Source organism: Dunckerocampus dactyliophorus, chromosome 11, assembly GCF_027744805.1.
Source record: "Dunckerocampus dactyliophorus isolate RoL2022-P2 chromosome 11, RoL_Ddac_1.1, whole genome shotgun sequence".
Classification (NCBI taxonomy): domain Eukaryota; kingdom Metazoa; phylum Chordata; class Actinopteri; order Syngnathiformes; family Syngnathidae; genus Dunckerocampus; species Dunckerocampus dactyliophorus.
Window position 1 is genome coordinate 5057881 of NC_072829.1, and position 72089 is coordinate 5129969.

Consider the following 72089-nt stretch of genomic DNA (forward strand, 5'->3'; position numbering starts at 1 on the left):
ATTATTCAAAAAGTCACTTTGGACATGTGACTGTGTATTCATGTTTAAAAAGATGACAGTAAATAAAAAAAATAAAGCATTTGCTTGGTTTGACTTAAAAGTGGGTCCCAACTTAACGACCACTGGAAAATGTGGGTCCCAGGTTGAAACCATCCAAGAACCCCTGCTTTACACCAAGTTGGTTAAATGTAAATAAAATGAACAAGGCTGCCAATAAAAACATTACATTTGTGGTTTGTATTTTAAGGACAATTGACTATTAAAACTACACTTTGAGGTCAGATTTTTGCCGGCCAAAATGTGACTCTTAGTGCAGCAGCAGTGGAGCCAGAAATTTTTCATTGGGGTGGCCAAGGTGAGACCATAACTCCCATGGGGGTGGCAATAAGTTGATCTCTGAAATGTCGAGATGGCCAGTGGGGTGGCTGGAGAGTGGCCAGCACGTAGCTCCACCACTGTGCAGCAGCACACCGCGTTTGTTTCCATGCCACACTACAAATTAAATGTACACAGTAATTCCGGGCCAAAATTAACACATTTCGCACCATCAGATCTTAATGAAATTTCATCTGCAGATGGATATTAAAGTGAATTTCTATCCTACATACCTTTTATCTTGTCCTGCAGCTCCAGTCCATGAGTTTGAAAGGCTTAAAGTTGGACTTAACTTTCAAAGCATGACCAGAGGTGGTCCAAAACTTGGTAAATTTGAGATGAAATTGAAGAGGAAAAGTAATCTACCTAACAGATGTATAATGAATGAAAATACACCTGCTATCATATGAAAAAGGCAGCATTTCCCCACTGACTCCTAACTGAGCGCAGCCACAGTGCCAGCTAGCTTGCTTGCTTTTAGCCACCCACGTTTGTTTACAGGCTTGAGAGGCAGTTTGATGAGGTCATTTGCGCACCGGCAAATACGGGAGCCCGTAGGCTTATATACAGCATTATGTTTATTATTGGCTTCATTATAGGAAAACACCACAAACGCAACATAACATTCACACATAGACCTCCCAAGAGGAACTGTTGACAGATTCTTTCATCCGCAGAACATGAGGGGGGGAAAAGCAAGCAACAATTTTAAAGTGACGAAACATTAGCATAACGGCTGCGTACATTCTTGACAAACTTTCACTTTTAATAGCATGTTCTCACAGAAAAATACACACCATATGTGGACTGCATTGACACAGCATGGCCTTGAAAGGAGTCACACATTAGAGATGGCCGTCAACAAGGACCCGGTCAGCACCACGCAGGACGCCAGAAAGAAGATTAAACAATTCACTAACCCCTGAGGATAAAATGACCATAAATTAAAAAACAAAAGCTTAATATATACCATATTTTCCATATAAGTCACACTTTTATGCATAGTTTGGCTGGTTGGCCTGTTTAGTGGCTGTGATAATTCACCGAGTTGAGCTCAATGATACAGAGCTTAGAAGACGCTTTATGTTACAGAACACTTTAATACGCCTCTGCATGCACATACACACACACACACACACACACACACACACACAAGTACATATGTGTGTGCGCGCGCGTGCATATACATACTGTATAAAACACAGACACATATTTCCATACATATACATAAACACACATATACATACATACATAAAGTATATATATTGTTTTTATGAACCATTTTTACCTTAATCTCTTGGAACACCAGACTTCCCCAAAGCGCTGCAACCAGGCCGTACCCCTGTGGAGGGTAACACATCCAAACGCTATCAGCACAGCACAACGCTGCCTTTTCAAATTCAAGCTTTGCAATTACGAGGCACGCAGGTGCTTGAATTGTATGTACAATGGCACATTGAACAAAGTCACACCTGTGATGTGTGAGACTGCAGCTGCAGCAGCAGGTTGGTAAATGTGTTAAAAAAAAAACAGGACCAGTGCCACTGGAGAGTTTATATAGAAACGTCTTGCAGGGTGACAGAAATAACTAACAAAATAAATAAATGAAAGAAAACGCATATCCCCAATCACACTTGGGATCTAGTTTCTTTTGAATGAGTGGCCCCCTATGCTGCAGCCTGCATGAAAAAAATAACTCATCTGCTAATAAAAAGGCATAACAAATTACCAGATTTTCAAAAAGTAAACTGTTGCATCATAAAACCTTGCAATGTTTTGAGTATTAACTGTCAAACAAGCTCAAATAAAGTCAACATACGCTGACTTTTAAGGCCTGACAAACTTTAAATGGAGAGCAGGAACACCACCTACTGGCCTTGTATAGGTATAATTTCAATGCGGAAAATTGCCACAGAAAATATGAAATTACAAAAAGTCCTTGTAGATCACGTGTCAAACTCGTGCCCTGGAGGGCCGAGACGCTGCAGGTTTTCTCTCCAACCAGTTTCTTCAGCAGGTGATTTAATTGATGAGCTCCTTCCCTCAAACTGAAGGTGCTGATCATTAAAATCACCTGCTTTAGTGACTGGCTGGAAAGAAAACCTGCAGTGTCTCAGCCCTCCATGGCACGAGTTTGACATCCTTGTTGTAGATGAACATTTTTGATGTTCGATTGATTTCAATCGTTTGAGAAACGTGAAAAAAAAGGAGAGACAACATCCAAACTGTCATTACATACAGTATTTTTTTACATTAACAATCATGTGTCAAGTGATAAAAATAAGTTCATGTCCATATAATAAAATTCAAATGGAGCAAAAATGCTCATCCTTTGAAGACGCATGCCATGGAGAGACGGAACATCGCTTAGTGTCCTTTTATAGCTATGGCTGGTATTAAAATAAACTGTTAAGTCGTATTTGTTCATTGAATGCCAACAAAACGAACAACTCTGCATCAGTCTCCTGTCTTGCGCCGATGAGCGCACTGCATATTTCTGAGCTGCAAAAAAAATACTACAGCTTTGATAAAGAAGGTGAGAAACAACTGAATTCGAGAAAGAAGTCGTAGCAAAGTACAAAAGGTGGCATAAAGGTTCCTATAATTAGTACAGGTCACAGGGGGAAGTTTTTGGAAGGGATTAATGATCCACTGTATATATTTGCACAACATTTTAGGGCCTTTCACTATAAATGGATAATTAATAATGGTAAAATAAAAATAAAAAATTAAAGTGAGAGAAGGCTATATTTCCATCCATCCATCTTCTCCCGCTTATCCGAGATCGGGTCGTGGGGGCAGCAGCCTAAGCAGGAAGGCCAAGATTTTCCTCTCCCCAGCCACTTCGTCCAGCTCCTCCCAGCGGATCCCGAGGCGTTCCCAGGCCAGTTGGGAGACAGTCTCTCCAACTTGTCCTGGGTCTTCCGAGGTCTTCTACTGGTCAGACTTGCCCTGAACACCTCCCCAGAGAGGCATCCGGGAGGCATCCTAACCAGATGCCCAAGCCACTTCATTTGGCTCCTCAATGCGGAGGAGTAGCGGTTCTACTCCGAGTCTCTCCCGTATGACAGTGCTTCTCACCTTATCTCTAAAGGGAGAGCCCAGTCAACCTACGGAGAAAACTCATTTCAGCTGCTTGTACCCGCGATCTTGTCCTTTCGGTCATTACCCACAGCTCATGACTATAGGTGAGGTTAGGAACGTAGATCGCCTGGTAAATTGAGAGCTTTGCCTTTCGACTCAGCTCTCTCTTCACCACAAAGGACCGATGTAGAGTCCGCATCACTGCAGACGCCGCACCAATTCGCTTGTCGATCTCGCGTACCATCCTTCCCTCAGACCCCTTCAACAAGACCCCGAGGTACCTAAACTCCTCCACTTGGGGCAGGATCTCATCCCTGACCTGGAGATGGCATTCCCGCCTTTTCCGGGCGAGAACCATGGACTCGCACTTGGAAGTGCCAATTCTCATCCCGGCCGCTTCACACTCGGCTGCGAACCGATCCAGTGAAAGTTGAAGTTCACGGCTCGATGAAGCCAGCAGAACCACATCATCTGCAAAAAGCAGAGACTTTTTCTTGCAGCCACCAAACCGGAACCCCTCAACACCCTGGCTGCGCCTAGAAATTCTGTCCATAAAAATAATGAACAGAATTGGTGACAAAGGGCAGCCGTGGCGGAGTCCAACCCTCACTGGAAACGGGTCCGACTTATGGCCGGCAATGCGAACCAAAGTCTGACACCGGTCATACAGGGAACGAACAGCCTGAATTAACTGGTCCGATACCCCATACTCCCGGAGTACTTCCCACAGAATTCCTCGAGGAACACGGTCGAATGCCTTCTCCAAGTCCACAAAACACATGTAGACTGGTTGGGCAAACTCCCATTCACCCTCAAGGACCCTGCTGAGAGTGTAGAGCTGGTCCACAGTTCCACAACCACGACAAAAACCACACTGCTCCTCCTGAATCCGAGATTCAACTATCCGGCGGATCCTCCTCTCCAGAACCCCTGAATAGACCTTAGCAGGGAGGCTGAGGAGTGTGATTCCACGATAGTTGGAATACACCCTCCGGTCCCCCTTCTGAAAGAAGGGGACCACCACCCCGGTCTGCCAATCCAAAGATACTGCCCCTGATGTCCACGCAATGCTGCAGAGTCGTGTCAACCAAGACACGCCTACATTTCAGAATGCATTTCTTTCTACTGTTCTTTCATTATTAACTGAAAACCTGAATGAAAAGCAGGCTTGTGGGAACCTCATGTGGTCGTGGGGGGCTACCTGGTGCCTGCGGGCACCACGTTGGTGACCCCTGCACGAGGGTGATATGATCAGTACAAGGTAATTAACTCTGTGATAACGAACGGATGACAGGTTGTGATATGTCAGTGGAGATGAAGGTGTCAGGACCTTAATTGTACGATTAATTTGCATTACTGTACTGTATTAAACGCTGTGGTTTTTTAACAAAATCACATTCAACTGTATGGCACTTGTTAAATTATTGTTTGCAGGATTATTGTAGGAGCAAAGTTGGATTATTTGCGCGCGTAATGAGGAGGAACGTGATGCGAACTCACAGCTGTGATGATGGGGAACGTGACAACCGCTGTCAGGTAGTTGTTAGCTAGGAACCAGCAGTACGTGGCCAACGTCCACATCAGCCCGGACAACAGACCTGCAAACAAAAACACCGGCATGCTCTCAATGTAATTTTTTTCCCTCCCCACAGATTTTATTTTGCATAACCATTTTGAAATGACTTGTGTTAATAAGCAGATCATTTTTTATAGAATTCTTTATAGTATGTCATTGGATTGTGCACCTAATTGTGGAAGCATACACCCCACCAGCAGAGGGCGACCTCCAGTCTCATGTGAGGAAGACCTCTGCACCATCAAGACAAGTGGGTCAAATGACCTCACGTGGTGAAAGCATCAGTGAGGCACATTACGGGAGCAGAGAGTGACCAAAGATCTGAAGTGTAGCTTTGAATGCTGCAGAGGGTGGGTGACTCACAAATTGAGAAGCGACTCCGCAATTACACTGATTAGACACGACGCACTCGTGCTTGCAAAATGTGCATCATAAAAAGCTGATTGCAGTCCTTGTCAGTCTTGTAATTGGTCATTGCGGTAGAGTGGCTGATGAATGGGCAGCAAGCTAAAGGTCATCTGACATAACTTGGGTGAGACTAACTAGAGCTCGTTTGTTCCAACTAGGCCTTTTAAAGTGAATGGTCTAATATTTAAGAACAAAGACATTTTAAATTGTTTAACAATATAACGAATAGTGTATGAACAACACCAAAATAGACAATAACTAAAATATATTTCTTAAAATACAGCAAATTAAAAATCTAGATCTACAACTAAAACATACAATATGGAAATAATTTTTAAAATACAGCAAATAATTATAGTTAAAACAAACATGGAAAATTAATATATCAATACATTAAAATAACTTTGTTCTTTTGATAATTATATAAATATATAACTATTATATAAATTAAAAATAAGTTGAAACAGGTTAATTTCACCCTACTGTTTAAGGCTTTGAATAGACTGGTTCCACAGTACAGCATGGACCGCACCTACATTTATATTCCAGCACGTTCATTAAGGTCCAAGGGTCAGCTCCAACTGGTGGTGCCCAAGATGACACTTAACAGGGAAGGCCTTTTCTGTGGCCTTTCCAAAGTGTGGACGCTCTGCCCCCTGTTAGGACCAGCGCTTTTACAGGGAGTAAGTCCACCTGAGTTATTCTATTCTAACAGCGGTGAAATGAATCTACGAGTTTCAAGGACAGTTTACAATTGAATTCAAACAGTAGTAGATACAAGCAATTGCAATACCAGTGCTGTAGAGAGCGATTAGCTGCCAACAGTGAAGTCCAAAGAATTTGCGGTATTCCCCACCCCTATTAAAGCCTAACCTGGTAGAATTGCTCTGGAGTAGACCCTTGGCCTGCTCTTCATGACGGCACAATAGATGGCGAAGTACACCGTGCTGGCGGCAAAAATACCACAGCAATGCGCGTAGATGTAGTCCAGATCTGAGGGGGAAACAACATTTGAGTGCTGAGATAGTCAACTGACACCACAATTTAATCTTTGCTTCTTTTGCCCACGGTGAAACATATGGTACCGTAAAGACTGGCGCCGTGGAACACGCTGTCACGACATGATGAATGGCTCTTGATGTAGAGGATGGGCGTAAAGCAGGACCCATACAACACGCCCGACACCACGGCCAGCAGGCAGCCTCTGAGGACACAGAATCTGCGTGACTGATGGAGTATATGAGAATAACAACACGCTAAAAAGGTAGCCTCTACCTGCTAAGGCCCAAGATTATCTTCCAGGCGTGAATGCACATGTATGATGCCTTGTCACTGGGGCTGATGGAGACCATACGTCAAATCCTAAAAATGTTTTCTTCCGCTTGGAATTATTTCACATTTGACTTGGCTCAACAGATATTCATCCCTGTCAACCCTCCCATTTTCCCCCCGGAAAGTCGCCTACTGTATTTTGCACTTCTTCCCCGTCACACTCCCTTTTAAATAGTTTCCTGTAAATCCAAGTGTAGCCCGAGGGCCTTTTTTTTTTTATTTGCTCATGGTATAGTCATTACATTTAACATAAAATTTAATGTGTCTTACATCAGAATTGTGAAAGGATGAAAATTTTGTTTTGCACATTTTAATTTCGTTGGGTAATTTTTGGTTGTGTTTCACTGTAAAGAAGACCCCAAGAAGAGCAATGTGACCTGCTTAAATGACTATCGCCCAATAGCACTCACTCCTACTGTAATGAAGTGCTTTGAAAGGATAGTCATGACCCACATCAAAAAGAACATCTCGGCCACTATGGACCCTCTACAGTTTGCATACCGCCAGAACCAGTCCACTGATGATGCAGTCAACACTGCCATCCACACAGCCCTTTCTCACAGACAAGGCCAGGACACATATGTCAGAATGCTATTTATAGACTATTGCTCTGCATTTAACACAGTCAGCACCCATAAACTCACAAATAAGCTCCTCACACTTGGCCTGTCACCCTCCCTGTAACTGGGTTTTTAACTTTCTAACAGGCAGGCCCCAGTCAGTCAGAGTCCACAACCGCACATCCAGCTCAAGAATTGTGAGCACTGGGACCCCACAGGGGTGTGTGCTGAGTCCACTCCTCTACACGCTCTTCACTTACGATTGCGTGGCCTCCCAGAACAACACCAGCATCATTAAATTTGCGGATGACACTACAGTCATCGGCCTGATCACTGGTGGTGTTGAAAAGTCATACAGAAGAGAGGTGACGGACCTCATAGCTTGGTGTCGTGATAATCTCCTTCTCAATACAGAGAAGACCAAAGAGATGATCATTGACCCAAGAACAAGGGAAAAGGAGCCGCATAGACCCTTGTTTATTGATGAGACTGAGGTGGAGATGGTGAAAACCTTCAAGTTCCTTGGCACATACATCAGCGAGGACCTCAACACACCCAACAAATCATCAAGTCCCAAAGGAGACTGTACTTCCTGAGAAGACTGAGGAAATTTGGCATGTCCACCACAATCCTTAGTTGATTCTACAGATCGAAAGTGTCCTTACCGCCTCCATCACTGTTTGGTACGGTAACTGTACAACACGTGATAGGAAGGCACTCCAGCGGGTGATCAAGACCTCACAGAACATTGTTGGGGCAGTCCTCCCCTCACTGCAAGACATTTATAAAACTAGAGTCCTATGAAGAACACACAACCTCATCAAGGACAGCACACATCCACAACACTCATTATTCACACTCCTACCGTCAGGCAGACGCTACAGGAGTTTGAAGTCCAGGACCACAAGGCTGGCAAACAGCTTTTACCCACAGGCCATCAGGCTTCTCAACGAAGCACTCACACAAGCACACACTCATAGCACTTTATTATTTATTTATTTGTATTCATGTCTCTTATGTTGTTGCTTAATTTATTGCTATACAAGTATATGTTTCTTCTGTTCTTTTTCATTTTCTTGTGTTTTTTTTCCTCTTTCTTTTTTGGGAGAATGAACAGAAAAAGAATTTAATTGCATAGTAAAACCACCAGTTTTACTGTGCATATGCCAATAAAACTCTTGAATCTTGAATCTAAAGAGCTGGAAGTTTCCAACTAATTTATCCAATTTGATTTTTGTCTGACATGTCTTTGTTTTAATAATTTGTGTCTGTAAAATATCTGTTCCACGCAGAGCATATAATTAAACATTTACATACATTTCTTTTTTTACATATATTTTGGTAATAAATCAATTAAAATAAAAAACAAAAATTGACGAGTCATTTGGAAACGGAAGACAAAAGGGAGCCCAGCTCTTTGGGCTCCCTAAAAAGGGCTCTCCACAAGGAGCCCAAAGAGCCGGGCTCTGCGCAGGGAGCCCAAAGAGCCGGGCTCTGCGTCTGCTCTCTTTAGGGTAGCCCAAAGATCCGTCTCAATCTTTAGGGAGCCCCGAAGATCCAGCTCTTTTTAGTGAGCCACAGCCAAAGAACCGGCTCCCTAAAAAGATCCAAAATTCCTCATCACTGCATCAGAAGATTATGACAGGAGCATTAGGGCCACACACAGACGCCCAACGTAAGGCGAATGAAAAGGTCGAAATGTTAAAGATATATCAATACTAAAGACGATTTCCTTCATCGATAAAGCTGAGGCTGTTTTTCTCCCCTCCTTTTTTTGCTTAGTACAACGGTTTGAAAAATGTCAGGTGGGCCTCCCCGCAGAGGCAGCAGCTTGAGAAAAATAAATATCTGTGGGTGAACAGAAAAATCCAGTAAATCAGGGTTTCTAAATTAGCATATCCTGACCTTCACTAGATTTTTAACATGTTTGATAAACAAAAAGGTGAAATATATCAACGTGGCCCACGCAATCTAAAACGATTCACTATGCACCCCTTTGGTTAAAAAAGTATGGACACCCCTGAGCTAAATCCTTGGGTTTACTGACAATTTCACAAGCTAATCAAAACAGCTTGGCATCACAAGGCTGAATGAAGGCTTACATGAAGCGCCTGCTCGTCGGTCCGATGAAGTCGATCCAGAACTCGGAGGACCTCATCCCGTAGCTGCCTGAGCTTGTTCGCTACAATAACAGAAAAAGAGTGATGCAATGAGCTTCCCATTTGTCAGTCTTTTGCGAGAAGGTGTGCCAACCATGTCGATGAGTAACGGAACCGTTTCGGGATTGGGATGCAGCTGCACGTCCGCTCTCACGAAGAAAAAGATGAGGCCGCTAGAACAAAGAAACGCTCCTATTATTGTATGCATGGGCATGTATACAGTATATGGGTATATTTACAAAGCTCTATAGGTTTATGTTTTACCCCAACAATGCTCCCTCAAAACACTGTTTTCACTGTCAAGCTGAAAGTTTACCTGAGCAGACATAACGCAGCTCCACAATAATTTAATATCGGCCTGGAAACATCTTCAGCAGCAATCCCAAACCAGCCAAACCTGAGAGATAGCAAGGAGCTTAAATCAACGCGACGCTCCGGTCACGATGTGCATTATCCACTCCAGCAGATGGCATGGTTGGTAACATGGAAAAACTCACCTTGAAGTGGCCCAGCCAATCAACAAGCTGGAGGACCCCCAAATTAAAATCCCAAGGCCCAGGCCAATTGCTTTAACGATGGGAACGACTGTTATGCTCCCTGCAAATTATGCACAAGTACAAAGACACACAATTATGTTCAACTTTGTTGGCGCCATAGCTTGACTGGGAAGTACAGTATCTCACAAATGAGTACAACCCTGGTAGCCTCGCTTTGGCGAGTGCAGGCAAGCCAGTAAACCATGAAGAACATGGAGAAAATGCAGCATCTGGGTTGGTACAGTACCTGTAGCCCAGATGACGCCACCAAGCATGGCAAATGGATGGAACTTTGGAGACTGCAGCATCAAGTCTCCCACCATGGACGCCACCCATATGGCTGCACAGTTCACCCACTGGAAAAACATGCCTGCCCAAAGAATACATCATCACATACCGTAGGAACTCTTTAAAGTCCGAACAATCATCAGCTGAAGGGCTTTGGGATGGAGGGTGCACATCGTCTATTCCTGTCCCTTCATGGACTATCAATACTCATGTCCACAGGGCTAATTATTGGACGCCAACAGATGATATCCGGCTCCCTCGCTGTCCCAATAACACTTCGTGTAGTTGTTGACATAAACAAAACATTCTTTGCTCCGGCCAATGTTTCTGTTTTGACTACATTCTAGGCCGTATCTGCCTGGTAACCTTGGCCACCGTGTAGAAGCTGCCGCTAACAGTATCTCTGTTTAACCTTTGACACACTTCAACAGATGTTCATCTATTCCACTAACTATTTAATAAAGCATTACAGTATTTCTATAAACTACTTGTAATCAATCACCAAGTTATTAGATTAATTGATTAAACAGTTACCGTAAATCACCGTGTATAAACAGCACCTTTTTTCCCCCACCGGTAAGAAGCAAAAAATCGGGGTGCGGTCTATACACGATGACAGGTCTGTGACCAGACTCGGACTGAAAAATATCAGACAACGCTTCAGCGAAAGATCACTCGTACTACAAGCCCGGTCACACCGCCTGAACTTAGCTGTAGCGTTTCTGGAGCGGTGAAAAAAATTCATCACCGCTCGTAACCGTTCACCACAGTTTAACAGAAGTTGGCCCCCGTTAAGGCAACGCCGTAGCCGCTCGGTCACCGCTGATGGTCCCTCCTACCGCGCCGAAAGTTTTGAGCTGCACAAAATATTGCGAGCGATGAGGAGTGGCCAATTTTCCACTACGGCAAAGTTCATCACCGCTCCAACAACTCCCCGTCAAAGTCTGGCGCCGCTAGACGCAAGTTCGTGGACGCTTGGGTCGGCTAGGCCAGCCAATTTGGCTATAAATACGGGGAGAAATTGACCAGAAGCCCATTTGGGAATAGCCGTCTGTAGGTCAGACAGTTGCTTTGACTTTAGCGCCCTCTGCTGTACAGTTGCTGAAAATGCTTGTGTACGCAATTTCTTTCTAACTTATCTGACGGCTGCTGTCTTTATTTTCACACAGTGAAACGATCTCTATATACACTGAAGCTAGCCTAAGCTTCTATTAAAACATTGCAGATGATGTAAAATACAATACAACGTTGGAGTTTATTCAAATTCACACTGAAGCAATGCAGCATTGTGTTATACTGTATGTACAATACATGGATAACTGATCCGCATGCGCAGAACGCCGCTCTATCACCATTGAATGGTGAATTCACCATTGAATTCCATTGCAGATGAATTGATGGACGGCAGATTTATCCTTTCTTCTTCTTTTTGAAATTGCTTAGTACCATTACGCATGTTGATTTGAGATGAAAGAGTTGGCAAGCATTTATGTTTCCCCCGCCGTGAGCCTGAAAATGGGGGTGCGGTTAATACACGGGTGCGGTTTATACACCGTGATGTACGGTATATCTATACTGTACTTATTTTAAGACACTCAACAATAATTCAATCAATAACCATTAATGCAAACAGTTATTCTAAAATCTACTTGTAATAATTATTTACCCACTCAGTAAATACATTTTTTCCTACAGACTCCATTTAAAAAATATGCTATGACTCTTAAAAACGGGCCGCACGGTGGCCGAGTGGTTAGCATATTGGCCACACAGTCACAGTCAGGAGATCGGGAAGACCTGGGTTTGAATCTCCGTTGGTCATTTCATGTGGAGTTTGCATGTTCTCCCCGTGCGTGCGTGGGTTTTCTCCGGGTACTCCGGTTTCCTCCCACATTCCAAAATCATGCATGTTAGGTTAATTGCCGACTCTAAATTGTCCATAGGTATGAATGTGAGTGTGAATGGTTTTGTCTATATGTGCCCTGCGATTGGCTGGCGACCAGTCCAGGGTTTACCCCGCCTGTCACTCGAAGTCAGCTGGGATAGGCTCCAGCATTCCCCCACGACCCTAATAAGAATCGGCATAGAAAATGGATGGATGGACTCTTAAAAACAAAATTATGCTGTGACTTAAAGAATATGCTATGATTATTAAAAACATGCTTTGACTCCTTTTTAAAAACATGCTATACCTAAGAAAAAATATGCTGGGATTCTTAAAAAAAAGCTTTCACCTGAAATTTTTTTTGATGACTTATTTAACTTTTTTTTTTTTTTTAACAAATTCTACGACTCTTTAGAAAATAAAAATGTGACATTTTCAAAGAACATACTAGGACTTCATTTACCCCTTTTTAAAACATATACTGACTTTTTAAAATAAAAATATGCTGTCACTAAAAAAAACAAAAAAAAAAAACATATGCTGCCTCTTAAAATGACTCGAAAATGCTATGACTTTTAATATGCTGACTTTTGAAAAAATATGCGATGACTCTTAAAAATATACTTTGACTCTTAAAAATAAGCTGTCACTTTTTCAAAGATATATGCTATGACTCTTAAAATGACTTTAAAATGCTATGTTTATTGTAACACACCATTTTTTTAAATCCTGATTTTTGTAAAAAAAAAAAATGCTTTGACTATTTAAAAAAAATGCTGCAACTTTCTAAAATATATATATGCTGACACTTAAAAAATATGCTAGAACTATGCTAAAAAAATATGCTAAAAAAATACTAATACTATATGCTAACTGTAAAAAATGCTGACTTAAAAAAATTATGCATTGACTCTTTTTATTCTCTTTATTATTTATACTTTCATAAATATGCTATGAGTCTTAAAAATATATGACTTAATTGTTAAGTACTGATAAGACATTATTAGATATAATGCCAAGGGTATTTGCTGCGTCATCTAAAACACAAGGTATGTTGTTTTTCTTCAGACAGCTTAGCATATCTTGACCTACACTGGATTTCTTTAACATTTTTAATGTACAAAATGTATCGACATACCCCCCCTGCATCCTTCAATTTTTCGGTATGTGGGCCCTCCGTGGAAAAAATTGGAACACCGCTAATGTTTGCAGTAACTAGCACACTAGAAGCCACAGTATACTGTAATGTAGCTACTTTTGCTTCCATAGACACTTTAAGCCTCCAATGCAAGTACTTGTTCATCAGCAAGTACAAACTAATTAACAACATGAAGCAAAAGCGTTTCTGAAGGATTGTTCATGAGATGACACGGTCACTCACCATCTCCCGTCTCTATTCTTTTCACAGGAACAAAGTTGCTTCCATACAGCAGCACAGCAGCCACATTGGCAGCAATCCCGTATGTGAAATGCGTCATATTGGTGGAGTTCAAGCGGAGTGTGTCCTCTTTAGTCACTTCATCCCCACCTTTGTAGAGGTGAAAAATCACACAATTCAAATTTTGGTGTTCATGACTGAAGCTGGCTCTTTTTACAAACCTTGTCTTTGCCCTCTTTGGTTGCCATGGCAGCTGGCGAGCAACAGCGTGATTGCGGGGAAAAGACATTTGGCCGAGAGCATGTTAAAAGCTGATACGGTTGACAAATCACCAGGAGGCTGACATGGAGGTGAGCTTCAGTGCTCCACAGGTGTTGTCAATCAGCCAATCACTGTACATATGCTGCCAGCAGGGGGCTACACTCTTTCTATGGGATGACATGAGGTTGTAATAAAGCAACAGGCTTGCAGAACTTCCAATGACATTTCCTCTTTTTGCTGGAATCTCAACATTCAGACAAAGTTCATTATGGACAAAAATCTGTCCTGTATGTCACCTTAAAATGATGCCTTAAGTAGCCTGAGTGTCAAAACCAGTTTTAAACCGTGACAAATTTTGCACTCTTCCTGCCATATAGAGGATCTTTCACTAGCGTTTGTGTTTTGCAGCAGGTCCTTAAAAAAAAGCAGAGCACTCCTGTCATATTGATGATCTTTGACTAGCATATTTTTTTTTTCCCCCAGCATATCCTCAAAAACATTCAAGAGCTCCTTTCATTTAGATCAGGGGTGTCAATCTCGTGCCATGGAGGGTTGAGACACTGCAGGTTTTCTTTCCAGCCAGTCACTAAAGCAGGTGATTTTAACGATCAACACCTCCTTCAATCTGAGGTGAGGAGCTCATAAATTAAGTCACCTGCTGGAGAAACTGGCTGGAAAGAAAACCTGCAGTGTCTCAGCCCTCCATGGCACGAGTTTGACACATGTAATTTAGAGGATCTTTGACTTTTTTTTGCAGCAGGTCGATTGGCCATATCTCCTGTCATATAGAGGATCTTTGACTGGTGCTTTTTTTTTCAGAAGCAGCAGGTCCTTAAAAACAGCAGGGCGCTCCTGTCTTATAAAGGAGCTTTGACTCAGGGCGCGTTTGTCATATAGATGATCTTTGACTAGGGTTTTTTTTCTTGCAGCATCAGGTGTGAGACTTGAACACATGTGTCTTTCTCTTTTCTGTGTGTTCCAAAGATATAAAGACAGCTAAGAATGCATGGAATGGGATGCAACTATCCCGCCTATAAAGCCTTCTGCAAAAACCTCCAAAAACTGCCAAGAACGCTCCATTTGCATGTGACGTGCATGTTAACCTAGCTATTATTATTATTAATAACATTGTTACGCTGAAGAACTACTTTAATGGTGTAGTGACACCTCACCACACCACACCGGCTCACAATGCCTCAGACCACTACCGAAAGGCAACGCTACATGTTGGCGCAGCAGCCACTGCTGCTGTGTTTTTTATTTTTGAGTTTGGTAACATTGATGCTAGGCATAGCGCTCGTTTCTATGTTGCTATGTGAAAACAATGCTTTAAATGACCAACATGTGGCAAAATACTCAAAGTATTACCTGTTATCATGAATGTACCTGTTACTACATGGATGTATATAAAACCATGAAACCTTGTTGGAGGTTTTTGGAGGTGTTTTTAATAGCAGGCTTTGTTGGTGGAATAGGTGTGTCCCATTACGTGCATTAATGAGCTGCCTCTTTTTATCTGATTTTACATATTTAGAATGCACAGAAAAGAGAAAGACGTGTGTTCGTGTCTCACATTCCTTTAAAAACAGCAGAGTGCTCCTGTCACATAGGCAATCTGTGACGAGCGTTTTTGGGTTTTTTTGCACCAGTTGGTCTTTAAAAACAGCAAGGCGCTACTGTTATATACAGGATCTCTGACTAGTGTTTTTTTTTTTTTCAGCAGCAGGTTCTTAAAAACACCCCAGCGCTCCTGTCATATTGATGATCTTTGACAAGCTTTTTCCTGCAGCAGCGGCAGTTTCTTAAAAACACCCCAGTGCTCTCATCATACAGAGGCTCTTTAACTAGTATTTGTTTTTCCAGTATGTCCTTAAAAACACTCAAGCACTCCTGTTATAGAGGATCTTTGAGTACCTTTTTTTGCAGCAGGTCCTTAAAAATAGCAGGGCGCTCCTAGCATATAGAGAATCTTGGACTTTTTTTTTTTTTTTTTTTTTTTTTTGCAGCAGCAGCAGCGGCAGCAGGTCCCCCTCATCCCTGTCAAATAAAGCATATAAAGGTCATTAAAAACAGCAGGGAACTCCTGTCATCTTTGCCCAGTGTTTTCATTTTATTGTGTAAGTCATTTGGTGATGTTAAAGTTTGATGATGTGGCAAAGCCTTGCATTGACTTTTTGTACTAAACAGTGAACCACCCTGCAGCGTTCTTACAAAGTTCCCACACATGATAACTTAGATGAATGGCCCTGATGTAGAGGATGAATCCATATTGCCTCGAGGCATGACACAATGCTTCTATTTTTAAACGTGTTTACGTTCAGCTGAGGAAATCCTGGAAATGTGCTGCTGCATCCTTTCCTCCCCACAAAACAAAAGTCAGGTTTCCGGCTGTTAAAGTGTTTCCCACCTTGGCTGGACAACCACCTTGTTAACTAATTAAAGAGTTGAATATGCAGAATGTACACACCAGCAGATGTCACTTGGCGACAATGTATGGATGTGAATGTACAACTGCTGCTTACACAGTCACCACTGGCTCCTTTGTCGAAATGAAATCAAATGAAGTGCCTTTTCATTCCAAATTAATTATTTGTACAAGAAAAAAAATGTAATTTGCAGGAACCAACGTGCAACACGCTTATAAAGCCAAAGAACATTTTCACACTGAGATCTGCAATGTGAAACGTTTATTAGGGAATTGTCACGTTAATGAAATGCCGAGCAGGCATGATGCTACATCCAATCTTAGAACACTTCCTTTCTACTTAACTGAGATGAAATGAAATAAAATTATAATTGAGGAAATGCTCTTGAAGGTTAATTGCATTCATTAATCTTCATCCAGCAAATATGAGAGTTTAGTAGTAGTTGTATTGTCATTTGTTTACTTTGTCTCTTAATCTGAATGTTAATATTTTTTATGCTTCCATACTGTAGCAACATACACGAGCAATAGCGGCCAACTCATAAAACGCTTTGGTAAAATAATTACCATATATTATAATAATGGGAATAAAGTCGCATTCTTACAAGAAAAAGGTGTAAAATTACAACAAAACAGTATAATATTAATAGTACGAGAAGTTGTATATGAATAAATTCAGACAAAAAAAGACAGTTACAAGAATAGAGTAGCAAATTGACGAGTAAAAACTTAATGTTCCTTGACAAATGTTGCCATGCTACAAGAATAAAGTGGCAGTATTACGAGAAAAATTGTATGACATAACATCTGAATGGTATGTAAATCCAAAAACTATCAATATTAAAAGAAAAAGTCTTTATGGTCCGAGAACGTCCTCATGTTTTGAGAAAAAAAGTAGCAGCAATAATCTGTTAAAAAAGTAATCATATTATCACCAAGTCACGATTTTACGAAAAAAGTAATGTCACGAACAAAGCCACAATTATTATTATTATGGGAATTTTTTTCAATATTATGTGAACATAATTTGTTGTCGTGATGAAAATGAAATTCGACGTGAAATAAAATTAAGTCTCAGTACTACAAGAAAGTCGCAATAATGTGAGAAAGTCATGATGTTTCGAGAAAAAAATAATGTGACGAAAAGTTCCAACAATACGTTAAAAAAGTAATGATATTATGAGACAAAAAAATTATCTTACGAGAAAAAGTCACAATATGCCAATAAACCTTCCAACATTACATGAAAATAGTTTGTTATTGTTGTGAAAAAAAATTTGATTGGAAAAAAAATGGCAACAATGAAGTCTGAATATCATAAGTTGCAATGTTACGAGAAAAAACTTCTGTTACCAACAAGAGTACCAACAATATGTAAAAAAAAAAGTAACGATATTATAAGAAGGTTGCAATCTTACGAGAAAAAGTAGTGTTATGAGAAATAGTGAAATAAAGTCACAAAAATTAAATCTTAATATCACAGGATGTTTTCAATGTTAGGAAAACAATAATGTTACGAGAAAAAGTCTCAATGATATGCCAAAAAAGTCCAATATTATGTAAACATAGTTCTTTATTATTCCGGAAGTAAGATCTGATTAAAAAAAGAATCGCAACAATGAAGACTCAATATTACAGGTTGCAATGTTACCCGAAAGTCATCATGTTCCCACAAGTACCAACAATACGTTTAAAAAAGTCACGCTATTATGAGAAAGTCGCAGTATTACCACAAGAAAGTAAGGTTACAAGAAAAAGCTTGCAATCTTACGAGAAAAAAATTATGTTATGAGAAACATCACAATGATATGCCAATAAACTTTCCAATAATATGTGACAATAGTTCGTTATCGTTTCGAAAGTAAAACCTGCCTGGAGAAAAACAATCGCAACAATGAAAGTCGCAATGTCACAAGAACGTCATTACGTTGCAAGAAAAAGTAACGTTAGAGAAGCCGCAACAATATGTTAAAAAAAGTAACATTATCACAAAGTTGAAATTTTTTACGAAAAAAAAAAAATGGTGGTAGAGAAGGACCAGTAATATGTTTAAAAAAAGTCATAACATTATAACAAAGTTGCGATTTTCTGACAAAAAAGTATTGATAAATTTAAGTTATTAAAAGTAATAATTATATGAATTTTTTTCATTATTGCCATGCAAATGAAATCGGATGTTAAATAAAATCGGAACAACGACGTCTCAGTACTACAAGAAAGTCGCAATGTTACAAGAAGTATCAAAAATATGTTAAAATGTCACAATATTATGAGAAAGTCACAATCTTATAAGAAAAAAAATTGTTACGAGAAAAAGTCAAAATGATGCCAATAAATGTTCCAGTATTACGTGAGAATAGCTCGTTATTGTTACAAAAATAAAATCCGACTAGGAAAAAAACATTGCAACAGTAAAGTGTCAATATTACAAGAGTCGCAATGATACCTGAAAGTCATGATGTTACGTGATACTTATAGAAAGTTATGTTACAAGACGTGCCAAAATTATGTTAAAAAAAGGTCACAATATAATAAGACGGTTGCGATCTTATGATAAAAAGTAATGTTACGAGAAAAACCTTGCAACAATAAACAACACGCAAAGGGATTTTCCAATATTATGCAACGACAGTTTGTTTAATAAATAAATAAATAAACGTTATAAAATACTGTATATACAGTACGTGTGTGTATACACATATGTGTCTATTGTAGCTTTGCTCAAACTACAAAGTCATTGGAAAGTACTGTCCATGTGTCCACATGTCTTGTTCCTGGTACCAAAAGGCAGACTGGGAGGGGATAAAGTTCTGTCTGGTCCATGTGGGTCAGCAGCAACTTTTTCCAGCGCGCAGTTGCATCCTGTCATAAGAAACAGTCCCATTCAAAACCTGCCTCAGTTTGGAGCTCACCCACTATGACCAGAACATAAATGGGTCTAAAGTGTCGCTTCCACTGGCTGTCACGGTTCTGGTTCCGGAGGTGCTCGCTTCCGAAAAGGACGTTCCTGGTTGCACTCACATGTGTCGTTTATTTATGTTTTACCATGCCCAACGTGGACTTTCCTCTGCAGAACCGGACTGGAGAAAAACTGGGAGTGAGGAGTGTTCTGCCAAAGGAGGACGTGTTGGTTCCGACCCGCTCCAACGTGGTGTACATCACTCTCAAATCTAAGCGCCTCAAACCGGCCAACATTCGGGGCACAATACGACCCAAATTGAGGAGCAAAGCGAGAAGAATTACGCACGAACATCAGGAGTCCACCAACGGAAAAGGTCCCCATGCACAACGGGACCCCAACCAGCCGGATTCTGGATCAAAAAGAGCGGACCCTCCTGAGAGTTCGATCCGGATCTATAGCAGGACCGCCCCTCCGTGGCTCAGCGCGCAAGACGTGGCCACCATGCGCGCTCTCGCTGGTGCCAAAGTCGTGCGCGTCCACGCACAAGACACCTCAAGACCGTTATTGATCTTGGAAGAGGAGCTGCAGAACCGGACTCACCTGTGCCGAGGACCGTGCGGGCTCGTCCACGGCCCAGTGGACTCAGTGGAGGTGTTCGCCTTCCATTTGGACCGAGTGCTCTTACTGAACAGGACTTTACCGGCTGTGAGCAGGAAGCTGGCCTTCTTACACGGTGGGTCATAAGTTCAGGTGAATCCATTTAGTTTAAAAAATGTTCTTAGTGTTACATAGTCACTCTTTGTTTGAAGTCTTTTAATGGAGTCTTGCCAAAAAGCGCGCTTATTGGACTCAGTAAACATTACCTTACTTAAAATTAGCATTCACACTTCTTCTACGTTACATGAACACACACGTTATCTGGAGCGCCCCTTGTGGTGAGAAGGAAATATACAACAACTATAATTACTGACACAAAACGACATTATCACTAAGGATGGGCGATACTGCAAATTTAGGTATTTATCCGATCCCAATGAAATACAAAATCCATAAATGTAATGTATATAGACGTATTTACTGTAATATTATCAGTGCGTAGTGGCTGACTCTTATCGGTCCAAGAGGCTGCTACCGATGCAGCTGTATCTCTCACTTGTCAAACCAGACATCAGGTTGCATCGGTTTATTGTTCACAACTCTAATAGGCAGGTTAGGTCTTAATAGGTTATTGTGCCACTGGCTTACTCTCCATCGTCTTGTCTGGCCTTGGTCTTCAGATGGCCGGCCCAGTCCAGTGGTGGCTTGGGAACCCTCTCGTTACCCAGATGACAGCTCCGCTGTGAGGTTAACGTGGGGCGAGTACCAGAGGTCACTAAAACAGAGGTGCTGGGTGAAGAACATCGCTCCAAAGCCAGCATCCAGCTGCTCCACCATCCATCACTATGAGTGGAGCAAAGTGGCTCTCTTTGATTTCCTCTTACAGGTAATAAAATGTGTGTGTGTTTTTTTTATCTGCAAAGTGATAATATGTGACTTCACCTTTAGCCTTCCTAAATCTTTGCCAGAAAACATGTTTCAATCTGGGAGCAGAACTATATTCCAACAGCTGTTCCCACTGATAAAAACAAGTGAAATACTCTCAGAGGAAACATCTTTTTGGCTGAAGAGACACGTTATTTCCTGTGTGGGAGTCCTGAATCACCCACAGTCAGGATAGAATTTTGGCAATGCAGCCTAGAAAGGGAGGGGGTCAGAATGTTATTGCATTCCAATGAAAACTCCAACAATCGCTGATAACGTCTTGTCTTGACTTTTTGGAATCTGTTCGCAATATCCGTGAACTATCAGTCCATCTTTTTTCAAAATGTAGGAATGATTTATCTTTGGTAGAACAAGTTCTTTTTCATGTTTTTGAAGTTAAATGTGGCACCGGTTGGGTTTCATCATATCTTCAAACATGCTAACATCTGAAATCCAAGCTGGGACTTTGTAGATTCTGAACACATTCGACCAAAGAACTAGATTAACGTAAAATGTCAAACCAAGGCCATGTTGTGTTAGATTTCTAACTTTCAGGGTTTTTTGTACAAAACTGGCCTTTCCGAAATTGTTTACTTGGGATGAAATTCTGTATGGGCCGCACGGTGGTCTAGTGGTTAGCATGTTGGCCACACAGTCACAGTCTGGAGATCGGGTTCGAATCTCCGTTGGGCATTTCTGTGTGGAGTTTGCATGTTCACCTCGTGGGTTTTCTCCGAGTACTCCGGTTTCCTCCCACATTCCAAAAACATGCATGTTAGGTTAATTGGCGACTCAAAATTGTCCATAGGTATGAATGTGAGTGTGAATGGTTGTTTGTCTATATGTGCCCTGCAATTGGCTGGCGACCAGTCCAGGGTGTACCCCACCTGTCGCCCAAAGTCAGCTGGGATAGGCTCCAGCGTAGCCCCGCAACTAATGAGGATGAGCGGCATAGAAGATGGATGGATGGATGGAAATTCTGTGTGTTATCATTCAAAAGTCGTATTAACGTTTCATGCAGCTATCGTAGCATTTCAAAATGTGATGATCATATTTACCGCTATACTGTACCGTGATTAGCGTCACTCTTACCCATACAGTAATCCCTCGTTTATTGCAGTTAATCAGTTCCAAACCTGACTGTGATAAGTGAATTTCCACGAAGTACGATTTTATTGGATCTTTTATTGGATTAGGGGCCTGACTCACAGAGGTTTGTCACAAAAGCCAAATAATATTGTTGGTCATGCTGTTTTAATGCTTTGAAGAGCTAGTTTGTACTCATGTTGGTAACAAAAGCTTATTATTAAATTTAAAAAAAAGGATCAGGATCGGATCGGCAAGACTGTAAAAAAAATGGGATCGGATCGTGAGCCGAAAAATGTGGATCGGTACATCCCTAATGGGACGAGTGGCTACCAAGGAGCTGTTTTTCCAGCCATGCAGGTGAACGACCTGTTGATATGCTGCACTGTCAAGAGACAGAAATACAGAGACTCCATACTTAAATTTTTGAACTGAAGGAGTCTTTTGGATGGAAGGTGAAACATCTTCAACAGCCAAGAAGAGTCCAGTTGCCTCAATTCAACCTTTGTGGATGTTATTGTAGATAGCTTCATCCAATGTATACAAACGTGCTGTATCTTGATATTATTGTTGCCGAAATATTGCTGGAAATATTTTGCTGGAACTTTCCAAATCCTCCGTCAATCAAATGTTGCAGGGTGTCTCTGAGTGATTTCAGAGGTTATCAGGGGAAAAGGTGCAGCAGGGTTGATATGAGCGAGGATATTGCTTGAATAAGCCTGCCTGTGCAATCATGCTGCTATCTCATGAAATGGACAAGCCACAGTTGAGTCAAAGAGGTAACTCTCGTAATGCAATAAAGCCCTGATAGCGTTATTTTCCCCACACTGTGTTGGCGGAGGAAGCTACAGTACCTCGTTTTTATTTTTTCTGCACACAGATTCACAACCGTCTGGATCCGAGCTGCTGCGGCTTCAGACCCCGGCAACAGGACGTGTGCTACAAAGCTGGCCACCATCTTGAATGTGCCGACCAGGACGGAATTCAACTGGCAAACATCGCGCACACTGGGCGGGACCCCCGGCATCTGGTCCTCACCGTCAACAAGGGCTACTTCGACCGTAATGAGGACAACCTGGACTTCAGGCTGCTGGAGGGAATCAAGGAGTAAGTGAACTACTGTCTGTTGTTTTCCTATGCTAATGATTAGGTTATGTACATTTGCATAATTGGTCATGATGCATTTGCAAAAAGTGAGTAAAAAAAAACCCTGAAAAGCAAAACAAATATGTTTAGAACTACAAACAAACTTTCTTTTGTTGTTTCATTTTGTTGTTTGTTGCCTGTGAGTGATGGAGGCACCCGCTGCTCGTTGAGAAGAGCAGTAGCGGCTTTTATGTCAGAGCCGTCAAAAGCGAATCACTTTTTGGAAAAATTATCTCTCAAGGGGTCTGATTGCTTGCTGAATATAGCAACAAAGTCACTAAGTTACCAACACTGTCACCTCCCGCTACTCTTCTTATTCTCTGGTAGACCAGGTGGGTTATAATGTGTTTATAAGCGAGGATGAACAAAATCTATTTGTGGCGGCCTACTACAAATAAATTCATGTACGGGAAACAGTGCATTAGTGATTTGTTATGTCTGCTTCCCATAATGTAAATCAAATCATTACGGACAGGCACGCTGATGCTAATGTGCTCATTCTGTACAACGCTCAAAATCAACTTCTTATCTTCTTATCAAGTTTTGGTTTGTCAGCATGCCGGCAGTTGCTGATTGGCGGCAATTAGCATCGAATCCAGTCACCATCTGTTAAGACAGGACTCAAAATCATCAGCAAGAACCACAAGCTTGTCAGGTTTTCTTGCATTTTGTACAAATAACAATATCATGTGAGATATTTTTAAAATTCGGGATAAAGAATTCAGAAGCACACCTTTTAGAGATATTGTTTTTGAGTATTACACTTTCCACTCACCTTTTGATCAATATACTGTATGTGACAGCACCTGCCCTCGCAGGGACAAGGTGCAAATGTTGTTTGCCATGTTGAGCGTCACTGAATCATAACTATACACTTCCTACCCCAACATGATCATACCTCATCATATTCCAGGCACTTTCCACACGGACACGCACAGCATTATTGCACCATCCCATGGCTTTACACATGAGCCATCTTACATTCCACTTAACACGCCTCTTCAGACAATCGCTGTACAGCTCAATAAGGTGAACAGGAGCTCTGTGTCTCCGAGTGCAGGCTGCAAATTGCACATTAGGTTTCATCCACAGGTAATGACGGCACGATGCTGCCACCAGAGCTCATTTAATCACTCAGTCGCACAGGGGAGAATAAAAAGACTCCTACAGATGCTTTAAATGCATCATATTCTTCGCCGGGGATATTCAATTTGTGCCACATGAAAACAATGTGAAGCCATAAAACATTGCTGCTTCTGTATATACCACTGGACTGTCTATGATCATTTCCTTGGCAGTGTTGGCATCAGGCTACTTGAAAATGGACAGCGGAATGGGACGAGACCACAATTTTGAATTAATCTATCAAAAAGACATTTTTTCAGTGGCCAACCAAATGCGTAGCAACATACAAACGCTACAAACACAGAAACGATCCAAAACCACAAACACCTTAAAACACATGAAAGAGGAAAATGCTGCAAATGCCAAAAAACACACACGCCGCGCAAACACACAGCAACTTTACGCAACTAAAGGGAAGTTAGCCAGGCTACCAGGGGTGCACGAACCTGAGGGAAATCTGTCTTTAAAGATGATTTTTACGGCCAGGTGTTTAAGAAAGACATAAAAAAATGTACCTTTTCATTCTGCCAGCTTGATGTCTTTAAAGACCATTATCCCTCATGTCTGGCGCCCCTGGTAGCCTGGCTAACTTCCCCTTTTGTTCTGTGAAGTTGCAGCATTTCTCTCATGCGGTTGATTTGGGGGTTTCTGTGTGTTTTTGGCATTTGCAGCATTTTTTTTTCATCCATGTGATTGTAGCATTTTTGTTGCTGTTCCCGTTTTTTTAAATTTTATATAACTTGTGTATATTTTATGTAAGCATTTTTACAAGTTATTTTTACAAGTTTACAAGTTATTTCAAATTGTATTATTATTATTACTATTATTATTATTTTATTTACACAATTACACACATTTGTAAACAAATATATATTTGTAAATATGTATGTATATATAATTTGTATACATTCATAAATACATATCCATAATATATATTATATAATACATATTATGGACTTAGTTCATCCCCATTTTCTTTAATTTTGTAAGCATCCAAAGCAAGGTCCATAAAATCACACTTGGTTGTGTTTGGAGCAATAGCATCGACAAACCAGGTCCTCTCTCAGGTCCAACATCAGGGACCTGCCACCACACAACAATTCCCACAGACACACTCCTCTGAGAAGAATGTCTTCTCAGAAGAGTGGTTCACACCTCCATTTATGACTTTCTCAATGTGGACTGGTCCTCTCCAGGCTTCCTGAGCAGTCCGTGTCGCTGCTGAGGAGCGGGAGGCTGAGGGAGAAGCTCCTGCAGTCGCTCTTCCTGGACCAGACCTACTGGGAGAGCCGGGGAGGCCGGCCGGGTATCGACAAGCTGATTGATGTAATCGAGAAACGAGCCAAGGTCCTCCTCACATACGCCAATGCGCACGGCATCAAGGCGGTGGCCATGAGGGAGTGATGGGGTGGTAACGGCAGGATGACCCTTCGGAGACAAGTTGACGTCCACCTTCTCTTCCTTTCTTTCCTGCCGCCAACTCAAACACGGCCATCTTTAACTGTATGACAGAAGCATCAACTTTCATCCCTTTTTTTTGCTTTATGAACATTATACTATGTTTTCTCAGTGGAATTAATGTGTTGAGACGAGGCCATCGGTCACACAGCAGCCCATCTGGTTCGAGTTACATTTTTTATGAGCGCTTTAATTTGAGCAACAACTTTCATCATCTGATTAGTAGTAATAAATTATGCAGAATATAGATAGATAGATAGATATACACATAGTGGTGTGAAAATTTTTTTGCCCCCTTCCTGATTTCTTATTTTTTTGCATGTTTGTCACACTTAAATGTTTCAGATCATCAAACAAATTGTAAAAATTAGTTGATGACAACACAACTGAACACAAAATGTGTTCATTCCAAACCTACATGGCCCTGTGTGAAAAAACTATTGCGCCCTAAACCTAATAACTGGTTGGGCCACCATTAGTGGCAACAACTGCAATCAAGCGTTTGCGATAACTTGCAATGAGTCTCTTGCAGCGCTGTGGAGGAATTTTGGCCCACTCATCTTTGCAGAATTGTTGTAATTCAGCCACATTGGAGGGTTTTCCAGCATGAAGCACCTTTTTAAGGTCATGGCACAGCATCTCAATAGTGTTCATGTCAGGACTTTGACTAGGCCACTCCAAAGTCTTCATTTTGTTTTTCTTCAGCCATTCAGAGGGGGACTTGCTGGTGTGTTTTGGATCATTGTCCTGCTGCAGAACCCAAGTTGGTTTTAGCTTGAGGTCACCAACCGAAGGCCGGACATTCTCCTTCAGGATTTTTTGGTAGACAGCAGAATTCATGGTTCCATTTATCACAGCAAGTCCTGAAGCAACAAAACAGCCCCAGACCATCACACTACCACCATCTCATTTTACTGTTGGTATGATGTTCTTGAAATGCGGCATTACTTTTATACCAAATGTAACGGGACACACACCTTCTAAAACGTTAAACTTCTGTCTCATCAGACCACAGTGAGGCAAGTGAGGCCTGCAGTCCTTTGGGTGTTGTTGTGGGGTCTTTTGTGACCTCTTGGGTGAGTCGTTACTGCGCTCTTGTGGTAATTTTAGTTGGCTGGCCACTCCTGGGAAGGTTCACCACTGTTCCATGTTTTCGCCATATGTGGATAATGGCTCTCACTGTGGCTTGCTGGAGTCCCAAGTCTTTAGAAATGGCTTTATAACCTTTTCCATACTGATAGATCTCAGTTAAGTTCTGTTTTTACAAGTGGGGCAATCACTTTTTCCACACAGGGCCATGTAGGTTTTTTCTCCCTTAATAATAAAAAGTTTGATTTAAGAGCTGCATTTTGTGTTGTCATTGACTAGTATTTAAATTTGTTTGATGATCTGAAACATTTAAGTGTGACAAACATGCAAAAAGAAAAAGAAATCGGGAAGGAGGCAAACGAGGTCCAACACAAGAGACATTAGAATAGTTTGATCCTTTCTTGCAGCTTATAACATCACCAAAAACAGCGGTCAGTGTGCTGCACGACAAGATACACCTTAACTACTCTTTTTAATGCAGCTATTGCATTGGAACTTTTTAGATTATGACAGGTGTGCATAATAAAGTGGCCGGTGAGTCGATAAGCTGTTGTGTATTTATTTATTTTTATACATTATATTTTAATTGCTGAATAAATTTTAGGGGCCGCACGCACAGTCAGGAGATCGGGAAGATGTGGGTTTGAATCTCTGCTTTGGCATCTTTGTGTGGCGTTTGCATGTTCTCCCAGTGTGTGCGTGGGTTTTCTCCGGTTTCCTCACACATTCCAAAAACATGCATATTAGGTTAATTGGCGACTCTAAATTGTGGTGGTGTGAATATGAGCGTGAATGGTTGTTTGTCTATATGTGGCCTGTTTGGCGGCCACCCCGCCTCTCGCCCAAAGTCAGCTGGGATAGGCTCCAGCATACCCCCGCGACCCTAGTGAGGATAAGTGGCATGGAAGAAGGATGGATGGATGGAATAAATTTTAGTCAGATGGTCAATAAAAGCTTTAAAATGTAAAGTTTTTATGAACTATCTGATTGGTGCGTCGAAACAATATACTATTTAAACTTTAATTGGTTATAATGCACCCAAAATTCCATGTGATGTGTTATCCTCACACGAAGCAGATGGTCACAGATGAGAGTCAGACTGAGGCAGCATCTGCTTTGTGTGCTCTGCAGTCCAAAGGGGCTTTATGGGTTATTTTCTTCATTCACTCCGCTGTTATTTTAACCCCTCTGCCTATCAGGCCAGCAGGGTCCCAGCCTGTGTGTGTTTGTCTTAGACACCCACCCCCATCTCCACACACTATAGTTCCCATAGTGATCTGTAGCATAGCTTTCTACATCTAATAGTGGCTAATGCATACATTCCATATGAGCATACACCCACTGAGGCACACCTGCGCAATAATGCTCAGTTTAGTCAGATGTAATAATTTAACACTGTTAGGACCATTATTTGTAGTGGTGTACAGCTGTACGACATCATGTTTCTAACGTTTGGTTGCCTTATTCTCCTTAAAGGACAGACCCCCTCCGACATAATTGTCCATGATTGAACATTCAGTGACGTCAACACAGATCAAACCAGGACACTCTCAGGTCTGGGTGACTCACTTTTATGCCGTTTGAAGCCGTTGCTATTCTCCACTCCTGTCTACAGTATGAGGTAGCTATTACTTATGACACACGCTCACACATTGCGATGTCGCAAGTGGTTCCCTGTTTTTACATGTTTTATTTTTGAAAGCCAATACTGTATATACTTGTTATTTTGTATAAATAGTGTATTTTTGTAATCATGTATTTTATGTTATTTCAGATTTGTATTATTCTAATTTGGATTCTTTAAAAATAAAATAGAAATATAATAAACAAAGAAATGACATTATAATATAATTATGCATTTACCCATTGCCATTTTATATACAGTCAAACCTGTCTATAGCGGCCACTAAAGGGAAACGGCAAAAGTGGCCGCTATAGGCAGGTGGCCGTTATAGACAGGTTGGCAGCCATTTATATTAACATGTCTGTGATTAGAAGCTTGTTGTGTTTGCAGATGCATATAATTATACTGTTACATGTTGACCAGTAGAGGGCACTGTGGGACTGCAGATAAAAGTTGTAAAGCACTACTAGGTTAATAAACCGCTGTTAATGAAGCGCATCGGCGATGTGAGTCTCTCCTTCCCCACAACAAGGGGCATTACAGTATTGACCAGTGCACATAGTCTCACACCAGGAAATAAACGGTGTCACTGTCTGCAACAAGCTCCAAAGAAGACGGCTTTTTTATGTGGAACAACTGACAGTTTGTGTGGATCTTGTGAATGATTGTGACTGAGCTACGACTCAGTAATTAAAGTCTACACACAACGGTTTCATTGCTTAAAAAACGAAACTTTTTCGTGCATGAAGCTTCTGCTTAAGTCAGCATTTTGGCCACTATATGCGGTCAGATATTGACCAAGGGATACAAAATGGGTGGCCGCTGGCTGCGTTAGACAGGTGACCGCTATACACAGGGTCTACAACACATACATTTTCTGCGGGGGATTTTTCAGTGGCCGCTAAGACAGGTTTGACTGTAAATTGTGTATTTATACTGTATTTATTTATTTATTAATCATTTTAATTTTTATCATCCGTCCATCTATTTTCTATGGCCCTTATCCTCATTCGCCGGAGTATGCTGGAGCCTATCCCAGCTGACTTCGGGCAAGAGGCGGGGTACACCCTGGACACATTCATACCTATGGACAATTTAGAGTCGCCAGTCAACCTAAAATGCATGTTTTTGGAATGTGGGAGGAAACCGGAGTACCCGGAGAAAACCCATGCACGCACGGGAGAACATGCAAACTCCAATTTTCATTATAAAATAAAGTAAATATTTTATATGGATACAGTATACACTGTATCCATATAAAATATACAGTATATCACATATATTTATATGTTAATAATTCAGATTTTTTTATAATTACAATATATTTTTTAAATAAATACATAACATATCATTAGTTTACACATTATTTCATCTCCATGTACTTCAGTTTTCTTTTTGTTTACACTTGGATGAAAGATGATTACCACGTCAATATAAAAGCACTATTAACGTGGGTCCAGATAAAGGAGGGAAAACATGAAGATGACATGAAACCAACTGATTCAACAGGGACAGACTTAGGAGAAAGTTTTGTCTGAAGTCTTCTGTGTTTTAAAAGAAAAGGCAGTGGATACGATTTTTATGCCTGAAGGCAGATAAGTTGAGCTTCTACTCCTCTTGCGATTGTTTTATTTATTTATTTTTTTTGTTCATACTTTCAGGGAAATATTTTAGGATGTTCGCTTCGGGCGATGGAGCTTTTGGAGTTAATTAATCTCCTCCCTGACATGTTCAGTCTTTGCTTCCTCTATGGTGCTCTCATCTTGCCCTGCATCCATCTTGCTTTTTTTTTTCTGGTCGCAAGCATCTGGCGTATCCGACTCCGAGCTTCATCAGAACAGCTTCAGTTCTCGTTATCCGGGAAGATAGAATGATTCGTTTTCTCCGTTTGGAGGCATACACCTCTCTCTCGCACTGTGAATTATTTGCTATGCCCTTTAAATTGCCTCCACTGAAGATAAGCAAAGAACCTAAAATAGCCGCAGCTTTGCAATATTCCACATCAAAAATGTGGTCATGCGCCAGCTGAGCGATTGGGCCTGCTGGGAATTTGGCTGGGTGATTTTGTCGGCTGTCTATTTCCAAATTACCATAACTTTTAGTGGTGTTTCTATGAGGCATCGACCTCTTAGGTAGGCTACAGATGGAACATTTCTGTAGTCTTACTCAATGTTTTTTAAAATGCCGTAGACGGCAACGGCAAAAATTATTCTTATCGCTTTCCCAACCAAAACAAAAACAAAAAAGTAAATCCAAGCCCATTCCCAATCTATTTTTACTTGTTTGTGTAGTACATAGTACCTTAGGGCTATTATGTGTGCCCCCCAAGCCAATCTTAAGGAAAAGGCATACAGACGTTACACCGTTTTCAGTATTTTTCCTGTTAACATCACTTATTTACGCAGCCTCTTGTTACCAGGCAAAATTTGTGGGGCCCTGTAATTTGTGGCAAAAGGACAGGCAGAGTTGGCAGGAGCAAATTCTAAGAAGTTTATTTTCAAACGTTAGTACTGCGATTGAATGTCAACTCTGTAAGAAAAAAGCACCACCATCTGCATGCCCACATTGCACAGTTGCTAAAAGCCTCACATAAAAATGACTAATCATTTTGCTGCGGGAAGATTGCGTTCTCTTTTTTTCATGCAGGCTTACTTTATCCGAGAAGAATACAGTCTGCACACTCAGCCTTGATAAATGAGCAGAGCATGCAGTGGAGGTCATCTCCCAGCATGCTTCACAGCACTTGGGTGGTCACTTGCTGAACACTCATGTATCACATGATGAGAAAAAAGCATGAACACGTCTTACCAGACACCCTTCATTTATGTCGTTGAACTTTATTGAAAGAATCTGTAATATAGTCCCACCGATGCCTCATTTTTCACCGCCTTCAAGGTGGCTTGGAGAGAGATTTTGGGCAGATGTGGAACATGACGGAATTTGCCGCAACCTGCTTGGTGTGAAACATCTTGTACCATATTGCTTGGTTGCAGTCAAAAAAGAGCTCCTGTTGCAAATCATCAATCTTGTGTGAAACAAGAAGTCGATGGTGGAGAGCTGAAAGAGCGGAATTAGTAGAAAAGCCCACATATATTTTGGTCAACTTTGTCATTTTATGCATTTGTGAATCTTCATGTGCGCAAACCCCAACTCGAAATGTGTCAAAATGTCTGCATTGTTTATAGACACAAAAAAATGCCTGATTTTCTTAATTCGTTACATTTTCGCAGTGCTGGTTATTCTAGCATACAGTAATCCCTCTTTTATCGCGGTTAATTGGTTCCAAACCCGACCATGATAAGTGAATTTCCACTAAGTAGGATTTCTTATGAAATATTTTTGTAGGTAGGATAGAAAACCTGTTTACAAACTTCTAATTACGTTTTTTTTTACGTTATTAGAGCCCTGGAGACATTAAAAGACACCCCTATAGTCACCTTGACGCTTGTATTGCCCAATATAGTACACATAATAAAAGAAAATACACCATTTAAGACTAAATAAGAGTCGTGTTTGTTGCTGTAAATGTAAAAGTGACGTCGGGGGTTTAGAGTCACAACAGTAGCCCGTGTTAGGCATTATTGTGCCTGTTGTGAGATCATTCAAACCTGTAGTAAAAGCCTGTTGTTCCGGAAATCCTGTCTGGTGCTTGCGTGTTTCACTGAACGATACAGTTACATTACTGACACCTAGTGACCAGTGTGGAATACTACATATTATCGCAGCGTCTTTGAATATGTGTTCTGAATGCCTTATATTTGTATTTGAAATGAAAATGCTTAATTTAGGGGAAAAAAACTAAAATTTGCTTAAATATGCATATTTTTGACTGATTCACAGGTCGTATTCAACCATGAAACAACATGATTTATCCATATTTTTGAAAAATTGTGATAGAATAGAAGCATATAGTGACAAGGGATTAGCGTACATAGATACTTCTCACTATAATGATCAGAAAACCATGGAAAATAAAGAAAACTATACATACTGTAAAACAGTGGTCCCCAACCTTTTTTGACCCACGGTCCGGCTTGTGTTCCCACAAATCTCCAGCGGACCGGGGGGAGGGGGGTCGTACATTATAGCGATCTAATTTATCTTATTTGTTATGTTTTGTGTAAAACTAAGACATGAATAACATCAAATTAAAAGCACAAAATGAATGCCAACCCACCATCCACCAGTTCAAGTTCCAGTCAAGTTTTTCAGAGAGATTATTACATCGCTGTTTGAAGCCAGTGCGCTAGCATGAATTAACTTGAGACAAATGTGCACATTAGCACTCAAAAAGTCATCAAAACTTACCTTTATGCATTCCCACATAGTATCAGCATTTGAGACCAGATATGAGGTGAAAGAAAAATGGTAAAAATGCAGTAGTAGTCTATCTGTGCGGCATGAGATAAAATTAGCACACGCACAATGGACATGCGTCAAGTGAGACGGATGTAACAGAGAGAATCCGGCCACTTTTCAAAACAAAACATAAAAAAAATGAAATAATGGAAATTATTTTTTCTTTCTGTGCGGCCCGGTACCAAATGACCCACGGCCCGGGGGTTGGGGACCACTGCTGTAAAACACATGTTCATCCATCCATTTTCTATGCCACTTGTCCTCCTAGGGTTGGGGGGCTTTGCTGGAGCCTATCCCAGCTGACTTTGGGGGAGAGGCATGGTGAAACACATGCATAAATTATACTGAATAAAAAGAAATAATAATATAGAAATAATATCAAAATTGTCCAATATTTAGTGTGACCGCTCACTTAAGCTAGTTATTTTTCCCAAGCATAGTTACTGTATATAGCATACCAGCTCGTGGAGCTGTGCAAGAGTACGCTGCTAAACCTTACTTCCCAACGCCTTGAAGAGCCGCGCTGGATGGCGAGCTGACAGCTCGGGCTTTTAGCTCGTCCACCAGCACTGCTCACCTCTCAGTCTGCGGGCCCCGGTTGGAGCCCCGGGTAGGACGGAGGGTAAGACGAGCTATTACCAAAAAAAAAAATACAAAAAATAGAGAAATGGACCATATCGCTTGTGTATCAAACACACATTTCAAAACCAGTGAAATCTGTCTCACTCAAATGAATGCCTTATTATTGTCACCACTAAGATTTGACTCTGTTTCATTATGTCAAAACAACTTAAAACAACCCTAACACAGTAAATAGAGATGGCCTAAAAAGTGGTATTCGTCGTATATTTGTAACTTTTTGCTGAATGTTCTTCAGACTGCACAATATGTATGTTCCATTCTTTATACAGTATAGTAAAAAAAATCCCACAGGGTGTCCTTCAAAACCCTTTCTCCAACGCAGCAACAGCAAGAACATAGAAAGCCGTGCGTGTGCTTATCCCTCCACGCTTTTACAGGTTTGATCCTCGATGTTTGATTTTTGTTTGCCGGAAACTGTGATAGTTATCCTCCCTCAGGCTGGCTTTGTGTTTTGGTTCAACTTCAGAACACTGAAAATGTCACGAGTAAATAAAGCAGATGACGAGGGGGGGAAAAAAAATGTCAACGATCCCGGTGAGAGTTCATGTCTAAAAATTCCGGCTGCAGCTGAGTTTTCTGACATCTAATCTAGCGAGGCGCCGGCGGGGTTTCAACACAGTAAACGACTGTGCCCTCTTTGATCCTTTGTGTCAGTAATCTGTCGTCCATATGTCAGGATCTATAGTGCTGATGTTAAACGCTAAATGGTGAAAAATAGTACAGCTCTCAATGATAATAAAAGGGGGGGGAAATACTGTCTCTGTACCTCGGTATGACGTGTACACCACTGCAAACCACTACCACAGTAATAAACATGTCACATAAATACCTCTCTGACCCTGTCAATCAAAACTGAGCATTGTTACCCAGTGTGTTGTGTGATGAATCTGCTTTGTGCGTTATCAACGTGCAACCTGGCGACTTTTCTCCACGAGATGTTACAGGTGGTTGTGAGATTGATTGGATTGATTGATTGAGGGATTGATTTTCACTCAGAGTGTGACAATCTGCTAATGAAAGCATCTTCTTAGCAGTTTGCATATTACACTAGTCACGGCAGTGCATGGTATGCCACTATGACTTCGATAACGGATGTCCGTGTAGATCGGGGTTCCCAAACTCAGCTTAACTAGGAGCCACTGGAGGTAAAGTCTGGGTGTGGCTGGGCCGTAAAAAGTATTCCACAAACAAAAGACTTTCAAGTACAGTAAGCCCTCGCCACTCCATTCATCCATCCATCCATTTTCTATGCCGCTTATCCTCAAACCCGTACTCCACACAGAGATGCCCAACGCAGATTCGAACCCTCCTGACTGTGTGGCCAACATGCTAACCACTCGGCCACCGTGCGGCCCTCGCCGCTCTGTGATTTGAATTTCATTAAGGTTTTTAAATAATATACACTATTAATGAATAAATCATGCTGTTTCGTGGTTGAATAGGGCCTATTAGTAGTCCGAAAATATGCATATTTAAGCAAATTTTATATATAAAAATTTTAAGGCTAAATTAACTCAAATACAAATACCGGATAAGGCTTTCAGAAGACGCATTCAGAGATGTTGTAGGTGTCAGTAATGTTACTGTAATGTTTGGTGAGACACACAAGCACCAGACTTGATCACCGGAACAACAGGTTTTTATTGCAGGTTTGAATTAGAGATCAACTGATGTGGTTTTTTTCAGGGCCGATTCCGATTTTTAGTAGTCGAGGAGGCCAATAACTGATATTTGGAGTTGATATTCATTTGCAGTAAACGTGAAAATATTGGCAACAAAAATGTTTCATGTTATGTTTAAAAAGCTTAGATCATTTTAATGTATGGTTGGAAAGAAAATTTTAATAGCACAAACTGTCATGGATTCCATATTACTATTGGTGAACAAATAGTGCAATAGTGTTTGTGCTAGCAAGACGTCACCAATGGAATTACATTTTTTTTTTGACCACCTTATTTTGTTTACATAATTAAGACAGTATGTGGCGAGCAGCACCCTTATTTTGAAGGCCGAATGTATGTCATGTGTGTTGAGAATGTGTCTTTGACGGTTAAGACAGCTGGGTGAAGACGAAACGTGCCTCCCGTCCTCATTTCGCTCAGAACTTGCATGATGCATCGTGAAACACTTGGTTACATTAATAACCGCTAAAACACAACACGGCGTAAACACACTCATACAGCACAGCCTGAGTCGCACACACAAAGCCGCACCAGCATTCTCTGCTAACTAAGCTAACGGAGCCGATGCCGATATGTGTCAAAATGCCAGTCGGCCAGGCCGATATTATCGGTCGATCACTAATTTGAATTCTCTCACAACAGGCACAATAATCCCTAACACGGTCTACTGCTGCAGCTGTAATCCACGCCAAGATAAAACTCAACTCTGAACCCCCAATGTCACTTCCTGTCTGCCCACCACTCAGCTCCCCCTAGCACTGGAACACATTTACAGCAAAGCACACAAGCGTGAGTCTAATTCAAGCCTTATATGTGTTGTTTGCTCTCATTATGTTTACTATATTGGGTAATGTGATTGTAAAGGTAACTATTGGGGTGTTATTTCATAATAATGTTAAAAAGTACATTTAGAAGGTCATAAGGTGTATACTCTAACTATATGGAAATATTCGATTTATAAACAAGCAATCCTACTTTGCAAAAATTCACTTTTCACTCTTGAACAACTGGGCTCACCTGCTCCTAATCAGGGCCGCCTGCTACTTAGGCTGAGTAGGAGCAGCTGGGAGACGCCGGTTCCTCGCTTTACACTACAGTGGCATACCTGGGCTAAACGGCTCGTCTGCACTCCCGCCAGCTTGATCATCGCACGCTAGTATCTCCTTCATTTGAGCCGGCGTCTCCACGCCTGGTTGTCCCTGACCTCCTTGCCAAAAGAGTTACCTTGCCTCCAGCGCCCTTAGTTTACCCCTTTTTCTCTTTACCTCTGCTTGAGCTTGTCATTGCGGGCATTAAAGACTGCAAAATTTCTCCATCTGCCTCTGCATTCTGTGGTCCACCGTGCACACACTGTAACATAATTAAACCGTGATAAATGAGAGATTAAAAAGATCAAATAAAATTTAAATAAAATAAAAAAACATTTAATTGTGTTTTTTTTTTAATGTACAACTGATCCAATCTTCTCAGTCTTTATTACTAACAGTATGAACGGTTCTTCAGAACATAGGCTAACTCCCTGCTGCCAGGGACCTAACATGCATGTTTTTGGAATGTGGGAGTAAGCTGGAGTACCTGGAGAAAATCCACACACGGATGGGTAGAGCATGCCAACTACACACAGAGATGTCCAACGGGGATTCAATTCCAGATCTTCCCAATGTCCTGACTGTGTGGCCAACATGCTAACCACTCGGCCACCGTGCCGTGCAGCTAGAGTTTGAAGTAACATATTTATTGTTTATTATTCCCCATAGTAGTAGTAGTTGCCCGATGTGTGTTTACTTACCTGTTACATGTTGTGCTGTCATGTTTGTGTTTGCACTGTGATTGTAGTAAGTCTTCTGTCGAGTGGCCAACTTGTGCATTTGCTTGCCCAATTAAAGAGCCTCTTCCTTTAAGCAAGCTGAGTGCCTGAGACCATCTCTTGTGGGACTCAAGTTCGCCCACACGACTGTAGGGCACGTTTTGCAAAAAGCAACCCCAACCCCCCCTTCATAGTACGAGAATATGCAGTCAATGTTTTCTCTCTGACATCACCCGGTAACACAACTCGTCAAGGAGGCCAAGGTCAAAGTGGCTGCCGGAACAGTTTGGACCCTGGATGGGTGGTGACGAGACGAGACGAGACAGGGGCGCGGCAGGTGTGGAATGTCTGGTGGGCGCTTTTAGCCTGCTGAGCTTGCAGGCTTCAAATCTATTTCTTCTTGCTAAAGATAATCTTTGGAGCCACCCCCGTCAGTCATGTGATGTGTTGAGAGTAAACGAGCCAAAGTCACATGACCGCATTTCCTTAGTGGTTGTATTCAGACGTGACCTCATGCCGCACTTGACCTCTAAGTATAGAATGTGACTGTGTGATTGCTCCATGTCCCTCAGGGGTGGTGTGTATCTGACATACCAGTCCAAAAAGGTTCCTTACACTGTTTTCTTTTTTTTTTTCTTCTCTGTTGACTTTATTCCTTTGCGAGACGCATGCTAAAAAGGTCGTGTGCACCTTGAGGCTGCTTGTTTATATATGTTTGTTCCAAAATGTCAACAAATAGGGAGTCCTGTGATCAATCTGGCTGGTTTTCTACTACATGTACATGCCACCAAGCATAACGTTTCTTCATGACGTGTGCTACTGGATTTATTCTGTTGATTCACGCTCAAAATGGGTGGAAAAACATATTGACCAATATTCTCAGCATATTCTTAGCTCCTTAGAATAGTCACGGTGTGCGACAGTTACTTCAATAATCAACATTAGCGGATCTACATGTATCTTGCCTCGTGAAAGGTTTTCATATATTGTGTAAATCAAACCAGCTTCTAGCCTGCTTCACGGACTTTAAGTCTTGTCGGCCGATGTTGTGCAGTTTACGGGAGGAATTTTCCGTGACATTTGGTCGCACGGTTGAAACTGCATTACACAACGAACTTCCCAAACTCTACGTCACAATGGACGAGCAGTAGACACAAATAATGTACTTATCAAAGCACGTATGTCAAGGGCAGCACTTTGAAGCGGGTGTTTGCAAGTCCGTTAAAAATATGTTTGAGAGTCAGCAACTGTGCTAAACGCGTGCTATTGATGCAAACAGCACTTGAATAGAACAGCATCAACCAGAATGGTCGGCGTGAACAGTCACATCATAGCTCTTTCTGTTGCAGGCGATTAAACCTTTATCATGTATGCGTAGTATCTATCTGCATAGTCACTACCTGGCCCCTTCAGACACCGTTGTGAACCTTTCCAAGTTCGGCAACGCGGTTGAGCACGTGCCATGCAAATCTGTGTCAAAACTCCAGGTGCCGTATTTTCCAGGTCAGTCAACTCAATGAGGAACCATGACCAGTGTTGGGAGTAACATAAAAAAAACTGCAACAGGCAAACCAACGAATCACTTTTTCAAACCGTAAAACGCCATGACTCGCTCATCGAGATGTGACATGTGACGAGTGAAGTCTATTGGTTCAGTTGAGTGAACGACGAGAACCGATTTGCAGATATACGAATATACGATACAGTTGATTCATATCTGCAAATCCGTTCTCTTCATTCACTTAAAAAGAGTCATTCAAAGGACCCGACTCGTTTGCAAATGTCACAGGAGAACTCGATGCAACAACAGCGCCCTGGAGCGGTCTGTGGAGTTAAAACTGCCATTTTCAGGATGGAAGTAGAGGCACTACTTGCAAAAGCCAAGAACATTCATGCAAATTCATGCAAATCCTTTAATCTAATCTCATGAAACATCTCTCAAAGCTAAATCCCAATTCCTTGACATATTTGAAGGGTTTTCAAAAAGGTACCGCAGTAATTACATTCCAGGGTAACTAATTACATTTATGAAGGAGTAATTCCGTTCTTACTTTGAAAGTGCCGACACTGACCACGACACTCAATGACTGTTACTCTAGCTTGTTAGCTTAAAGAGTGTTATAGTAGCTGGAAGTAATCACTATTATTGCAAATGTTGATCTAAAAGTGAAGCCGAAGCAGGCTTTAGATTGAACTGCCCTTACGACGTCCAAATCCTATGAAAAGTACTAACTTATTTAGTGACATCTTTCCGTTTCATGACATGTTTGCAGCTACAGTTTGTACCCTGCCGGTTCCCTGAATCTTGAGAGTCAAACTGCGCCCGATGGCAGCAAATCACATCATAAAATTACTCCGAAAACCGGTAGTTTCTGTGATTTTACAGCAACCAGAACACATTTGTCATCGGAAACCAAGAGCTGTCAGAAAGATTTAAAAGAGCTCCACAAGGTTGTTTGAAAACATATTTGGACTTTTCCCCAAAAAGGGTACCCGTATGGACGACAGTGCTCTGCTTTTTGAACTGTGATGAAATATATTTCCACCAGGACGCTTGGCTGCGTATCTCCACTCCGCTCCCTAAATAAAAAGTCTGCAAATGCCTTAAAGCTTGGCGAGGGAGGAATGCGGTGGCACCACTGTGGCGAGGCATTGCTCCAAACTAAATAATCCGCAGTCAATGTGACCCATTGCTGCCGGAATCTGCACAGGGGCGCAGGCGGGCCTGGGGATGAGCAGGAAATGAGCGAATATGGGCCAGCCTTTAGGGTGTGGTGGTTTCATCTCAACCGTCCAGCTCATTTTTCCTCTCTGGCATTGCGAGGTAGAAACATCATCAACATATTCAACATATTTTATATTCTAGAGGTTTATTTTCATTATCATACAGCATAGTCACTATTTAATCCTGTCGTAGCCCTTCGCATGACTCGCAATTCTCCGCCAAAACGCTAGGGGCAGTGTTTTCCTGAGAGTGAGCAACCACAACTGTCAAATAGCTTGTTAGTTTACTGTGTAGCAGCAGTCGTGAACAATGATGACCATTTGAGCTGGATTTAAAACGGAGCTTTTGGGAAAACAGGAAAAGCTCAATAGCGGAAATGATGTGCTAAAAAAAAAAGCCGACCAATCACAACTCTGCGGTCTGTGTCCCCCCTTTTTCGGAGGTGCACGTTGTAGCGTAATGAAGCAAAGCAACTAGTTACACATCTGATTTAATTTACTTCATTAGGTACACAAGGCACAATCTAACATAACGTCATATATACAAAAAATCTCCCTTTACAAATAAAGCTCACTTTTCATTGACAGCGTCAGAGAGGTCTTCATTTAACATGTTTGATATGATCGTGTATGCAGTTTCCACTGCATTATACTGAGCATTGTTCCAACTATTTTGACATGTAGCTAAATAAGGTGGATTGAAAGACTACTGTAGATTCACATAAAAAATATAAAGATATTTAAATAATATTAAAATACAGTACATTGTATGTATATATATACATATATACTGTATACTGTGTATGTTTTTTTTTTAGCTCAATATATTAAAGACAAGGAAACAACGTCATCTACCGTCGACCAACACAATTACAGCCAGTATGGTGACGTCACGTACTACGTCTTTCCTCGCTTGTGTTGGAACAATTTTTGAAAGCGGTGCTCTGCTGACCTCTAGTGGTAAGATGAGGTTGCACAAGGAGCCCCATATGAACAAATTGTACTACGTGATGTAAATTGTGATTGTTTCCACCCAATATAAAGAAAGATGTGAAGGCCTCAAAGCATTTAAACTTCTACGTTTTATCTCACGAGTGGTTATTTTTGCATTCCACCATATGTGGATTGCCATCATATGCTGTGGTGTCACCACACCTTTGGAGAGACTCCGTATTTATTATAAAAGTCAGGATTGATTTAGGTGATTTTTACTTAAAATGTGTGATTATTTTCAGTACAAATAGAGATGCTAAGCTGGCAAAACCTTCTTCTCAACAGTTTGCTAATTAGAATAGCCATGACTGTGCATGGTATGCTGCTCTGCCTTCAATACATGACTGGTACCAAACAAAACACAATAATGGATTGACACATATTCGCAATTTCTGCAAGAATGATCATTTCGTATCAAAGCAAATTCATAAATGAACAATGATGCTTTAGTTCCTGAGTCGTGACTCAGAATTCTGCGTGGTTGTCTTCTAAAGTCTTCCTCAGTGCCACTGAGAGCAATGCGTGATGAAAAATGCATCGTCGACACCCCACAGCGGCGTCCCCCGTGTGATCCTGACATGACACCTCCCACTCAGGGAGTCGAGACAGCCAAAATATCTTGACCTCTTTGTGTCGAACCTCCCCTCACACTCACTTCCTGCTTGTGTGAGTGTGTGTTGGTGGGTCTTTGACAAAGTGTCAGCACTGAAACGCTCCACTTCAACTCTTTGTTTTATGCCTAGAAAAAGTGTCTGTGGTTGGAGAGAAAGTAGAAAAGAAGCTCTGCGGCAATTTGAAAAGTACTGAAAGGTAGGAATGGAAAATTGTGAAGGCCATTAAAAGTTACTGCAAGGTATTAAATTGAATTTTATGAGGTATGAAATTTAGACAAACAATGTTTTGTCCAAAAGTTTGCCAATTAAAAGAATTCCAAGGTACACTCCTGGTCACAATGTTAAGAGCGCTTGAAAAATAGCAAGAATTTACATTTTGCATTGTTGTATCTTAAGGAGGTCATAGGTAGAGCTTCAAAATGCAAAACGGAGAACTGGAGTGAGGCAAAACAAATTCTGAGTAAGCAATTTATTGCAAACAAGCAATTTATTGCAAACAAGCACTTACTGTAAGTGACATTGGCTGATCATCAGCTGATTCAAAGTTTACTGTAAGACCATAGCTTAAAAAAACCCGGAAACCCCCCTAAAAGAGAAATAAAATGTTCAAAAAAGGAGACGATAATGCGTAGCTGCGCCATTCTTGTTAATCACCTCAAAAATGGGTTTGGGCATGCTTGATGCCGGTGTTTCCAGGAGGCTAGTGGGAATGTTGCTCCAGGTGGGGAAGATGGCTTCATGGAGGGCATCCATTGTCTGGAACTGATGTCCATTTTTGTAAACTTCCCTTGCCATCCATCTCTAAATGTTCTCCATTGGATTTAGATCCAGAGAACACGCAGGATGGTCCAAAAGAGTGATGTTATTCCTTTGGAAGAAGTCCTTTGTCAGGCGGGCATTGTGAACCGCATTGTTGTCCTGTTGAAAAAGCCAATCATTACCACACAGACGACGGCCTTCAGTCATGAGGGATGCTCCTTCCAACATCTTCACACAGCCATATGCTGTTTGACGCCCCTGCACAACCTGAAGCGCCATTGTTCCATTGAAGAAAAAAAGCACCCCAGATCATGATGGCGCCCCCTCCACGGTGCCGTGCGGAAAACATCTCAGGTTGATCTCCTTGTCATGCCAGTAATGTTGGAAGCCATCAGGACCGTCAATGTTCCATTTTTTTCTCATCAGATAATAAACCTTTCTTCCACCTTTCTTTGACTTTTTTGTTCCATAACTTTTAGGATCTTTGAAGAAGTTTCAAATGACGCCCAACCTCAGCAGCAATGGTGCACTGCAAGAGGCCTTGCTTATGCAGCTCAACAATCCCACCGCATTCAAAGAGAGAAAGCTGTTTTGCCTTTGCCATCAAGAGATCATGACAGTGTGAATACCTGACAGGAAATTTTGATCAGGAGTGTATTAAAAACTATTAAATTTAACTTAAGGACTACTGTATATACTTTGTGAGAATTTCTTGATAAATACCACTTTATTGATCTCCCAGCTGTAGCTTATTTTAAGAGGGGACAGACTGATGAAAAATAATGACTGGAAAGCTGTCAACCCTCCCAATTTCTCTGGGAAACCATCTTTTGCCTTTCTTTTGCGTCATCTTCTCGTTTAAATAGTTTCCCGTAAATTTCCCGTATTTATTTTGCCTATTTTCCCTAAAAGTTTTATTTTCAAATGCAAAACAGAAGACAACAACAATAAGTAGATTGTTTGGTTTATCTTGGTTTAAGAGGGGACAAATGGACAGCAATTACAAATTTAAAAACGGGCAGTAATCAGCACAACAGTCGCAAGGAAGACAGCGATATCAGGGAAGAAACTGTAGCTAATGGTAGACAGGCACTCCAACGCGTCTCACTCTTCGCAGGCCGTCGCGGAAGAAAGAAAAAACCCAACCAAATAATCCAGATAAAATGAGTCATCGGCGCAGAGGAACAGTGTGTGCAGTGTCAAAGCTGCAGCAGCTGTTAATGCATGAAATATCACCCACGCCGGAATAAGACTGAGCTGGGAGAACTTCACATTTCTACCAAAACGTCATAAACCAACTTAAAATGTACAAAATTTGGGATTGGAGATGATGTAATTGGACACGAAAACACCTACGAGTTATTATTGGTGCAGCCTCTTGGCAATTCAATCAATTAATAACCTCTAGAAATAATAATACCCTACAGACCACTAGGTTGCACTGTTGCTCTTGAGGAAAAACTAACACCCTTAATTGATGAGGAGGGGGTATTGGGGCGGCAGGAGGTGGACTATAGCTGACAAAGCAGTGGCTGCATGAAGAAAACACAGATTACATGAAGCATGAATGAGTGAGCGTGTGATACGACTCAGCGTTATTTTCATGCAAAAGGCTCTGCTAGAAGTGTGTGACTCAGCATGGAAACGTATTGAAAAGGCTCATCTTGTCCTATGATTACCAGGCTGTCACACTCCAATCAATACATCAGGAACCATGCATTCGCTGTCAGGCTTCAGCTAGTAACCTCTTTTTTCGACGTGTACATTTGTTGCCACGAAGGCACTGAGAGGGTGTCTGATTTTTAAATCTGACACTACATTAAAAATAACAATACAATATATTGCAATCTACGAATTTAATTTCTACTACGTTACCTTGCATTGCTCCTCATGAGGCTACAGTCTACTGCACTCTGTGTGTATGCTAGCGGCCCCCGCCTCCACCCACAGAGACAAAGAGACTATGGAACAAACGTGCCAAGGTCCTGAAACCAATGCACAGTCAACTCTCTTCCTGCCTGTTTGGAGGCGGGAGATGAGGAAAACAGACGCGCATGCACATGGCAGTACATTGAGGCGGGCAAAATTTTTTTAGCTCATTTTCATTTATTGTGTGATTAATTGATTAATTTATTATCATCCCAGTCCTAGTGCCCACTGATCGAGAAATCGTGTCATGTTGTAATTTCGTTGCGAGTCCTTGTGACATCAGCTCCTGTGACACCGCTACTAGCAACTACTGTATTTATTATATTGAAAATAATGTTTTTGTGTTTTTTGTCATAAATAATGGTTATTATTTATTATTATCAATAATTAAAGCATTTTTAAAATGTAATGATCACCTCTATTTGCAGAGAAAATGAAATTTTTATATATGCCTACACTCCTTACTCTCGGGACCGATTTGGTCCCATTGGATTTGGACTCCCATTATAATCACATAATTTGACTGATTCAAAAGTGGGAAAACATTTTCAAATCCTGCATTTTTATTTGATATGAGGGACCTTTTGGGGGCTTATAAAGTATAAAAAAAGTATAAAAAACCCCTCATAAATCAGTTCAAGGCTAATAACGTAAACATATCCCACTTTGCAGATTAAGTTTCGCAAACACTGCATATTTGGTGTTGTTCGTATTGGAAAAAATTCAGGGATTCTAATCACAAAACGGGCATAAAAACAAGACGGACTTAATTTTATGGGGCCTAATTAAAGGGTTAGAATACACAAAATTATTGTTTGATCATTTTTAGCAAGTCTGAAGTTGCTGAAGAGATTTATGACAAAAAAAAGGCAGAAAGTTATTGATTTAAAAGTCGTTTATATGTGCACATTTGTCAGTGGTAAAGTTGAGGGTGGCACAATTCAATTCATTTTAGTAGCAACATAAAAAACCCAAACTTATTTACAATTTAATCAACACAGACGGAATAGAATAGTGTTTTGGAGACTTGTAAAATAAATTTTTCCATCTTATGCTGCATGAGCTTACCTAACTGCCTACACACCCGTTAATAAAAAAAATATTAATATGAAAAGCAGCTTTCATGTGGATGCATCGTCATATAAAAGGAATTATAGTGGGACCGAATGATATTTCTCTCGCATCAGTCACATCAGTTTAGCTCTAAATGGTCTCCAAGGCTGCTACAGTTACCACCCCCACAGACACACACACATGAATTTGATGAACTGACAGCAGCATTGTGAGAGATGTGGCAAATCAATATATACAGTATATCTCATGCATTGCTACATACCTGTATAGCTGTACAATCTAATAAAAACTTTGCTGTTTCTGATCTTACAGCGTTTAAGGTGTACCCAATAATGCGGTGAGTGTGTAATGTGCAACATTTCTTACGATTGCTGCCATCCCATAATAATAACATCACCCCTGCTGGAAACACGGACCCCCGCCAGGACCCTTCACTGCAGGGAGGTGAATCAAAGTGTACATGGCAAGTAGAGAGTGGTGGTCTCCAGAGACTCAACGCTGATACAATCAACTCCACTTGTCAATCCCCCGCCTCCTGGCACGCACACACACACAACAGCAGTAGCAGTAAGTGGATTGGCTGAGCAAGATGGCAGCCTCAGCCATGCATGATGCTAATTAAATTAAGTCCTCACATAATGAGACATGTGGCCCCCTACTGGCAAAAAGCAATAAAGTATCCATCTGATGATAAAGTTGACACCTCAGGTAATTAGTTTGACATGTTTATGTGACTGTTTTCAAAGGGCCTTCCAAACAACTATCCCCATGAAGTCAGAAGCTAACTACCTAGCGTACCACTTTTCTTTGTCTTTTTAAGCGTTACAGTAATCCCTCGCCACTTCGCACTTTCAATTTCATGGCTTCACTGTCATGTTTTTTCAAAACATATTAATTACTAAATTACTTAGTGGCTATGTTGTCTGGGGCTATATGCCCCTGGTAGGTTCTCCCAAGGCAAACAGGTCCCAGGTCACGGGCCAGACCAAGAGTGATTCAGAAGACCTTATGAAAAAAGCAACAGGAGGGACCGCACCTCGCCTGGACGTGGGATACCGGGGTCTCACCCTGGAGCCAGGCCCGGGGGAGGGGCTCGCAGGTGAGCGCCTGGTGGTCGGGCCTTCATCCAGCCCGAACAAGCCACACGGGATCTCCCTCCTGTAGGCCCACCACCTGTAAGGGTAAACATACGTGTCCAATGAAATGTGTTTTGGGTGGCGGTCAAGGGCGAACTGGTCTTCGGCGGCCAAATCTGGTTCTTTGGACATGGAATGTTACTTCTCTGGTGGGGAAGGAGCCCGAACTTGTGCGACAGGTTGAGACATTTCGACTAAATATGGTCTGACTCACCTCGACCTACAGTTTGGGTTCTGGAACCAAACTCCTCGAGAGGGGCTGGATCTTGTTCCCCCCGGCTTTGTGCCTCTGTATTGGAGTCATCTCCGGTGAATGAGAGGGTAATTTCCCTACGCTTTCGGGTTGGGGAAAGGGTCCTGACTCTCGTTTGTGCGTATGCAGCAAACAGCAGTTCAGAGTACCCAGTCTTCTTGGAGTCCATCAGAGGGGTGCAGGAGAGCACCCCAGCTGGTGACAATGTGGTTCTACTGGGAGACTTCATTGTGGGCAATGACAGTGTGACCTGTAGGGGCGTGATGAGGAGGAACGGCTTCCCCGATCTAAACCCGTGCGGTGTGATGTTATTGGACTTCTGTGCAAACCACAGTTTGTCCATAACAAACACCATGTTTGAACATAAGGATGTCCACAAGTCGTATCATCAGACCTGCATCTGCATGTTCTGGAAACGTGGGTTAAGAGAGGGGCTGAGCTGTCAGCTGATCACTACCTTGGATTAGATGGCGGGGGAGGACGCAGGACAGACCTGGGAGACGTGTAGTGAGAGTGTGCTGGGAACGTCTGGCAGCATTTCGCCTGCATTCTGGCGGAGGATGTGGATATTGAGTCCGAATGGGCCGTATTCTGTGCCTCCATTGCTGGGGCAACCGATCGGAGCTGCGGCCGCAAGGTGGTCGGTCCCAGTTGTGGCCGCAAGCCCCGAACCGGAAGGTTGACACTAGAGGTCGGGGCTGCCATCAAGCTGAAGAAGGAGTCCTATCGAGCACGAATCGCTTGTGGGACTCCTCAAGCAGCTGACAGGTACCGGTAGTCCAAGAGGCACGCGGCCTCAGCGGTGGCTGAGACAAAAACTTGTGCGTGGGAGGAGTTCGGTGAGGCCATGAAGCACGACTTTGTTCCGGACTTTTCAGACGCCTCAGAAAGGGGAGGCAGTGCCCGGTCCACTCTGTTTACAGTGGGGAGGGAAGCCTGCTGACTTCGACTGACAATATAGTCGAGTGGTGGAAGGAATACTTTGAGGTCCTTCTCAACCCCACTGACATACCTTCCAAAAAGGAAGCGGAGTCCGAGGACACAAACGTGGACAGTTCCATCACCGTGGCTGAGGTATCTGGGGTAGTCAAAACGCTCCCCAGCGGCAAAGCTCCGGTGGTGGATGAGTTTAGCTATGAATTCCTCAAGGCTCTGGATATTGAGGGACTGTCTTGGCTGACACGTCTCTTCAACATTGCGTGGAAGTCAGGAACAGTACCTCTGGATTGGCAGACTGGGGTGGAGGTCCCCCTTTTCAAGTAGGGTGACCAGAGGGTGTGTTCCAACTATAGGGGGATCACACTCCTCAGCCTCCCTGGGAAGTCTATTCCAGGGTGCTGGAGAGAAGGGTACGACCGTTAGTGGAACCTCGACTACAGGAGATGCAATGTGGTTTTCGTCGACACCCTTACAAGGGTACTGGAGGGAAGTTTGCCCAACCAGTCTACATGTGCATTCGACTGTGTCCCTGTGGGGGACACAGTGGGGGGTGTTTCAGAAGTATGGGATTGGTGGCGCGCTACTACGTGCCATTCGGTCCTTGTATGACCGGAGCAGGAGCCTGGCTTGCATTGCCAGCAGTAAGTCCAGCCTGTTTCTGGTGAACATTGGCCTCCGCCGAGGCTGCTCTTTGTCACTGATTCTGTTCATAATTTTCATGGACAGAATTTGTAGGCGCAGCCAAGGTGTCGAGGGAGTTCAGTTCGGGGGCCTTAGGATATCGTCTCTGCAATTTGCAGACGATGTGGTCCTGATGGCCTCATCGAACTGTGATCTTCAGCGTTTCCGCACATTGTCTCGGTTTATACAATACAATATTGCGCCTAACAAACTAGTCAGTTTTCTCTGTTGTGTATTGTTCCCTGAAATCCAGGGCCCAAACAAAGCACCCTAAGTGAATGCTGACTCATGCATTTTTTTATTAAGTGTGACTGCTAAATAAAGTTGCGAGCGCCAGCAATTTAATAAAGAAGGTGAGACACGGAATTGAATTTGATCTCGCCGGGATGTACGGATGTCTGTATCAACAATAACTTCCCATTCAATAATTATTTCACATTGTTTGTTGCATATAAAAATATAATTATTCTCTATAAAATTTATTTGTGTTCATATTTTTTAGGTGTCTGGAACGGATTATTTGTATTTATATTATTTCCTTTTGGTAGTTTGCTTAGTTTTTGTACGTTTCAGTTTTTGTCTTGACCTTTTGGAATGAATTAATAACGAAAAAAGAGTAGAGTGGATTTTTTGTTGCTATGGCTGTGGATCAGTAGCTATTTGATCTTGTCAAGGTTTTCGGACTATAACCAGTGTGTGTGTGTGTGTTTGTCATCCTTGTGGTGTCATGTTGCTTTCAGAAGGCTAAACACATGATTCATGCTCTGTTGAGAACATTATTCAAATACGGCGGCGCAGAGTGGGTGTCGACTGATTACATGCCGGGATGAGTGTCTTGCAGCCCACTCCATGCAGCTCAGATGGGAGCTGCTTTCTCTGCAGATGTGCTCATGTTGTTTTTGCATTTGTTATTTATCTTTCTCCATGTGGGTAATATCAAAACACTAAATTTGAAGGTGTCTTTTATCTTTGAGACAACGGTGCTGATGACTGTTCGCCAAGTCTGCATGCTCTCTGAATTGAAAGTTTGCATTTCCACAGGGCTCCTTCAACACGATGCCATTCGGGTCCCATTGCCCAATGTTAAGCAGCAGCTCTTTTTTGCTTTTCGAATGTAAGATTCTCTCCCTTCCTTTCTTTCTTTTCTGTCTTCAACTGTCCTTGAAGTACCTGCAGCCTTGGAGACACATTTGTGTGAACGTCCAAATAGGTGGCGGGTCAGTGGTTGGGGTTAGGATTAGGGCTATGGTTAGGGTTAGGGCCAGGGTTTGGGTTCTCAGGGCATTGAATCAATCGCAACTGGACTGTTCAGGTTGTCGTACAAGACATTTCGCCTCTCCTCTGAGCAGGCTTCATCAGTTCATGCTCAAAGACTAGGTGAGACAAACACTAGTCAAACTACGTATACTGTATGACAGCTCTGTCAACTTGGTGCAAGAGCCAGTGTATTTATCCTCTAGTGGAGGAGGCATGTCCAGACAGGAATGGTTGGCTTTTATGGTGTCAAATGTTGGTCGTTAGGCTACAATGGAGTGGGGCCTCTGCCCGTCAATGACGGTCGTTTGGGAGGTATCACCTTCGTTAGCATTCCATTCAGATGTGATGATGATCATGGACCCACCTGAAACCAAGGTGGCTGTGATTGGTTTATTTGACCGAGGCTACATGATTGAATCTTTTAGGAAAGGATGAAAGGACAGCATTGTATGTGGGAGAAAGGTGGTGTCGCCGACCTCCCCCTTTGTTCAGCGATGGCTTCCCTCACTCCTCTTTCAGACCATCTGTCTTGTGTACATTTTGTCCTCATCTGTCTTCTCTGTCCGGAATGTGTACATGTTTGTCCTCAAAAGAGCGCTCTTTGAGATGCAGGTAGACAGCAGAGTCTTAACCTGAAGAGTTACCCCGTTTGTGTTGTGACAAGCGCCTGCTCAGTGACAGCTTGTTTTCCCCAAGGGAACATAAGATTCAATAATCAACTAGATTTAGCCCAGATGTTGTAAAATGAATCCCAGGGCACAGTCCTGCAAAAAGTCATATGTTGGCAATGTCACTTTGCAAGGAAAAAATAACACGACCGCTGATGTTTACGTTTTAATACCTTTTTGGCTTGTTTGGAAAACATGCTCACATGCATACAATACAGATATGCTTACATGGCCAATGAATTATGGACAATTAGTTGCTAAGTCCCCAGAGAGACATATTGCTTGATGGCAGCCGTGATTTTCAACTAATCTTGCTAAAATTTTATGCACACATGCTTGTCCATCCCCTGAAAGTGTGCACCAAATTTTGTGATGATTCATCTAAACACCCTAAAGTTACAGTGGGTGTTTGGTAGTGCGCATTGAGCTGTGTGAGAAATGTCCATCAGACTTATGGGAGTCAAACTTTGGGTGCCACCATGTGGTGTATTTGTCAGAAATACAGTATAATAACACAGGCAACTGAGCAGAGGTGCATGTTTTGACTAATTTCCACCCTTTTGTTTGCATCGGTTCACGGGTAGATGAGGAAACGTCAATCTAACTTTTTCATGTGGCCATGTGGACACTTAACATTCATTTTCTGTGGTTCAACATCTACGTGGTAACAATAATGGTTTTGTTTTCCAAGTTTTTAGAGACCTGTTGCCATTTTGTGTGGGGAAAAAAACGACACCAAAGTTGAAAGTTGTGTGGTGTCAAATGGCCCCGAAGACAAAATCAAATGTTATGTTTGATCCGCTAAGCTGGAGTCAAAGTCGACAAAGAGGACTGTGGGGAGTCCTCACTCACCCAAAGTGCAACAGAGGCAGTTGGCGGCAGCATAATAAAACCGACGCATGGCTGCACATTCTGCCCCACGCAACTTTTTTCAAATGTCAGTTTGGATCAGCACCTTTTCGCGCGCCACCTAAGCCTATCTGCGGGGTGAAAAGACACCAGCGTGACATTTGTGTGTCCTCAATAAAGGCTGCGCACATGCTGCTGTCACGTCACGCGATCGGTTAGAGGATAATCAGGCTACTTTCCCTTATGTGGCACTTTCAACCGCAATAGCTGCACCTGCCAATGTTTTTTTTTAGGTGTGTATCGATGGGAGCTAGCGTATCGTGAGATTAGCCTCCCGCAGTGAAATGTCTTCATGATAGAAAGACACAAAAAAAATTGCACTAAAAAGTGCAGTATTGTATGAACACTGTAAAATCCATTAGTTAACCTTACATGCAAACCGATTGCCTTGAAAAAAAAAACAAGTAAATGGAACTTAAAAGTTATAGTTGACCACAGTAGATGTTTACGTTTTACTTGGTACACTCAGGTGAGATTTTTTAAAATAAGTTTGTTCTAGTTGAGAGTGCTTTTACAGTGAAGTTTCCTATGTTTTTATATGGGTTGGGTACAAAGGTAACAAGCACTTTGGTGACAGAGGCAAGGGAAAACTCCATGAATACAATCAAGAATGCATGTAAAATGCCGGATAGATTAAAAAGCTTTAATTGTTTTGAAGATGCGCAGGTATTACATTGTTTTTAGTTATAGGCGTTTGTCGTTTTTTACTGCATGTTTGTATATTGATAATCATCTCAATAGCAGTGATGTCACAATAAGAGGTAGGTGAATTTAGCTAGGACACCAATGAATGCCCAAGTAAGAAACAGTAGAATCCAGGCCTACCAAGAACCCCTCAAGAACCCTTGACGACCTCTACTTAGCTGGAGCCGTCCTCTGATATTTCCCACTGCGCCCTCTGCTGACATGAGCAGGAAAAAACGACTAAGCAGGGCAAAAGGCAGTCTGCCTGTCAGAAGAGGACGATGAGCTCTATTTCACACAACTCTTTTATTCGGTTGTCGCAGTCACGTGTGCACACATGTTCATACACAGACTAGTAGCATAATATACACCTTCCTTGTAAACAGTGACCCCCGTCAGGTGACATACGGTGGCCTGTGATGGACATACAAGGACATACAAATCTCACAACATCTCCCCTTTTCAAAAGTCAAAGAAGCATTGCAAGGCATTTGTAATCGCACCCGTAGATAATCATCTCCATAGAATACTTCAACATACATTTTGTCATTTAATTCAAGACAATTTTCAAGCAATCTAACTTTGCTATTTTCTCTTAATGTAATAATGTAGTAATGTTGTAATGTAGTTGTTTCCCAACTAGCCCGTTACAACAGTTTAACATCAATACACACTCAAGGAACATCGGACATCCTCGGGGGAGACTGCCCTCCATCCGAATAAGGGATTATTCTGCCCTTTTCCTTGTATTTATTTCCATTTTTCTCTCTCACCTATTTTTTTTAAAGGGATAATAACACATGTGCAAATGTCCTGAACATATGAACATAGTCACACTGCCACTGTCCCTCAGTCTCTATGCCTGAGAGGCAGCCTTACCTCCCGACCTCTTGCCGTCTGTCTCACGTGGCTAAGAGGAGTTTCCGGCAGAGGTCAAGACCCTTGAGCAGGATCAGGAGATGGCTGGCTTGGCAATGTCTCCTTGGTGTACCGGAGACCTGCCGTGGTGAAGCCGCAACGGCTCCCGGCTGCTGATCTGCTGGGTCAGCTGTAGCCAGGACTACCTGGAGATGGCGCCTGTTGCGTCAGTGCAACACTGGGCCGTCAGCCGTCTCGACCAGGTAGGATTTTGGCTCGCCTGACTTGCCGATGACTCCAGCGGGTGTTTTCCAACCCTTCGCTCCATCAAGCTTAATCCTGACATTTTGGCCTGGAAGCAGCTCAGGGAGTGGGTGAGCCGAATGTCGGCAGTTGTAGGAACGATAGTTCGACGTGGCATTAACTTCTCTTTGGTGTGCATTTGTCGTCCTGTAATGAGCTGGGCTGGGCTCACATGAGTTGCAATTTGTTGTGGAGCGGTAACAGGCTGTTTCAGAATATGTTTGGCAGTCTGCAGCACCATTTGCCTGTGGGCAATGGGGACTCAACGTGATGTGGGAGAATCCATACTTCTGTCTAAAGTCCTGAAACTCCACCGATGTAAACTGTGTCGCATGGTCACTGACCAGTTCCAGGGGAACACCCCACCTCACAAACATTTCTTTTAGCTTGCCACTAACCTGGCTGCTTGTTATTGCAGTACGGAAAGCAATTTGTCTGTCTCTTGAATAGTAATCCACTACAATGAGGAAACCTCTCCACTCCAGCTCACACAAGATTGCTGCGATCCTTTGCCAAGGACGTGCAGGAAAAGGAGTTGGCTTGTGATACCGAGCCACCAGAATATTTCTCTAGCTTGCTCCCAGTTAGTTAGACCTTGCTGTCCTCCGTGTAGCTGATCTAGACATCAGATCTTAGTGCTGTGGGGATCACAGTACAGCCTTGGTACAACATCAGACCATCCAGTTCCCATAAGTGGGCCCTAGCTATGTGAAATCCTCGCAGGGATGAGAACACAGCTATTCTTTGTGGCCATCCTTTTCAAATGTGTGTGATCACTTTTTCTAATCCAGGATTGTTTGGAGTAGCTTTGCAAATTACTTCAAGTTTAACATAAGATTTAACATAACCCTCCATGTTCTCTACCCTCTTGTGGCGTCTCGACAGCGCATCCACCACTGCCAGCTGTTTACCAGCAACATGTTCAACAACAACACTGCACCGCATGATGCGCATTAGCAGTCTTTGGCACCTTAGTGGGGCCTTGTCAAGGTCATAGGTGTTGATCAGTGGCACTAAAGGCTTATGCTGAGTTTGTACCCTGATGCAACCTGTGCCCTGTATATAGCGGGCAAAGCGCTCACAGGCCAACACTGATGAACACTCTTTCTCTATCTGAGAATATCATTTTTCTGCATTGGTGAGGGTGCGGGAACAGAAGGCAACAGCTGCAGCTCCCCATCGTGGTCCTGTAGTAGTGTAGCGCCCAGGCCATTAGCTGCCAAAATCCGCTTAAGGCATCCAAGGTACAGAAAGCCTTGATGCCAGACAGTTTTGGTGTTATATCAACTAGTGTGGTTAGGATGTAGCGCTTTACACCCTCTTTCAGAAGTTTCAAGTCAACCCCATCTTTATTGCGTTGTGGGGCTGGCACCATTGGTGCACACCAGTCTGTGAGTTCTGCGATAATGCCAAGGTTGAGCATGCGCCTTAGCTCTTTTTCAACCATCGAGAGGAGGGGAAAAGGGACTTGGCATGGCATACAAACACTGCAGGGTACTGTTTCACTCGTCAGTTCTATCTTTACTAGCTCACAGTTCAGCAGACCTATTTCTCCAAACACATCTCCTGCCAGGTTGCTGTTTGCTTACTCTTGCAACTCGCCCCATAGGCTTCCCCACAGTCTTGCCTAACAAATTACTTGCAAACGGGCCCTTTATGATAGTTATCCAGTACTGATATTTTTGCTTTTTGTATGTAGTAGTCGCAACAAATTTTCCCATGCACTTAACTTTCTCTTTGACATCCCAGTCTGTGTTTAAGCCTGGCTCTTCTATGACTGTAGGCTTTGGCGCAGTCCCCCCCCAAGGAAATGTCCACCAATGAAAAATGATCTTCATTTGAATCTTATACGTTCTCCTGACCTCCTTTAGCATTATGCTATGGCACACTACTGCAAAATGTCCCATCTTGTTACGTTTGCTACATTTCTTAATATAGGCCGTGCAGGGCTCACCTTTGTATGCTCTCTGTTCCATCGTGGGCAATTCTGGAATTTCCCCTTGTGGGACTAATAAAGGCATATCTTATCGTATTCTTTTTGACATCACCATGTCTCTGTCCTTATGACTGCTCCTGTGCTTGCGGTGGCTTGTTGTAGCTCATTGTGCATCATTGTTCCGCCTACAGGTTAAAGTGGAAGTTGTTGTGACGCCTCTTTGTCCAATATCCCGTTGACAATCCTGTCCCAGATCTGCCCATCCTTCATGTTGCCAAACTCACAGTGTTGTGCAAGCTCATACAGGCTCCACGGACTCTCCCGCCATCTGTGTTCTTTGATGAAAACATGCGCGGTCATGAATGACATTCTGCTTGGGGACAAAGTGTTCATCAAACTTCTCCACAACGGTCATGAAGTCAAACTCCGGGTGCGGCATATCCATTGTGGCAGCAGGGAAAACAAACGAGGAATATATGGGATCAGCATTTCTCCAAATAGAATAAAGAAGTGAATTGACTTGTACTTGGGCGCTCTTTCGGTCTAGTTTCGTTGCTATCCGAAGTGGCAGAAACGCTGCCTTAATATCGGCCACTCAATTAAACGCCTCTAGGGGACCAAACTTTGCCATCTTTCCGTCACGGTTGGCGTGTCGTCCTTAGTTCTGACACCATGTCATGAGAGGAGGACGCTGAGCTCTATTTCACACAACTCTTTTATTCAGTTGTCGCAGTCACATGTGCACACATTTTCATACACAGACGCTAGTAGCATAATATAGAACTTCCTTGTAAGCAGTGACCCCTGTCAGGTAAACTACGGTGGCCCGTGACGGACGTACAAGGCAAATCTCACAACAGCGCCTAAGTCGGTTAAGTCAGTACGCTTTTTGGAAGATCCTTTCCCAGAGCCCAGACTAACGAACCACCACCGTCGGTAGCTTTTGTTACTCGGCTGAGGTGGTGGTGGGTCAGAGTCAGACTCTGGTCCTCATCCCTTCCACTTTGCTCCTCCATGAAGCGCACGGCAAATCTGGTTTTGGGCTTCATGTACTTACAATCCTTCACCCGTCTTGAGGAGTTTGAGGTCCAGGAGAGTTGAGGCCGAGCTGGGCTTATTTCTTTTTGGATGGGTTGGTTAGTTGGCTGGTCCACTTTGAGCCTTCAGGTGGAGGTAGATGGATCAATCTAAAGCACATTCAGATCTGTTCTAATCCAATAAGGCAGTGACTGGTGTAAGACGGCGTACCTGTGCTGATAGTCTTCACCTCCAATTTTAAGCCTTTTGGGGAGATCGTGTGGTTGCTTCATGGCTCCATCATCAAACTTCCTCCTGTTCCTTGCTGGGTGGACTTTTCTTGTGGTGTGATCCTGCTGGACAGAGCGAGTACTTTTTGAAGAAGTCCTCTGCAAGGTTGCAGACTGTGTTTTGTTAACGAGAGATGTCTCCTTCTTGCAGTGGGTCATTATCTCATAGCAGGACTTGGCGCTTCAAGACAAGGAAATAAAAACGTTAGAAGATGTTGTACCAGATGATTGGACATCTGATGGATTCAACGTACTAAGGGCTGGTGTCACGATGAGGCTTTAAGTGGCTCATGCTGATGAACTGATGCGCCAGTGCTTGACATGGTGTCATCCGCTTGTACGCTTCAAGGTGGAGCATTCCCTTAAGCATGTCCACAAACACCTGCTTATCATCTGTATGGACATCTTTGTCAGCAGGGTGCTTGGCATCAAAAACCCAAGGCTGGAGCTACCCAAACCGAAACAATAGTCAAACAAGCATATAAAAGTGAGATTTTAGGTTTTTAGTCAGTTCTTTTTGGATTTTTTCACTGATCACTTACTTGCAGGAGGTGGCTGAGAGAGCTTGACTTGATTTTTCGGGTATCCCGTGCTACAAATCCTGTTTCTTGTTGGTAGAGTTCCACCGTCTGAAGAGAAATTGTTGTTAGCCCTGACTTGTTTAATGCTAACTCCGAAGGGGAAAAGCGAACCTACCTTCAGTTTCCACGTACTGGTTTTGGTCTCCCTTTGAAAAAAGTTGCTCGTCTTTTCTCCAGAGGCCAGGAGGTCTTCTGGAAACTGACCCTGAGTCTCCATAATGTACTTCATCTAAAGATAGAAGACAACACCATCAAGTGAGATTTTGGCACAACTGTCAGTGGGTTAATTTTAGAAACAATGTGGTTTTTACCGTTTCGTATTCATTCCTGCCAGGGTAAAGTTGAGCGCCAATATACAGAAAAGCCATCACGCAGCCTACTGACCACATGTCTATTGCTTCGTTGTATGGAGCTCCCAATAAGATCTCTGGAGACCTGCAAAAGGAGGATAACTCAAGTCTTGGCAGGTTCCTGAAGCTGATCGTGTTAGAGAGTCCACTGTCTTTGGCTTATGGGAAGGCCTTACCGGTACGGGTGGTTCTGTATGTTCGAGTTCTGTTTAGTGACAGAGACGTCGTGGGCCAAGCTGAAGTCACTCACTTTGACTCTGTACGGTTGCTGCTGATGGTTGATCAACATGATGTTTTCCAGCCTGACATCAGCGTGAATCATCTGAGCACGCTTCAAGTGGTCAAGAGCGCTGACCAGCTGGAAGGTTGGTCAAGACATGATTAAATCTCTCCAAATTATTTTTTTATTTTTAACAGCAGTGAACATACCTGCTGGATGATGGGGCGAATCTCCTTCACTTGGAGATGTTTGAATTGTCGCTCCTCCATGAAGTCGTAAAGGCTTTTGTCCAGATACTCAAACTCAAGACAAATATGCCCCATGTCGCTGAAGACACGGTTCCACAGAACTAGATGTTTTTTTGAGTTTTCAAGCTTTTTTATTTTCTGTAGTATGTCGATCTGCAGATACGGGATGATCAAATATTGTCTCAGGTATTTTTTGGGGTGTGGTTGCACTGGTTGTTACTGGTGTAAAGGCCGATCTCAGCGGTGCCCATTACGTCGATCGCGGGCTACTGGTCGATCGCAAAGGTAGTGTGGGTCCATCGCATAAACATCACTTTGTAGATGTCATATGACATCAGTCAGCTGACATTAAGCTCCCCTCCTCATCCGAAAAAGATTGAGTGGTGACCAGATGTCTCAAGCTACACACGGAGATGCAACTTCCATCTTTATTATTCTGATTGTGAATAAAATAACCCGGCGGCAAGATGCCTATATCTTGAACAAAAGTTCTCCGTTCATTTGTAGCAGCTAGTTATGTAGACAAAAAGTCCTGAACTCCACTATAGAAATGCACGTTTTCTAGAATTCCGTTTCTGAAACTATTTTTTTCATGATTAATTGGAAAATGTGCCGGTTGTAGAAACCTATGTATGGATGATAGCAAATGCTAACTGGACGTAATACATGAACTGTGCGTCTAATGAACACTATGTAGCGGTTTTGACTGACGTACTACTTAGGTTATGTACACAAATATTGAGCAATTACGTCTAATTATCTTTATTGCCATATTGGACTGAATTGTGAATTGTTGAATGATATCAACTTCCTTGAGTTTGCAAACTTTGAAACTGTGAATGTGAAATCCCAAGCATTTAGTTTCAAAGTTCACCGGTTAGATTTTATATATGTTTTATAGTAAGACATAGATCATGTCATATTGTAACTTGCATGCTGAAAAAGCGTGTGCACCCCTGACATACATGGACAACATACATAAATACCTATATAATAAATATAAATTTAACAATATAGTACATGTATTACACATATACATATTTATAAATAGATTTTCCATGTTTATAGTAGGAGGTAGATCTTTGGGACTTGATCATTTTAAAGTAGCTCGCAGGCTGAAAAAGTGTGAGCACCCGTGGCCTACCTCAACCTTAGCCTGTTCTGCAAAGCTGCCTTGATTCCTGATCATTTTAACCGCCACTGTTTTGTTGCAATCCATCTTGCGGCATTTGGCAACCTTGCCAAAAGTACCGCAGCTCAGCAAAGACAGCACCTTGTAGCTGGTGGAGGCCGAGTAAAGCCTTGCTCCCGGGACTAAACGGTCACCGAATACACCGTAAGAGTCCATCTTTGTGTCTACCTGTATACGTGCACTAAAGGACATCGATGACCTCGCCAATGAATGAATGACACTTGAGATGAATCAAGAAAACCTGCAGCGTTGACACCTTTTGAGAATGTGATGATGCAGCATGGCATCACAATCACATAAGCACATGTAGAAATTCATGCAGGTCATGTGAATGTGATGTCACCAAGTAGCATCGCCATGAAAGCGGTCAGGAAATCTGTTTGTCAGCTGTTCGTGTGGACCCTGATGTTGGACCTGAGAGGTGGCCTGCTGACTTTGGTTCATCCCAAAGGTGTTTCATGTAAATGCAGTACTGACAGACGGGGCATCTTTACCTAAAGCACAAGGTGGGGCGTTAATTGTTAGCAGGCAGGTTGCACAACGCTAGACTGTTCTCACAAAGCATGCAGCTGTCCAAAATGCCTTGAAAAGATGAAGAACTAAGGGAGAAGTAAGGAATCTAGTCCAATCGCCGCCAAGTTGGTTAAGATGTTGAGTTTGCGCTGACATACTTGAATTTGTCTAAAATTTGTAAGATCCCGATGTAGGTGTCACCCATTTTTCCTCAGGAGTTGAAGACGAGATGAACATGGGAAATTATGCATGAAAACATCTTGTCTCAGTCTCAGTATTCCCAGGCCTACACTGAAGGCAGATTTCTGAGCAGGCTGTGCAACATTCAGGGAAAAGCCGCAGTAGTTACATTATTTATTCTGATACCAGGGAGGCTTTACGCATCCTTAGAGATGCTGTACGTATCAATTAATGTATGTAAATCTGCAAGTGCGGCGTTCAAGGCCCAAACGTCTCTTCTCCAGAAATGAAGAGGAGGCACACAGGAAGTCGTCATGTCTCAATCAAGGCAAAACAGTTTTAAATCCTGTTCAGGACCATTTTTGCAGGAGGCCAACAGCCTTTCTGTCAGCTGATGACTCATCATCATCGACGGCGTGCTGTAACAGACACGCACTGTGTTTAATAAACATGCTTTTATTGGTTGTGGCTGTGGCGTGTTTTCCAGCAAAATGGGGCACCTTGCTCGTATATTTAACTCCGTTACGCTCCTACAAATGGGATTATCTTTTTAATACTTGCCTGTGAAAATGTTGCATGCCTGCTGAATGCACAAAACAGGTTGCCGTGTTCAAGACGAGATGCACTCGGCTTTGTGTCGTGTCACACGTGATCGCCAACGAGAAAGGCGCATGTCCAGGGCAGATGGCCTCGCGCACCCGCAAACAGTCGCACAAGTAAAAGCAAATACCTGAGACAGACTCTTGTTTGCCATGTCTGTTCCAGGTGTGGAGGTGAGCAGTCATTGGACAGGACAAACAGAGTGGTAGGTGGCCATTTGGAATGCCTGATTAGTTGCCGTGTGCAAAGTGCTCAATACTTACTTCACAATTGACTGGCTCTGTTTGTGCACTTGCGTAGCTCAGTGTTTCACGGCAAGGAACCATATTTGGTTACAAAAGAGGCCACTTTCAGGCAGCAAAGCCACGATTTCCCCCGACCAATCAGCACAGAATGGTGAAGGATATTACCAATAGAAATACAAAGAATACATCACATTTATATGGTGCTTTTCTCGGAACACAAAGACACCAAATAAAATATGTAAAATAGTAATAATAGAGTAGGAATGGTTCAAAACGGAGCTGCTGCAGTGGTACTTCAATTGCTGCAAAAATGTGCTGAAATGTACAATGAATGGTTTAATGACTAACAAAGTGGGAGTAGCAACCAATGTGGGAATTTTAACAACAAAAAATGGCTGATATGCTAACATGCTAACTGTTAGCATGGTAGCACCTAGCATGATAGCACTATGTGTTAGTTTATGCCTATGAAAATGGCAAAAATGCTAACATTTTAATGTTAACATGCTATCAATGCTAACATGCCTACTGTTAACATACTAACACCTTGCAAAATAGTGCTAAGTATAGATACAAGTTTAAACCTACAAAAAATGGTTACAAATGCTACCATGCTAACATTAACATGCTAGCATGCAAGCAATGCTATGCTACCAGTTAGCATGCAAACATCTAGCACTAACATGCTAACACCTTGCATAATAGCGCTTAATATTTGTAGGTTTATAGCTACAAAAATGGCAATCATGGTAACTGTTTGCAGGTTAACACATAGCATGATAGCGATAAGTATTTGTTAATTTATGGCTGTGAAAATGGAAAAAAATCATAACATGTTAACTGTAAGCATACAAACCCCTAGCATGATAGTGTTGTGTGTCTATGTAAATTTACACCTATAAAAATGCTAACATTCTAACATTACAATTCTGACAATGATAATACTGTATACTACCTGTTAGCATGATAGAGCTTAGTATTTATGTTAGTTTGTAGCTACAAAAATTATAGCATTAGCATGGCAGCAATGGTAACTGTTAGCATGCTACACCTAGTATGATTGCACTTCGAAAATAGCAGAAATGCTACTAACTGTTAGCATGCTAACATCTAGCACGAGAACACTAAGTGTGTAACTATGAAAATGGTTAGAATTGCTAATATGCTAATGCTCGTATGCTAGCAAGTGTTGAAATGAATACCCAATATTCAGTGACTAAATAATGTAAAATAAATGCATAATAAATGCTGCTATTTTTACTGTATTATTATTGTTTTGTTTATCAGCAGGGTGGCGCTAACACCAGCAACAGGGAATAAAGCGGCGCTCAGCTCCCCTAATAACAATACTTCAGCTTCCCTCTAAATATTTTAAGCGCAATTCATTTTTAATCCGCCGGCTGGAAATCAGAGTGATTCAGTTCCATATTGTGGCCTCTCTGGGGGTGTTTTGTCGCTCGTGCGTTTTTAATGGCCCGTGGTGAGACTGGCGAGCAGACATTGGCTGTGCTGGGCCTCGTGTTTGAGGACCAGACAATGAAAAAAACCGAAGTGCGCTTGTTTAGATTCATCAGTCACACTTGCGGTCACCGACTGTATATTCAGTTGGGGGACATGTTGGCTTTATAATGAAGAGCTTCAGATGGGAAACCGTCAGGACAAAGAAACCTTGACTGCTGTCATAACGTTGGTTAAAAGCAAACTGAGTCAATTCCAGAACTTGTTGGAGCAGCTACCTCATTTTGACTGGCGCACAGGGTCTCCTGAAATATCTGATGATATGCACCGTGTTATCGGCTAAATCAAAGGGTGATTTTCACAACAAAACACCTCTGATGTTTTCTCAGGGGAAATTAAGACCTCGAGCAAAGAGACGAGCGAACGACGAGCTCGGGATGGATTTATGTACAACGCTAACGAGCGCAGGCCGACCCTCCGTTCACAGAAGATGAAACAGGAAATTATTAAATAATTATTCAATATTGATTAAATAAATCATGTAAAAAAAAGTGAAACAGGATCTCATGAAATGAATAAATACATAAATAAATACAAAATAAATGAAACTGGAAATCAATAATTAAATAAGAAATAAATAAATACAAAAATAACAGGATCTCATTAAATAAATATATAAATAAAAATCAATATAAATATTTTTTTAATGAAACAGGAAATAAATATAATATAACTAAAATATAACTAAATACATTTTAAAAATGAAACAGGAAATCATTAAAAAAATAAATAAAATATAAATAAATACATTTTAAAAATGAAACAGGAAATCATTAAATAAATAAAATCTTTTTTTTTTAATTGAGCACAAAAGTATTAAATTAATATAAAAAATACATACATGCATTTGAAAAAATCAAGATGGATGGATGGATGGACATTTGGAACTGACCGATGTGTGTGCATGTGTGTGCACGTGTGTGCATTTCCCTACAATGCGTAACCTTCTGCAGGCTACACTCCTCCATGCTCTCTCACTTCCTCCTTCCTGCCATGTGTGATTTCTCCATCTGTGATCCCTGCCGAGCTCTTATCGCATGCACTTCTGCCACCTTGTTGCCTCTCGCGCAAAAGAACATAAAATACGTTCAAATACATTGTTGGGATCGGGCGTTGCGTTTTTTTTAAAATAACTACGTTTTTGGTATTGAATGAGTTAATAGACATTTCTTTATACCGCTAACATTGTACTGAGCAGCCAGACCCTTTCCTCTACGGCATTAAGTTCCTATCCGTGTTCTATGGTTATCATCACACTCTAGGGTGTGTATTGCACCAGTAAAAAATGATATTCTCTAAATGTGAGGCGCTCATACACGAGCAGACATGTCAAGGTCGCCATTGTGCAGTTGGCCTCCGGGACTGTTGGCGTCACATGATGCTCGTCACATGATGTTCTTCCAACTGACCCTGCGGCGCGAGGGAGAGAGGACATCTCGTCTGCGTTGATGTCACACTCTGCACAATGTAGATAATTGGTAGACAACACAAGAGCGCTCCCGACAGCACAAAGTATGTCCCCTCTTAATTTGGAGCCCTGGAAGTGCGGTCACTTTATTTTCACTGTGTAAATATTTTAATGGCAAAGCTGTGGGAAGTCGTCAAACTCATTCTCTCGCCTCGGCGCTGAATTATTAACACGCAACTACAATGGATATTTTTAGCTGGGCCACCTAAAGTTTACAATATTAATACCCTTCTCCAAAGCTGTCCGTCACTGAATAAACAAAGGCTTTCTAATTGAATGTAAAAGCATTGCAGCATTAAGGAGGTTTGCTGACATAGCAACTCTTAGCAGCGTACAGGGAGGACCGCAAAAGTCGCGTTGTAATGCTTCCGCTGTATGTAACACAACATCATTGTTTTATTATGTCCAGGGGAGATGAATAATGTCTTAATTTAACATTGTTTTCCACTGCTTCGACTTGAAGCTGTAATGCACCTACGTCACCACTAGGTAGAGCAACCACGCGTTTACGTCGGCTGTCAAACACTTTTATGTGAATTGGAATGTGGGATGCGGGGTGGGATGCATTGTCGTCATCTACAAACTACAAAATGTAAAGCAAAATTGCCACTGGCAAACATTGTGACTTTAATAAAAGTTGTTTTTTTGAATAAAATTATTATTAATATAAAGTTGCTGACTTAAATAATTAAAGTGGTGAATAAATAACAGTAAATAATAATAACAATAAAATCAAATAATAAGTAAAATAATAATAATGAATAAATAAATCATTAAAATTTGCATAGTTTTTTTTTTACATTGTGCCAAATCTAATTAAAATGTGAAATATTACTTGAAATAAATGTGTTTATTTATTTATTTATTTATATGTTTCATACATTTATTTCACTATTTATTTTCAACAAATGCTTAAATAATTAATAGGGCTGTCAAAAATAGAGTGTTAATGGCGGTAATTAATATATTTCACTACTTACTTTAAATCTTTTAGCGTAATTAACGCACACGCATCGTGGCGAGCCATGGCTCTCTATGATGGCGACAGACGGCGGCACAGTGTCGCTCCCCACAGAATCACACAGTGTCTGACACTCTTTTATAACTTTATTCTTACCTGAACACATCAACAGCAACGTAATCCAACACCATGTACACTCCTGATCAAAATCTTAAGACCAGTTGAAAAATTGCTAGAATTTGCATTTTGCACATTTGGATCTTAATGAGGTTTTAAGTAGAGCTACAATATGCAAAAGCAAGAAGGGGGAGTGAGACAAAAAGCACTTTGAAAAAGTCATTTATTGAAAACAACAATTAAACTGAAATAGGCTGTTTATCAGCTGATCAAAAGTTTAAGACCATCGCTCAAAAACTAACAAAAAACTCTCCAAACCAGAACAAAAAATGTTCTCAGTAAGAAGTCCTTGGCCAAGCGAGCATTGTGAACTGCAGCGTTGTCCTGTTGAAGAACCCAGCTGTTACCACACAGACGAGGGCCCTCAGTCATGAGGGATGCCTGCTGCAACATCTGCACATTAGCACCCGCCGTTTGACGACCCTGCACCACCTGAAGCTTTGGTGTTCCACTGAATGAAAAAGCAACCCAGATCATGATGGACCCCCCACTGTGCCGGGTAGAAAACATCTCAGGTGGGATCTCCTTGTCATGCCAGTAACGTTGGAAGCCATCTGGACCATCAAAGTTACAATTTTTCTCATCAGAGAATAAAACTTTTTTCCACCTTTCAATGTCCCATGTTTGATGCTCCCTGGCAAAGTCTAAACGGGCAGTTTTGTGGCGTTGAAGGAGACGAGGTCTTTGAATTCCTTTTTTGTTTTTTAAACCCTTTTCCTGTTATTGCGCTGCAGTCGGCACCAGTAAGGACCTTATTGTGGGGGGAAGACCGTCCTGTGTCTTGATGGGCAGCCAATCGGATCCTCCGGCTCAGCGCAGGTGTGATTTTTTTGGGTCTACCACTTGACTGTTTTGTTCCATAATGCTCAGGATCTTTCAAAACATTTAGAATGACTGATTTACTGCACCCAACCTCAGCAGCAACGGCACGCTGCGAGAGGCCTTGCTTATGCAGCTCCACAATCCGACCACGGTCTTAGCTTTAGCCATCAGGAGGGCATGACAGTGTGAATGCCTGACAGAAAATGACATTTTTGAGCAGATTTTGTCTTTTATAGACTGTGGTCTTAAACTTTTGATCAGCTGATAAAAAGCCTATTTCAGTTTGATTGTTGTTTTCAGTAAATGACTTTTTCAAAGTGCTTTTTGTCTCACTCCCCCTTCTTGTTTTTGCATATTGTAGCTCTACTTAAAACCTCATTAAGATCCAAATGTGCAAAATGCACATTCTAGCAATTTTTCAACTGGTCTTAAGATTTTGATCAGGAGTGTATGTATCTCCAACTCCAAACAAACCCGTCACTAGTCCATTCTTTGCAACAGCACTTCCTCGTTGTCACGAGACAGAAAGCGGACACACCGAACATCACAAGAAAGTCTTTATTATCCATGTACGGGAGGTCTAAATAAAGAGAAATGCAATGAAAATCAATAAGTGGATATTCTTATCACTCACTTTGTAACTCTTAATGCAGAAGTACAATTTGCTGCATTGAAGTGTGCTCGGAAATCCCAGAAATTTCACTCAGAACATGTGACTTTAACTTAAATGACAAAAAGGGGTATGAAGAAGCAAAGCTTATTTACAGTAATCCTACCCCCCACATCCGTTTCACATCAATTGCAATACATTTGTTCACTTCCTGTATTCAAAATGTACTTTTTGCTAGTTTAAAATACATTGGAAAATGATAAGGTATACCCGCATACCAGCGTGCCTAGTCAGGATAAGCGGCATAGAAAATTGATAGATGGATTGATGTATTTCAATGAATGCTTAAATAATTAAAATGGGAATTGTGTTTTTTTTTATTGTGGCAAAATCAAAGTGTGAAATATTACTTGAAATATTTATTTATTAATATAGTTCATGAGCAGTTTATTTATTTCACTATTTATTAATTTATTTCAATGAATGCTTAAATAATTAAAATGGGAATTGTTTTTTTTTTATTGTGCCAAAATTAAAGTGTGAAATATTACTTGAAATATTTATTTATTAATATAGTTCATGAGCAGTTTATTTATTTCACTGTTTATTAATTTATTTCAATGAATGCTTAAATAATTTTTTTAAAATTGTTTGAATTAAAATAAGAAATATTATCGAAAATAATTGTATTTGTTTATAAACACATTTCACCACCAATTTATTGATTCAGTAATGTGTTTGGATTTATTATTTTTATTTCATTCATTCATTTATTCACTGTATTTTTTCATTGACTTTTCATTTAATTAGCAAATCCCGAGGAGGACATCTTGCCTTGTGAACTCACGGCCTTGCCCTGTCCTAAACGCCACGGGACTTTCTTTGTTCACGCGGCCGTGCGTCGACACCGTAAAGAGAAAGAATATCCCAAACATGTAATCATAGAGAGCACGCTAATGCCTCCAACTCGTGCAAAGGCCTGCTGCTTCTGGTTCTCCTGCCATTTTCTCCAAGCCAAAATGATGGCGCTTGTTGGTGGATATGCCTATGGATATGGATATGGAGAGGAAATGTTATTGCTGCTGGTGAATGTTAGACAGCAAGCTTGTTGTAGCTTCAGGGAGATGCTGCTCAGCCCCGTTTTTCTTTGCCGCGTATTCGGTTGTTAGAGGTAGACGTATATTTGCATGAGAAATGAGCGCTATTTACAAAGTTATCATCACCAATGCTTCATTGTATTATTATGTAAATGGACAAAGCTTTGCAGAATAACTTGTTTATTCATCCCTTTAGGGGCCTCCACACAAATAGACGCCGTGCTCCAATTAATCAACAAGTGTATTGTCCACTGACATAGCAATCACTGTGTCCTGTAAAATGATCTTTACTCTGACTGATACCGTCACATACACAGACGTCTTTACCGCCACACACGCCTCCGTGCACAGCAGGCATGGCATCTGTAACGCTGACATTGGCACCAAAGAATAGGTACTGGACAAAAACCTATGGAAATGATTGACATAACGTATATAATATTGTATCATGTTACTTTTATCAATATCATTGTAATTATTATTTTTTTATTAAAAAAAAATATACAAACCCGCAAAAAACTCACCAAGAAATTTGATTTTGATGAGATAAAACCAAAATAAATACACAAAACACTAAATAAATAAAAAAATATTTAAAAATGCATAAATAAATAGTAGTCAAAATAAAACAAAAATCAAAACATTAAATAAGTAAAACAAATTTTTAAACATAAACATGAAATAAATACAAGTAAAAATTGAATTCAAAAACATAAAAAAATTTAAAATAAATAACCATTAAAATTAAATAAATACAAGACAAACTAAGTAAAATAAAAACAACTAAAAAATAAAAATAAAAATTCATGAAAAAATAAAAAAAAGAAATAAATAGAAGTTAATTACTAAATTAAAAAAAACATTTAAACATTTTTTTAAATCATAAACACTAAAAATAAAATAAATACAAGTAAAAATAAAATAAAAACAAAATTAAAAAAATAATAAATACAAGTAAAAATAAAATAAAATACAACATTAAATCAATTAAAAATGTAAAAAAAACCATATAAACAAAATAAATCCAAGCAAAAAATGTAATAAAAATAAAAACATGCATGATGCAATATGAGTAAGTTAATACAAAAACAAGTCTTAAAAGCCTAGTTTTGTGATTCTTAGGATGCATCAAATCTGTGGTTCTGTCATGTGTTCTTACATACATGCTCTATTTTCTTTCTCGTCTTTCTTCATCGCGCCGCTGTGTCACACTGAAGGACCGTGTCATCCATCATCCCATCCGTACAATTTGTCCACCCGGGTTTCTCCTTGTGCGGGGTGTGTGTGTGTGTCTTCAGCAGCATTGTCTCCGAGATGAAGTTTATCTGGAACAAAGAGTGCAGCTTTAATATCAATGGAAGCGGCCTCTGGGTTGCCCGGTTAATAGGTTGTGACACCTTGGCCACCGCCTTGATAGATCAGGGTGCAGATAGACGAAGGCTGAACCAATGGAAAGCCTTATTACAGCCTGACAGAGGAGAGCGCTTGTGGAGATCTATCACCCTCTGGGGGACTCTGTGTGTGTGTGTGTGTGTGTGTGTGTGTGTGTGAAATGGAAATCTACTGGGTGCCATGCTTCCCACAAGGTGAGGCTGCTGTGCCTGGTTGACAAGCATGCATATGCATTGTGGACGTTCATATGTCGCCTGCATCCTGCGGGGAACTTCGCTCCAAGCTAGTTCACGGTATCTGCATACGCGACAGATGGATTCCCAACGTGTGCTCCAGCTGAGATAATTACGACATCCAGTACGTCTTTATTACAACTCAGCCTAAAACTATAGAAACCTGGTGTCTGGACCATTTGCTGTGGAGGACCTTCCACACAAAATGCATATACTAAACAAAACATTATAGTTGTTGGATCATTGGGACTATTAACAATAACAAAACCAACCATAATAAAACAGTATTATCACATTATGTTACCAATCATAACAATAATATCACCAGTGTGTGATAATTATGATACCTAGTGCGTGTAGCATAAGACAGAAAATGTATAGATCTGAAACGCAGAGTAAACAAAAATGTTGCTTTAACAGCAGACAGTAGTATCCTGTAATGTTTCACTCTGGTGTATCCATACTGTACTGTATATTAAGAGCAAACGATACCATATATTACAATATTTTGTACCCCAGGTACTAGATGCTAGTGTACTGATACTATAATTAGAGATATGATACATAGTGATATTATTTTTTTGTACCTCAGCTACTTTAAGCCTCTTTGACTGGATACCGTTCAAAATCTTATGTTAGTTATGGTTCTTTCTGTGCCATACATGCAGTAGATACCTGATGCCGGCATATCGATACCGTATCGTAACAAATAATGATATGATAAATTGCAATATCGATATTTTGTACAACCACATTTTGCACCCCAGCTGCTTTAAGCCTCTTTGTATGGATATTCAACATCAGTATGGTTCTTGCTCTGCCACTCATAAAGTAGATGTCTGATACTGGTATATCATTACTGCAGTGTAAGAAATAATGATGCGATATCAATATTTTATACCGCCACATTTTGCACCCAAGATACCTTAAGCCTCTTTGATTGGATATCGGTCAACATCAGTATGGTTCTTGCTTTTGCCATACATGCAGTAGATATTTGATGCCGGCAAACCGATACCGTATCGTAACAAATAATGATATGATGTATTGCAATATCAATATGTTGTACCACCACATTTTGCAACCCAGCTGATTTAAGTGTCTTTGACTGGATATCGTTCAACATCACTATGGTTCTTGCTTTCGCCATGCATGCAGTAGATATCTGATACCGGTATATTGATACTGTAATGTAAGAAATAATGATGCAATATCAATATTTTGTACCACCACATTTTTCACCCAAGATACCTTAAGCATCTTTGATTGGATATTGTTCAACGTCAGTATGGTTCTTGCTTTTTCATTCATTCAGTAGATACTGTATTTGATGCTGGCATATCGACACCGTATCGTAACAAATAATGATATGATGCATTGCAATATTGATATTTTGTACCACCACATTTTGCACCCAAGCTGCTTTAAGTGTCTTTGATTGGATATCATTCAACATCGGTATGGCTCTTGCTTTTGTACAGTAGATATTTGATACAGACATATTGATACGGTATTGTAATAAATAATAATGCAATACATTGCGATATCGATATTTTGTACCACCACATTTTGTCTTTGTTTGGATATCATCCAACATCAGCATGGTACTTGCTCTGCCATACAGAGTATATATCTGATACTGGTACATCGATACTGTAGCGTAACAAATAATGATATCATGCGTTGCAATATCAATATTTTGTACCACAATTTGCACCCGAGCTGCTTTAAGCCTCTTTGATTGGATACTGTTCAAAATCAGTATGGTTCTTGCCATGCCATACATGCAGTAGTGGTATAATGATACTGTACAGTATCGTAAGAGATAATTATATGTTATGATATTGATATTTTGTAATACCATCCTTTGTACCACAGCCACTTTATGCCTCTTTGATTGGCTACTATTCAACATCAGTATGGTTCTTGTTTCCATACGGACAGTTAATATTTGATGCTGTACCAAAAAAAACGATGATGCAACACATTATGATATCAATATTTTGTACGACTGAAAAGGAACCCTTGCAAATTGTGGATGACCAAGGTCTCTCAAACTTTAACTAAGCAAGCGTTGCAAACATAAAGCTGGAATATCGCTGTAGCTTGTATCTGCTTTGGTGTGCAAACACACCCACTCAACATCTAAAAGAGTCCTCAAGGCCGCAAAACAAAGCCGTGACATCTTAACGCGATCTGCGGGAGGGAACAGCTTAACTCGGGCACGGTGCTTGCACAGCGAGCCGCAGTCCAACATCAAGGCATCAACATGCCGCATGATAATGTCCCGATCAATAAATAATGAGCGCTCTGCTTAGCACCGTGAGCTGCTGTGGCTGCGCCGGCGTGGAGATGTGGAGCATGCGGGGACACACCTGCTACTGGTGTTAGCGAACAAGCCGCCTGCTGATGAAAACATACATAATATGTTTTCAACACGGCATATTAATAACGACGCAATTTCATTCAATGATTACAAATCAATACAAGATGTATTTACTTTGTTTCGTTTACTTGCAGTGCTCTTCCCATCCCTCGCACCACTTTACAGAAAACAGCTTTGTAAGAAAGAAATGCAAAAAAAAAAGCAGGCTTCGCTACACATTAAAAAAAGTTAATTTCATGAAACTTGGCCTGGATTTGTTTATTTATTATTATTTATTTAATTCAATGATTCAATTTATGAGGATTATTACTTATGGGGATGATGACCTGCCCCGGGCACACAACTTTGCGAAGCACAACTATGTCACAAACAAACAAAAAAAGCAGGCTTTGCTACACATCTTTAAAAAAGCTAATTGCATGAAACTTGGCTAAGATTTGGTTTTAATTTGTTTAATTCAATGAATCAATTTTCCATACGGGCATGATGACCCGCCACGAGCACCCCACTTCACCAAAGACAACTTTGTAAAAAAAACAACAACAAAAAAAACAGGCTTCGCTACACATCTTTAAATAAGTTAACTGCATCAAACCTTGCCAGCATTTTTTTTTAATATTAATTGTTTAACTAATTATTCAATTTTCCACATGTGCATGATACAAACCCTGACCCACCACTTCAAGGAAGACAGATTTGTATTTTTTTTCCCCTTTTTGAACCAGGCTTCGCTACACATCTTCGCTACACATCGCTACACATCTTTAAAAAAGATAACTGCATGAAACTTTAGTTGTTTTTTTTTAAATTATTATTATTTGTTTAGGGCCGCACGGTGGTCTAGTGGTTAGCACGTTGGCCAACACAGTAACAGCTTGGAGATCGGGAAGACTGGGGTTTGATTCTCCCCTGGGCATTTCTGTGTGGAGTTTGCATGTTCTCCCCGTGCGTGCGTGGGTTTTCTCCCACATTCCAAAAAACATGCAGGTGAGGTTAATTGGTGACTCTAAATTGTCCATAGGTATGAATGTGAGTGTGAATGGTTGTTTGTCTATATGTGCCCTGCGATTGGCTGGCGACCAGTCCAGGGTGTACCCCGCCTGTCGCCCGAAGTCAGCTGGGATAGGCTCCAGCATGCCCCCGCGACCCTAATGAGGAAGAAGCGGTATAGAAAATGGATGGATGGATTATTTGTTTAATTCAATGACTCAGTTGTCCACATGGGCAAGATACTGCCCTTAACCCACCACTTCATGGAGGACAGCTTTGTACTTTTTTTTAAAGCAGGCTTAGCTACAAATCTTTCAAAAAAAGTTAATTGCAAAAAACTTGGATGTTTTTTTTTAAATTATTATTATTTGTTTAATCCAATTATTCAGTCGTCCACATGGGCATGATGCAGCCTGTGATCCGACCCTAACCTAACACTTCACAGGCGACAGCTTTGGGGGGAAAAAAGGCTTCGCTACACATCTTAAAATAGGTTAATTTCATTAAACTTGGCAAGCATTTGTCATATATTATTATTTGTTTAACTCACTGATTTTCCACATGGGCATGATGA

General features: G+C 41.4%; 2 protein-coding genes across 3 annotated transcripts; one reads left to right on the forward strand and one right to left on the reverse strand.

Annotated features, from left to right (window-relative positions):
• Positions 1 to 993: 993 nt before the first annotated feature.
• tmem144b (transmembrane protein 144b) lies at positions 994 to 20021 on the reverse strand. Of its 2 annotated transcripts, XM_054793020.1 has the most exons (14): positions 19770 to 20021; positions 15757 to 15879; positions 13803 to 14009; positions 13585 to 13731; positions 10278 to 10400; positions 9992 to 10091; positions 9811 to 9891; positions 9589 to 9667; positions 9438 to 9517; positions 6529 to 6647; positions 6317 to 6436; positions 4960 to 5057; positions 1664 to 1717; positions 994 to 1297 (listed from the first exon to the last, which is right to left on the reverse strand). In XM_054793020.1, the coding sequence occupies exons 3-14, from the start codon at positions 13882 to 13884 to the stop codon at positions 1214 to 1216; spliced, it is 1167 nt and encodes a 388-aa protein (XP_054648995.1). In that variant the 5' UTR covers positions 13885 to 14009; positions 15757 to 15879; positions 19770 to 20021; the 3' UTR covers positions 994 to 1213. The 2 variants fall into 2 exon arrangements, with proteins under 2 accessions (XP_054648995.1, XP_054648993.1); XM_054793018.1 differs by lacking the exons at positions 15757 to 15879; positions 19770 to 20021 and having other exon boundaries at positions 13585 to 14198.
• gask1b (golgi associated kinase 1B) lies at positions 19097 to 29096 on the forward strand. The gene is made up of 4 exons (XM_054793017.1): positions 19097 to 19902; positions 20447 to 20652; positions 22657 to 22883; positions 25244 to 29096. The coding sequence occupies exons 1-4, from the start codon at positions 19200 to 19202 to the stop codon at positions 25449 to 25451; spliced, it is 1344 nt and encodes a 447-aa protein (XP_054648992.1). The 5' UTR covers positions 19097 to 19199; the 3' UTR covers positions 25452 to 29096.
• The last annotated feature ends 42993 nt before the right edge of the window (positions 29097 to 72089 follow it).

Coding starts and splice junctions, on each gene's coding strand:
- gask1b (XM_054793017.1), top strand. CDS start 19,200: ATGGGTCTAAAGTGTCGCTTCCACTGGCTGTCACGGTTCTGGTTCCGG. Junction 20,653..22,656: donor TCTTTGATTTCCTCTTACAG/GTAATAAAATGT, acceptor TTCTGCACACAG/ATTCACAACCGTCTGGATCC. Junction 22,884..25,243: donor CTGCTGGAGGGAATCAAGGA/GTAAGTGAACTA, acceptor GGTCCTCTCCAG/GCTTCCTGAGCAGTCCGTGT.
- tmem144b (XM_054793018.1), bottom strand. CDS start 13,870: ATGTCTTTTCCCCGCAATCACGCTGTTGCTCGCCAGCTGCCATGGCAA. Junction 10,401..13,584: donor AAGAATAGAGACGGGAGATG/GTGAGTGACCGT, acceptor TTCTTTGGGCAG/GCATGTTTTTCCAGTGGGTG. Junction 1,718..4,959: donor CGTTCCCCATCATCACAGCT/GTGAGTTCGCAT, acceptor TACCCTCCACAG/GGGTACGGCCTGGTTGCAGC.